The 72,089-nt window shown below is 43.7% G+C and overlaps 1 protein-coding gene across 1 annotated transcript; it reads right to left on the reverse strand.

The window, feature by feature from the left end:
- Window positions 1-4,215: 4,215 nt before the first annotated feature.
- LOC130132085 (chemokine-like protein TAFA-2) lies at window positions 4,216-57,677 on the reverse strand. The gene is made up of 4 exons (XM_056301737.1): window positions 57,578-57,677; window positions 14,274-14,423; window positions 4,838-4,962; window positions 4,216-4,227 (listed from the first exon to the last, which is right to left on the reverse strand). Exons 1-4 carry the CDS (start codon window positions 57,675-57,677, stop codon window positions 4,216-4,218), a joined length of 387 nt encoding a protein of 128 aa, XP_056157712.1.
- Between the last annotated feature and the right edge of the window lie 14,412 nt (window positions 57,678-72,089).

Genomic DNA, 72,089 nt, shown 5'->3' on the forward strand with positions numbered 1-72,089 from the left:
GGTGAAGAAGAGAGTGCAGGCAGGGTGGAGTGGGTGGAGAAGAGTGTCAGGAGTGATTTGCGACAGAAGGGTACCAGCAAGAGTTAAAGGGAAGGTTTACAAGATGGTTGTGAGACCAGCTATGTTATATGCTTTGGAGACAGTGGCAGTGACGAAAAGACAGGAGGTGGAGCTGGAGGTGGCAGAGCTGAAGATGCTAAGCTTTTCACTGGGGGTAACGAAGAAGGACAGGATTAGGAATGATTATATTAGAGGGACAGCTCAGGTTGGACAGTTTGGAGAAAAAGCAAGAGAGGCAAGATTGAGATGGCTTGGACATGTGTGGAGGAGAGATGCTGGGTATATTGGGAGAAGGATGCTGAATATGGAGCTGCCAGGGAAGAGGAAAAGAGGAGGCCAAAGAGGAGGTTTATGGATGTGGTGAGAGAGGACATGCAGGTGGCTGGTGTGACAGAGGAAGATGCAGCGGACAGGGTGAAATGGAAACAGATGATCTGCTGTGGCGACCCCTAATGGGAGCAGCCGAAAATAGTTGTAGTAGCAGATCTTCCTTCCTTTACTGTTGCTGTATGTTAGGAAAATATAGGTGGTAAACAGATTATAGTCAGATTTCTTAGACCATGATTTAGTGTTAGCATTGTCTGCACTGTCTCTACCAGGGGAGACAATGCTGGCTTAATGCCATGTAAATTTCCCTCCTGGTACACCGGAGAAGGCTGTGGCGTTTACAGTGTGCCACATCCAATGATTGCTGATGCCAGCTAGCTATACAGGTACTGACACATGATGCACACAGGCACAGCCTATACCACAATTTGTGGTCAAATGAGTGCACGCATACGTTTGAGTGTGTGTGTGTGTGTGTGTGTGTGTTTGTCTTTGGACACGTACTCACTCGTGAGTTTGGCATTCTCTGATGGCTCTGTGGCTTGGCAGTGTGACTGCTTCTGCCTGCTCATCCATATGATATTATTTGGCATTGATCTAGCTGTCCTCTACCCCCTCCACTTGCCCACCCTCTTTCCTCCACCTCTGCCTCTAGGAGAGAGACGGATGGAAGGATGGAATGGGCCAACCCCACTTTTGTTTTTCCTGCCTTTTATGCATGTTCAAGCACATGCATTAGTTTGCTGACCATCATTCCAGCATACATGCTTTCTCTTCAACCTATTATCTTTTGCTGACCTCTGCCTTCAGCTTGTCTTCTACTTTCCTCTTTTTGCATCTGTTATTTTTTCCTTGCTCTTCTTCATCCATCTCCCCTTCCATTCTCTTCCTCATAGCTGCTTTCCATCTCTCTCTCTCTCTCCCTCCTGCCCTGTTTCTCTCCCACTCTATCGTCAATTTCAATTTACGAGCAGACCTTAATGGGACTATAAGAGAGCGCTCGATGCTATTGATCTGGACGCCTGTGCATCTTGACCTCAACGTACGACACCAGTGGGAAAAAAAGCACACTTTTCATTATCAGACAAACACAACATTGGGTGACACACTCATGCAGAGTTCACACGCACATAGCCAAACGTGCACAGATAAAACACACAGATCATCTCTCAAAGACCTGGATATGAGAGACAGCAAATATTTGTGCACTCTCAAAGCTCGACCGAATCAATGATAAAACAATGTCTGGCTCAAACCGGTTCCCTTTCATCTTCTAGAGGGAATTACGAGCGTGCAAGTCGGATTGATAAAACCAAATGCATGAGATGAGCGGTACAAAGGCAACTTCAGAATGCTGCTCGCAAATTCAGAAATTACATAATCTTCATATCTGATTGTATGTGATTTGCCTGGCTCTTCAATTATGCCTCTTATGAGGAAGAGCAATTTATCTTCCACACACTCGTCCCTCTCTCCGTAGCACTCACGTGGGTGGTTAGCAGAGAAAGTTCCTTTGCATTCTCAAGAAGCCTGACTCAACTTTAATTGGACTTGGGCCAGCGTTTTATAAGGAGGTGGGGGTGGGAGGTGTTGTGGCAGAGGTGGGGGGGGGTTGAAGTGGAAAGAAAGAAAGAGTGTGATGTGAGAGGGCGAGTTGCACTTTGCCAGGTGAGAGGTGAGCAGCAGAAGGTGCAGGAAAAGAATGCCTAATCAGCTCAGCGTACGTGAGACCGTACCAGAGTGTTTTTTAGAGCGAGCGCCAAACAGAGGAGACAGTGTGTGTCTAAGAGAGAGCTTTTCTCGTCCATCTGAGTAGCTGTTCTCTCACTTTTCTGACCATGCCTGCAATCAATTATTTAGGCAGAAAACAAAGGTCCGCACCCAGCCATGAATAATGGAAGGTGAAAAGGGAGACTGAAGGATGGGGTTGGAGACAGAGACATGATAAATCTTCAACTCATTTTGTTCTGTGACAGACAGCTCAGAGCCTGCTCAGGTCAAGTTGGTGTGTGTACAGGGGCCAACAAGGGTTAAATAGAAAGCTAGTTCATCTAACACACACACGCACACAAAAACCCAGTCATCTCTTAGGTGAAGCCGGGCATAAAAAATCATGCTAGTACAATTAACGCTCCAGTGTGTCCAGTGTGGCAAGTTGTTTTTGCCATGAGTCAGACAACATGGCGGTCTGATGCAGGCAAGAAGAGCAAGTGGGAGTGAAGGGAACTGTTGTGTTCTGTGTGTGAATTTGTTTGCGATTGTGTGTGCGCGCTTGTGTGTTAATGTGCGCATGTGCATATCGGAGTTATTTGCTGTGTTTCTGTCAGCCTTGTTTCCTTCTGTTTCCACAGAAAACGTTTGATGTTAGATCCAGGATGGGTGGCAGGAGAGGAGGAGGGAGAGAGAGAGAGCGAGAGAGAGAGAGAGAGAGACAAACAGGAACTGGGAGAGAGCGAGAAGGAGGGAAGATCAGTGTGAGAAAGATGTGGGTGAGAGAGGAGTGAAAAAGAGGAGAAAATATAGATATAAAACTATGTTAGGGAACTGGGTCACACAACACTGGATCTGAAGTGCATCAGAAGAAGAACGTGCATAAGCACGGGCTATGATGAGAGCAGTGGCGTCATTAGGCCCGGGTGTCCGAGGCTATGGCCCCAAATGTTTGACGAATAACCCCGGATCTCAAAAAAAAAAAAACTAGCCCCAGATCCATTCATCTGTCATTCCGACCATGCGTTGAAGCCCTCAAAAATAATATATCGTTTATCCAAAACCCAAGTACGTTTTGGGTCCTGTGTGTGTCATTAAAGCGGCATATCTACTTCACACTACTTGGCACATGCACATTTTGTGGGAGCGCGTGCGCGAGAGAGACACAGCGAGCACACCGGTTACAGGGCTTGTCATTTGTTGGCATCTGGTGCTAGTAGCTAGCTAGCTAATTCACTAAGGTAAGACTTGAAGGCTATGGATATAAGAAGCTTTCTCAGACAGAAGAAGGATGAAGGCAAGGAGGCGCAGGCGAGGCTAGAGGAGGTGGAGGAAGGAGTTATCTCCTGTTGCTGTAGCAGCAGATGAGTCAGGACGCAAGTGCCACAATGTTAATGGCTACAATATGGGAGAGAGAGAGAACTTGAAAGAGCAACAAGAGCACAACAGAGGAAGGGATGAGCGTGTGAAGATGTGATCAGATGGAGAGAGCACCACTGTTTACACCTAGTAAGTGATATATAGTAGCAATAGAATGCTGATTGATGTCCATCTGTTGCTGCATTGAATATTGGCCTGTAGCTGGCATCCAATAGTGTTGTGTGACTGTCAACCCACATGGAATAATGAGCACTGATGACTGTTTAGCCCCTATGGGCTGGAGTAGTGCATTTATGGTTTGCTTTTGTATAATCTGATATTGGTTGGTTCAAATATTTGGTTAAGTCCAGGTAAAAAATGAATTGATAAACAACGTGTTTATAATGTAATAACCACATCAAAAAAATTAGAGATTTGGTTAGACTTTGGTTAGCATTTGCTTATTGCATCCTTTTTATGACCAAGACACTGAGAGGAGAAGTGAAGAGGAGATGAGGAGTGCGACAGACAGATGAGATGTCAAAGGTAGAGTATCAGACAGATAAGACACAGCGTTAACACAGTTTGTTACAGTTCAAATTTGTCACAGTTCAAAACGAGTCCTTGTCACACAACAGAAGCAGAAGCTAAGCGACCACCAGGGTTGGTCAATTTTCAAAACTGAACAAAGCATTGGCAACATACAATCTAGTATAAGGCTGCTTCATCAATGTCAAGGCTCTTATTTTTCTTAGGGTTTTACTTCTGCAGCTAAAATAAAAATAATAACAAAGTTGAATGAGAACTCAGACTGCACTCAATTTGTTTATTTTGATTTAATGTTGTGAAAGCTAGCTTACACAACTGACTGGAACCTTTTTGGTAGAACACAGCGTCTCACATCTTCCATCCATCCATCCATTAGCCAAGCCACTTATCCCAATCGGGGTCACGGGATGCTGGAGCCTACCTCAGCAGTCATTGGGCGGCAGGCGGGGAGACACCATGGACAGGCTGCCAGTCCATCACAGGACCAACACATTCACACCTAGGGACAATTTAGTATGGCCGATTCACCTGACCTTCATGTATTTGGACTGTGGGAGGAAACCGGAGCACCCGGAGGAAACCCACACATACACGGGGAGAACATACAAACTCCACACAGAAGACGACCTGTGATGACTCCCAAGGTTGGACAACCCCGGGGTTCGATATTGTGCAATTATCAGGTGACTATCTAAAGATTTCTGGGCTGGGCTAAGCCCCCAGTGTTTCAAGAACCCAACAATGCCTCTGGTGGAGGGGCAGAGAAAAGCAAGGAAGAGAGAGTGATGGCATGAAAGCAAGAATGAGTGATGAAAAGACAGTGTATAGCAACCTTGGTGGTCTTGACTTTGTTGCCTGTGGAGCAGCTCCATCCTGTGAAATCTGGCAACACCTTACACTCCTCTCCTTCCATACATGGCTGCATTTGACACCACCACTTCTGGGCGACTATGAAGGCTGGAGAGAGATACGGAGACAAGGTCATAGACAGTATCAGAAAGATAGGGAAAGGGGAATAAGTTAGTTTATCTAAGACTTGTATGCGTGCACATTATGATTGTGTGTGCACAAAGAAAGCGTGCTGGATGATGTTAATACCCTTGACAGTGTACTCAAAGGCTCTAAAATTGACAATATCTAGAGCTAAAATAGCCCTCTAACAAAATAGCTCTGTCACAATGTATACTGTTCAAATCTCACATATCCCGGCTTCAGAAATAAATGAAGTATAGGGTAGGAAAAGTGTTGTTACCTTCTCTCGGCATTTAGGTAAAATATGGTAACATTTACAAATTGCTGCTATTTTAGTTAAGGCTGCCTGCCATGCTTTTTTGTGAAGTCATGCAATGATTTTTGCATTATTTTCAAAAGTATTCAAGCCATGAATTGAATCATTACACAAGGAATCATCTCTTCTAAAAAATAAAAAAAAAAACCCAAAAACAAACAAAAAGAACGAAAATGATGTTAGGTTTCCATGACAGCATGAATAGTCGATTTTGATGATCTCGTTAGTATTTTGTCTTAACTTATTCACATCGCATTAAACCGAATGTTTGTGTAAACTGTTTTTAAGCAGCATCACAAAAAAAAAAAAAACTGCAAACAACAGAGAAACCAAAAGTTGCAAGATCATTAACCATCATCAGGAAAAAAAAAGGAAACGAAAACACGATCAGAAAGCTCACCAGAAGTCACTAACATCTGATGTCCACGTAAGATTTAGACACGTGTTGTAAATGTGTGCATGAGTTTGATTCACTTGAGGCTAATGACAAAACTAATGGGGTCAACAAGCTTTATAAGGGTTTAGAAGAAGCTAAGATTTAAGTCTGTTATGTCCAGTGTCTATAGCTGTGTGGACATGCAAGGAGGATGAGGAACGTTTTGTGGACTGGACACGGTGACAGTAGCCAGGGGGATTTTATGGGGATATGGACACATTTACTGGTTCTGGAAGTGTCAGCACTACTGTGGAACAAAGCTCGTTTTTGTGTAAAAAGCTTCAACAAACTTCGATTCTTCAAAATCAGCCTTTCATTCATTGTCTGGATTCCAAACACTGATATGAGAATAATATGTAAAATATGTGTTTGGTTTCAGTATTTTTGATATTCTGCCTGTTTTTTTTTTTCATACTTGAAAACGAAACAAAAAGAAACAAGCATAAAAAGGTCTGGATTGCACCGTCTCCACGAAGTCCACACATTTCTGTGAACGATTAGATTAGAGAAAGAACTCGGACTACTTCGATGGATAGCCTTCGATGGACAGACATTTTACTCCAGGCACTCTTGACCAGAGGTTCAGACAATGGACTCCAACTGGTGTGACAGCATTATGTATAGTAATAAAAGATCAGAATGTTATGAGTTTCTAGGAGCTGAATCAAAACTATACATTAAACAATCAAGACTTCTTCAGATATTTACAATTAAGGGACTCTTATGACAGAGAAATAAAGCACAATGTAAATTTAGATAAAAATGGAATAATGAGAACAATAATTAGTGTTTACAATTTACATTATATCAGCACCTAATGGAGAGAAGAGGAAACACAACATTATATGTAAAGCTGAAATGGGAAAAAAAACTAGATGTGAATATCAGAGAAGATGAGTGGTTACATATTTGGGGAACACAACAGTCTACAACATCTTCTCATACCTGGAGAGAACATTGTTGGAAGAATGTTATTAGATTCTTTATTATACCTAAAATTAAGAGTAAATACTTGTCTATAGCACAGCTATGTTGGAGACTATGTGGGGCAATAAATGCAGACCATTTTCCTGTATTTTGGCTTTGTCCTGAAATTGTACAGTTCAGGGAAAATGTTCATATGGGTATTAATGAAATCCTGGGCTATGATATACCTATGTCATGTATGGTACTGTACTTTGGTAATATGACAGGAGGTATTATGTTAAGAGAAGACAGATATTTGTTGAAACTCTTGTTGGCAGCTTGAAAAAAGGCCATTACGAAAAGATGGTACAAGGCAGAGCCACAAGCACAGGATGAATGGCTGAAAATAGTGAAAGCAATATAGGATATGGAACTGTTAACTCACAGGATAAGAACTCAAGAACAACAATGATGGGAGAAATGGACGATGTTTATATGTCAACAACTGTTTTTTTTTTCAAGTCTTCATGTTATATGAAAATTTCCTTTTTTTAGTGGTTTCACCTTTAGGTTGTTTATATGTGGAGTGTAGTTTATTGGAGCCCTTTCTCATCTCATGGCATCATATATTGATGCTGTCAAGAAAGCATCAATATATGACGCAGAAGCCCTTCGGTGTCTACATGAGATGTGACGGTTTAACCACTTAACTAACCTTTAACCCTTTTAGGCTCAAAGGTATCACACCTTAAAGTTCAATAGCTCTTTGCATTGCAACCTGTAAAGAGTGGACATCATAAATCTGTCCCACACTGTCTTGGAAAATCTTGCTGTTTTTCGTTTTTCCTATGGGGGGGGGGGTTCCCCATTTTTCTCCCCAATTGGACTTGGACAATTACCCCACTCCTCTGAGCTGGCCTGATCTCTGCTCCACCTCCTCTGCCGACTACCACATGCCTCCTCCGATACATGTGGCGTTGCCAGCTGCTTCTTTTCACCTGACAGTGAGGAGTTTCACCAGGGGGATGTAGCACGTGGGAAGATCACGCTATTCCCCCCCAGTTCCCCCTCCCCCCTGAACAGGTGCCCCGACCGACCAGAGGAGGCGCTAGTGCGGTGACCAGGACACATACCCACATCTGCCTTCCCACCCGCTGACACGGCCAATTGTGTCTCTAGGGACGCCCCACCAAGCCGGAGGTTAACGCAAGGATTCGAACTGGCGATCCCCGTGTTGGTAGACAATGGAATAGACCACCACGCCACCCAGATGCAAAATTTTGAGGTTTGTTCTGTATTTGGAGGGTTTGCATCTGGTCACCCTAGTTAAAAAAATGAGCCGAGGGCAAACGTCCATGAGGGACAAAGTGCAACTCTGTCCATATAAAAATAGATGTTATTGTACTTATCCAAGCATTTAGACCTTCGCTAGACATTAAATCACAACGAACAGACATTGAAAACAAGAGGGAAAACCCAGACAGATGATGAGGTGAAATGCCTCATTTTCGGAACATTCTGCTATTCATTTTTCACAATTTCCTGAGTTTGGTGCTGCGTTCACACCACAAATGAACCGCACGTCAGTTCACCTGAAGTGGATTGAGATCTACCCTTTCACATGGTCTTAATGCAGTTGTTTTGTCTGCACCAGAGTTCAAGTGACGTTGTTCATACCTGACAAATGAAATGGACTAAATGGGTAAATGCACCAGAGTTCGTTTGATCCACGCCAAACATGTTAGTTGTGAGCCTACTACTACTACTTTCGGCTGCTCCCGTTAGGGGTCGCCACAGCGGATCATCCGTTTCCATTTCTTCCTGTCTTCTGCGTCTTCCTCTGTCACACCAGCCACCTGCATGTCTTCCCTCACCACATCCATAAACCTCCTCTTTGGCCTTCCTCTTCTCCTCTTCCCTGGCAGCTCCATATTCAGCATCCTTCTCCCAATATACTCAGCATCTCTCCTCCACACATGTCCAAGCCATCTCAATCTTGCCTCTCTTGCTTTGTCCCCAAACTGTCCAACCTGAGCGGTCCCTCTAATATAATCGTTCCTAATCCTGTCCTTCTTCGTTACTCCCAGTGAAAATCTTAGCATCTTCAACTCTGCCACCTCCAGCTCCGCCTCCTGTTTTTTCGTCAGTGCCACTGTCTCCAAACCATATAACAAAGTTGGTCTCACAACCATCTTGTAAACTTTCCCTTTAACTCTTGCTGATACCCTTCTGTCGCAAATCACTCCTGACACACTTCTCCACCCACTCCAACCTGCCTGCACTCTCTTTTTCACCTCTCTACTGCACTCCCCGTTACTTTGGACAGTTGACCCCAAGTATTTAAACTCAAATGCCTTTGTCACCTCCACTCCTTGCATCCTGACCATTCCACTGTCCTCTCTCTCATTCACGCATAAGTATTCCGTCTTGCTCCTACTGACTTTCATTCCTCTTCTCTCCAGTGCATACCTCCACCTCTCCAGGCTCTCCTCAACCTGCACCCTACTCTCGCTACAGATCACAATGTCATCCGCGAACATCATCGTCCATGGAGACTCCTGCCTGATCTTGTCCGTCAACCTGTCCATCACCATTGCAAACAAGAAAGGAATCAGAGCCGATCCTTGATGTAATCCCACCTCCACCTTGAACCCATCTGTCATTCCAACCGCACACCTCACCATTGTCACACTTCCCTCATACGTATCCTGCACCACTCCTACATACTTCTCTGCAACTCCTGACTTCCTCATACAATACCACACCTCCTCTCTCGGCACTCTGTCATAAGCTTTCTCTAAATCTACAAAGACACAATGTAACTCATTCTGGCCTTCTCTATACTTCTCAATCAACATTCTCAAAGCAAACATCGCATCTGTGGTGCTCTTTCGTGGCATGAAACCATACTGCTGCTCGCTGATCGTCACCTCTCCTCTTAACCTAGCTTCTATTACTCTTTCCCAAATCTTCATGCTGTGGCTGATCAACTTTATACCTCTGTAGTTGTTACAGTTCTGCACATCGCCCTTGTTCTTGAAAATCGGTACCAGTATGCTTCTTCTCCACTCCTCAGGCATCCTCTCACTTTCCAGGATTGTGTTAAACAATCTAGTTAAAAACTCCACTGCCATCTCTCCTAAACATCTCCATGCCTCCACAGGTATGTCATCAGGACCAACTGCCTTTCCATTCTTCATCCTCTTCATAGCTGCCCTCACTTCCTCCTTGCTAATCCGCTGAACTTCCTGATTCACTATCCCTACATCATCCAACCTTCTCTCTCTCTCATTTTCTTCATTCATCAGCCCCTCAAAGTATTCCTTCCACCTTCTTAGCACACTCTCCTCGCTTGTCAGCACATTTCCATCTCTATCCTTGATCGCCCTAACTTGCTGCACATCCTTTGCAGCTTGGTCCCTCTGTCTAGCCAATCGGTACAAGTCCTTTTCTCCTTCCTTAGTGTCTAATCTGTCATACAACTCACCATACGCCTTTTCCTTTGCCTTTGCCACCTCTCTCTTTGCTTTACGCTGCATCTCCTTGTACTCCTGTCTACTTTCTTCATCTCTCTTACTATCCCACTTCTTCTTTGCCAACCTTTTCCTCTGTATAATTTGCTGTACTTCCTCATTCCACCACCAAGTCTCCTTGTCTTCCTTCCTCTGTCCTGATGACACACCAAGTACCTTCCTAGCTGTCTCCCTCACTATTTCTGCAGTGGTTGTCCAGCCATCTGGCAACTCTTCACTACCACCCAGTGCCTGTCTTAACTCCTGCCTGAACTCCACACAACAGTCTTCCTTCTTCAACTTCCACCATTTGATCTTCGGCTGTGTCTTCACTCGCTTCCTCTTCTTGGTCTCCAAAGTCATCCTACAGACCACCATCCGATGCTGCCTAGCTAAATTCTCCCCTGTCACCACCTTGCAGTCTCCAATCCCTTTTAGATGGCGCCTTCTACATAAGATATAGTCCACCTGTGTGCACCTTCCTCCACTCTTGTACGTCACCCTGTGTTCCTCCCTCTTCTTGAAATATGTATTCACCACAGCCATTTCCATCCTTCTCGCATAATCGACCACCATCTGTCCTTCCACATTTCTCTTCTTGACTCCATACCTTCCCATCACCTCCTCATCACCTCTGTTCCCTTCACCAACATGTCCATTGAAGTCGGCTCCAATCACCAATCTCTCCTCCTTGGGTACCCTCTCCACCATGTCGTCCAACTCACTCCAGAATTCTTCTTTTTCATCCATCTCACACCCAACTTGCGGGGCATATGCGCTGATAACATTCAGCAATAAACCTTCAATTTCCAGCTTCATACTCATCACTCTGTCTGACACTCTCTTCACCTCCAGCACGCTCTTGACATACTCTTCCTTCAGAATTACCCCTACCCCATTACTCCTCCCATTCACACCATGGTAGAAGAGTTTGAACCCACCTCCGATACTCCTGGCCTTACTCCCCTTCCACCTGGTCTCTTGCACACACAGTATGCCTACCTTTCTTCTTTCCATCATGTCAGCCAGCTCTCTCCCTTTACCAGTCATAGTGCCAACATTCAAAGTTCCAACTCTCACCTCCACATGCCTACCCTTCCTCCTCTCTAGCTGCCTCTGGACATGCTTTCTTTCCCCCTCTCCTTCTCCTTCGCCCAGCAGTAGCATAGTTTCCACCGACACCCTGCTGGTTAACAGTACCGGTGGCGGTCATTGGTAACCCGGGCCTCGACCGATCCGGTATGTACACTACCGTTCAAAAGTTTGGGGTCACATTGAAATGTCCATATTTTTGAAGGAAAAGCACTGTACTTTTCAATGAAGATAACTTTAAACTAGTCTTAACTTTAAAGAAATACACTCTATACATTGCTAATGTGGTAAATGACTATTCTAGCTGCAAATGTCTGGTTTTTGGTGCAATATCTACATAGGTGTATAGAGGCCCATTTCAAGCAACTATCACTCCAGTGTTCTAATGGTACAATGTGTTTGCTCATTGGCTCAGAAGGCTAATTGATGATTAGAAAACCCTTGTGCAATCATGTTCACACATCTGAAAACAGTTTAGCTCGTTACAGAAGCTACAAAACTGACCTTCCTTTGAGCAGATTGAGTTTCTGGAGCATCACATTTGTGGGGTCAATTAAACGCTCAAAATGGCCAGAAAAAGAGAACTTTCATCTGAAACTCGACAGTCTATTCTTGTTCTTAGAAATGAAGGCTATTCCATGCGAGAAATTGCTAAGAAATTGAAGATTTCCTACACCGGTGTGTACTACTCCCTTCAGAGGACAGCACAAACAGGCTCTAACCAGAGTAGAAAAAGAAGTGGGAGGCCGCGTTGCACAACTGAGCAAGAAGATAAGTACATTAGAGTCTCTAGTTTGAGAAACAGACGCCTCACAGGTCCCCAACTGGCATCTTCATTAAATAGTAACCGCAAAACACCAGTGTCAACATCTACAGTGAAGAGGCGGCTGCGGGATTCTGGGCTTCAGGGCAGAGTGGCAAAGAAAAAGCCATATCTGAGACTGACCAATAAAAGAAAAAGATTAAGATGGGCAAAAGAACACAGACATTGGACAGAGGAAGACTGGAAAAAGTGTTGTGGACGGATGAATCCAAGTTTGAGGTGTTTGGATCACAAAGAAGAACGTTTGTGAGACGCAGAACAAATGAAAAGATGCTGGAAGAATGCCTGACGCCATCTGTTAAGCATGGTGGAGGTAATGTGATGGTCTGGGGTTGCTTTGGTGCTGGTAAGGTGGGAGATTTGTACAGGGTAAAAGGGATTCTGAATAAGGAAGGCTATCACTCCATTTTGCAATGCCATGCCATACCCAGTGGACAGCGCTTGATTGGAGCCAATTTCATCCTACAACAGGACAATGACCCTAAACACACCTCCAAATTGTGCAAGAACTATTTAGAGCAGAAGCAGGCAGCTGGTATTCTATCGGTAATGGAGTGGCCAGCGCAGTCACCAGATCTGAACCCCATTGAGCTGTTGTGGGAGCAGCTTGACCGTATGGTACGCAAGAAGTGCCCATCCAACCAATCCAACTTGTGGGAGCTGCTTCTGGAAGCGTGGGGTGCAATTTCTCCAGATTACCTCAACAAATTAACAGCTAGAATGCCAAAGGTCTGCAATGCTGTAATTGCTGCAAATGGAGGATTCTTTGACGAAAGCAAAGTTTGATGTAAAAAAAATCTTATTTCAAATACAAATCATTATTTCTAACCTTGTCAATGTCTTGACTCTATTTTCTATTCATTTCACAACATATGGTGGTGAATAAGTGTGACTTTTCATGGAAAACAAAAAATTGTTTGGGTGACCGCAAACTTTTGAACGGTAGTGTAAGTCTTATTTATGATCCGCATATTTGATTTGGCAAAGATTTTACGCCGGATGCCCTTCCTGACGCAACCCTCCCCATTTGTCCGGGCTTGGGACCGGCACTAAGGATGCACTGGCTTGTGCATCCTCAGTTTCACACTGGATGCAATGGAACAGTCGCCGTGTCTTGTACAAATGCCAGTGTACCTTGTGCACTATATATCGACACTGTGTCAATAGTGTCAATGTATGATGTCATGCAATAAGCATACATTTGTTGCAATTTTAATTTTCAGGTAGACAGAACTGCCATACAAACGACCATAGCAGGTCAGAACGAGGACATTCTGCGCCGTCTACTTCTATTCTGTGGCTAAACTGAAGTTTTCTGCCAGTATAACAATATATTGCCAACAGTATATTGTCACGGCATCCGGATGGCGTGGCGGTCTATTCCGTTGCTTACCAACACAGGGATCGCCGGCTCAAATCCCTGTGTTACCTCCACCTTGGTCGGGCATCCCTACAGACACAAGGTCAGGTATCCCTACAGACACAATTGGCTGTGTCTGCAGGGGGGAAGCTGCATGTGGGTATGTGTCCAGGTCGCTGCACCTGTTCAGGGGGAAGCGGGAACTGGGGGGAATGGCGTGATCCTCCCACAAACTATGTCTCCCTGGTGAAACTTCTCACTATCAGGTGAAAAGAAGCGGCTGACGACTCGGTAGCACGTGGTAGTCTGCAGCCCTCCCCGGATCAGCAGAGGGGGTGGAGCAGCGACCGGGACGGCTCAGAAGAGTGGGGTAATTGACCAAGTACAATTGGGAGAAAAGGGGGGGAAAAAATCAAGAGTATATTGTCACATGTGACTCTGCTTTCAAAGCTTCTCCTGTTTTCTTTGTGATCCTAATTTGCCTCTCTAATTGGAATAGATGGATGTGGGAGAAAATATAGCAGTTTATTTGTCATCCAGGTCAAATAATGCCCAAGAGTTTTTTTTTTATATCCGTGCAAAACCAAATTAAAACATCAGAGAAGTTTTATTAGTGCTAGTCAGTCACACATCGAAACATTGAAATCCTTTCTTTGAACGATCAAAGCTTTTTTGGCTTTGGTGTTCTATGCATACAGCCTTCATATCGGGAGCCCAAATACTGTAAAACAAACCATGAAAAGCATCTGTAAACACCAACTATCCAAGGCAGGTGTGGCTCAGACACAAATTAGCAAAACTGGAAATATGGAGGTATGCATTAACACATGTACACACATAGCAGGACTTACCATCAACACAGGAGGGCATGGCCCTGGTGGTGCCAGCAACCTGTCCGGGGAAGCAGGAGCATTTGACAGTCTGAGATCTCTCCTCGATCTTGTTCTTGTTGCAGCAGCGATGAGCAGCAATCACCTCACATGTCCCTGCTTTAACATGTACTGTAAAAAAAGAGACACGTCTTATTGTGGTGCACATGTATAATAACAAAGGCTCACACACATATGCACACAAAAACCTGCATTTGCACAGGCAAGATGACGCACATACAAATGTGGCTACTGTTAAGCTTTTCTTCCTATATTTTTACTGCATTTTTGCTTAAGTCCTGCTGTTCCTTGGTGCCGTCCACCACCTCAACAACAACATTGGGAGTGCTCTTTTCTCTGTTAAATATCGAGATAATTGTCTGCAGTATCGGTAAGGGGTAGATGGTGGAGAAATGCATGAAGGGGGGCTTCTTCGGCTTCCTGCAATACTAGACCAATATACGCACACACACACACACACACACACACACACTGTAGACACTTCAGACAGCCGGTCCCATAGTTAATTAAGACCAACCCTGAAAGAAGTCCCTTGAGTTGGCTAACAGAGCGAACAAAGAACAGGCTCTACACATTTGAAGATGTGTGATGTCAACACATGGCCCTTTTATACCAGCCTTTCATCACCAACATGGAAATGTCAAGGGCACGACAAAAAGCTTCGTCAGGAGCAATGCGTGATGGTGTGCTCATGTCTATTGCACATACATTACACATATGTGTAAGTATGTGCATGTATGCTCCACAAGGTGCAGCTACATTTATCCCTGACAATGGATGTGTGTGCGTGGGGTTGTGTGTGTGCACTTGGTAGTAGTACCCTGACTACGAAAGTCAAAGCTTGATGTGTGTGTGTGTTTTTTTAGACAGTTGTTGGAAGCCACTGCTATTTCCATCACAAAAGAGTCCTCCCACAATGCAACAAAGGGCACACACTGTATGGTGGTGCAAACTTAAACAGCAAACAATGACTCTGCTGTCTAAAGAGTATTTAAAAGTGAGGCAAGCTGAACTAAAAGGCACAGTATGAATATGTTAAACAGAATCGAAAAGTTCTTAATTTGTTCCGTTAATGAGAAAAAGACAAAGCGACAATCCAGCAAAGCCCAGTCCAATTAATATCTCATTGAAAGGCACATCCCAAATTGTCACCCACTGTGTTCCTCTCTCTTCCTCCATCTCATTTTTCTTCTTTAACTACCTTGTACCTCCTTTTCTCTCTCCCCTCCCCTGCCTTGCTTTTTTAGCCTCATTCTCCCCACCTCTCTTTCCTCACCCTTTCCCCCCTGCAACACCTCCCATACTAATTGACTCTGCATTTTTTCCTAATAAGCTTGACAGCACTGCTGGCAGATATACAGCTCAGGAAAACCAACACACTGAGTAAACACCTTACCCCCCCCCCCCACACACACACACAGGCCCATTTTGAGGCTCAGAACCTGCAGTAGTAATTGACTCAGCATTAGTGAGAGCAGCGGTGCACTGAGCTGAGCCTGGAGGGTGTAAGAGGGGGGGGTAGAATTACACTTTACTGGAGAAATATAAATGCTCAATGAGGACTGATTCCATACATTAATGTTAATAGATGACAGAAATGAGCTTTGGTAAGGGCCACACTGACCACACTGTAAAGTATTGTTGATTGGGACTCCACAATGGGGAATGGCTGGGTGTTTTTTTTAGTCAGGCTGCACTTGAAGGAGGTACATGATTGTTTCTGGGTATGCATGCGTTCTTTCTGCTGGGCTGATGTGCTTTCATGGGTAACTCTATGCATATTGTTGTAAGGGTTGGACTGAAAACGTGAACACATGAATTATCAGCTACTTACTTTAAGTTGTCTACAAAGCAATAGCACAAACATGGCACATCCAAATCCTGAACACTAAAATATTTATGAGTGTGAGAAATTATTTGCCATTTTCCTAACGATTATGTACAGTTACTTTCTGATTCCTGTTGTCTGTGAGCTATTATAAGGATGACTAACACTGATGTAATCCTTGTTTTACATTTAATTATTGATGTTTGATAACCCCAAAAGTGCAAGTTGATAAAACGTGTTTTGAAGGGAGTTTTTTAGGGCTGTCGATCGATTAAAAAAAACAAGCGGTCTATTCCGTTGCCTACCATCACGGACGGGGATCGGCGGTTCGAATCCCTGTGTTACCGGTTTGGTCGGGCATCCCTACAGACACAATTGGCCGTGTCTGCGGGTGGGAAGCCGGATGTGGGTATGTGTCCTGGTCGCTGTACTAGTGCTTCCTCTGGTTGGTTGGGGCACCTGTTTGGGGGGGGAGGGGGAATAGTGTCATCCTCCCACGTGCTGCGTCCCCCTGGCAAAACTCTTCACTGACAGGTGAAAAGAAGCGGCCTGCAACTCCACATGTATAGGAAGAAGCAAGTGGTAGTCTGCAGCCCTCCCTGGATTGGCAGAGGGGGGTGGAGCAGTGACCGGGACGACTCAGAAGAGTGGGGTAATTGGCCGCATACAATTGGGGAGAAAATGGGGGGGGGGGGGTTGTCAAAAAGTGCAATTGTTTGCCTGTACATCTTGATGAATGTGGCTGTTTCACATATTTTTCACTTCTCAGCAAACAAGTCCTCCTGGTGGCTCGTCCAGTTAGAACACATACACAAGTAGTCTCATATCGAACCCCTCTGAAATAAACTGAATACGGTGTAATAGCCTGTGATATGTAAGCTCCCTGCACTGTACCTTATCTTTCCTATCACTATATGTTCTCATATCCACAAAACAGAAGAAAAAAGAAATTTCTCAACAACTATTACAACAGTGTATGAATTGAGTACATTGAACAGTTGTTTTAGTAGGTACTGTGAGTATTTTTTGTAGCTAAATATCTCCTGGGTACAAGGAAGACTCCCGAAAGAGATTACTGCAAATAAACTAGCTGCTCTGAGAAATACAACTGAACAAGGAGCACATGTTTTGAATTCTATCTACTCTTTTACCATTTACATGATAAATTAAATTCATAACTGGCTTCAAAAATTATCGTGCCTCTAGAAAAAAAAAGTATTATTGGGTAAAAAGCTTTTGTGGCTACTTGAATATTAATGTACATCCATTGTATTGTGTAGATGTTTGCTTTGAGAATGTTTGCGATGTTTGCTTTGAGAATGTTGATTGAGAAGTATAGAGAAGGCCAGAAAGAGTTGCATTGATTCTTTGTAGATTTAGAGAAAGCATACAACAGGGTGCTGAGAGAGGAGGTGTGGTATTGTATGAGGAAGTCGGGAGTTGCAGAGAAGTATGTAGGAGTGGTGCAGTATATGTATGAGGGAAGTGTGACAAAGGTGAGGTGTGTGGTTGGAATGACAGAAGGGTTCAAGGTGGAGGTGGGATTACATCAAGGATTGGATCTGATCCCTTTCTTGATTGTAATGGTGATGGACAGGTTGATGGACAAGATCAGGCAGGAGTCTCCATGGACGATGATGTTCGCGGATGACATTGTGATCTGTAGCAAGAGTAGGGTGCAGGTTGAGGAGAGCCTGGAGAGGTGGAGGTATGCACTGGAGAGAAGAGGAATGAAAGTCAGTAGGAGATAGAGAGAATACCAATGCGTGAATGAGAGGGAGGACAGTGGAATGGTGAGGATGCAAGGAGTGGAGGTGACGAAAGCATATGAGTTTAAATACTTGGGGTCAACTGTCCAAAGTAATGGGGAGTGCAGAAGAGAGGTGAAGAAGAGAGTGCAGGCAGGGTGGAGTGGGTGGAGAAGTGTGTCAGGAGTGATTTGCGACAGAAGGGTACCAGCAAGAGTTAAAGGGAAGGTTTACAAGATGGTTGTGAGACCAGCTATGTTATATGCTTTGGAGACAGTGGCAGTGACGAAAAGACAGGAGGTGGAGCTGGAGGTGGCAGAGCTGAAGATGCTAAGCTTTTCACTGGGGGTAACGAAGAAGGACAGGATTAGGAACGATTATATTAGAGGGACAGCTCAGGTTGGACAGTTTGGAGACAAAGCAAGAGAGGCAAGATTGAGATGGCTTGGACATGTGTGGAAGAGAGATGCTGGGTATATTGGGAGAAGGATGCTGAATATGGAGCTGCCAGGGAAGAGGAAAAGAGGAAGGCCAAAGAGGAGGTTTATGGATGTGGTGAGGGAAGATATGCAGGTGGCTGGTGTGACAGAGGAAGACGCAGAAGACAGGAAGAAATGGAAATGGATGAGCCGCTGTGGAGACCCCTAACGGGAGCAGCCAAAAGTAGTAGTAGTAGTAGTATTGTATTATGTGTAGAGTATTTTGTACATGCCTACATCGTCTGTGTTCTTTCTAACTCTGTCTAATGCCAGTGAAGGCGTTGACTGTATGAGGCTGCTCTGTGTTGAGATGTTGATAATTAAGAGTGACTCTGACTAAGGGGAGATCCAATCAACTCTAAGGGGGATCCAATAAATGCTTAGCTAAATTAGGCCTCACACACAGCAAGACACACACAGACACACACAGACACACACACACACACACACACACACACACACACACACACACACACACACACACACACACACACACAGACACAAACAGTCATTAGTAATATACTCCAACTACACTAAAACATCCCAGACTCAAGAAAATGTTCAGGAGCTTGTGTGTGTCTGTGCGCATGCAAGTGTGTGATTGTGAAGAATAATGGTGCTGAGCCACTCTAAAAAAGCTCTCCATTTCCTCCCACTGTGTGAACAGGCCTCCTCACTTGACAGCTAACTTATAAATGACAATACTTCCCCCCTCTTTTCAATCCTCCCCTCTTTGCAGCACTCTCCCTTCATCCGCACCCCTCCTGCTATTTCATAAAAGGCCCCCACCTTCATCTTAATCTCTCTCACACTTCAATTATCCATTACTTCCCTCGTCCCATCCTCCTCCACTCGGTCTGGTTTAGTACAGCTATTTCATAAATGACACCTCCTTTGCTCGATTTCTCTTCGCCAACTCAGCTCCCTGTTTTTTCTTGCCTGGTAACTTTTAGCACAGTAAGCTTAGCAGGGTTACAAGTCATTATCCTCCATACTACGCCCCGAATCAGCAATTTCAACACTCCCATCTCTCTCCCTCTCTTGCTCTCTCTCTCAACTTCCAAACAATCCAGTATCCACCACCATCTCATTCTCTGTGATGTGAGGACTTCTTATCTATGCCACTCTTGGCACGATAGGAGCTGTTAACCCCACTTATGGAGGATGACATGCAACAAGCAGACAGACAAACCAGACTTGTGTCTTGTGTTTGTGTGTATGAGCTTAATAACATGGATGAACCAGATAAGGGGGTCTCTCTTGGTCCCAAAATGGAATTTCTTTTATGTGTCATTGCTACAAATAGGGCCCACACACACGCAAATCATCATCAGCGGTAACTCGGGGTCGAGTCGGACTGTCGTCCTTCTAGGTCCTTGTGGGTATCCTTGTGGGAGGATGCCTTTGCGTGACAGCTTTTTTTTTCTTTTTTTTTTTTACCATCTTTTTCTATCCAACTGTATCCGGCCAATTACCCCACTCTTCCCAGCCTTCGCGGTTGCTGCTCCACCCCTTCTGTTGAGCCGGGGAGGCTGCAGACTACCACATGCCTCCTCCGATACATGTGGAGTCGCCAGCCGCTTCTTTTCACCTGACAGTGAGGAGTTTTGCCAGGGGCACATAGCACGTGGAAGGATCACGGTATTCCCCCCAGTTCCCCCTCCCCCCCGAACAGGTGCCCTGAATGACCAGAGGAGGTGCTAGTACAGCAACCAGGCCACATCCGGATTCCCACCCTCAGACACAGCTAATCGTGTCGGTGGGGACGCCCAACCAAGTCGGACGCAACACGGGGCTTTGAACTGGGATTTCTGTTTTGGTAGGCAACAGAATAGACTGCCACACCACCCAGATGCCCACATGATAGCTTTTTATGTGGAGAGGCTGATACGCCTGCAGCCACCACACAGTTTTGGCAGGGGGTGGTGAGAGTCCAATGGCATGGAGAACCAAGACAACTGGGGACCACCCTCTGTTGCAGCCTGCATCCGCCTTCACTGGCACTGTCTTCCGCCAGTTCCGCCATTGAGGTCTTTGTTTGTTGTTGCGCACACACACACACACACACACACACACACACACACACACACACACACACACACACACACACACACACACACACACACACACACACACAAGAATGAACACAGAAAATGGACCCCAATAAAGTTCAAATGGCAAATTCAGACATAGATGCTAGCTCCCTATTTTCCATACTATCTATAGGAGCCAGCTGACAGAGGAAATCATAATCAGTACAGAGAAGACTCAAGTTTAAATAAAGCATTCATCCTGACCTATAGTATTGTATGATGTAAATTGTATATTCAGTGGGTTTAATTATTTAGATATTTCCTTCAGGCACGCTGTCTTCTATTTAGAAAGAGCACCTTTTGACATGCATAATGAGTTGAGAATAATAGCCAAAGTTAATTAGATTACAATTCATGTTTCTTTGTGTTTGAGTAACAGTGTGTGTGTGTGTGCGTGTGTGTTTGTGGTACATGCATGTGCATAGTACTCCATTTAGGTATGTGTGTGTGTGCATGGGCGTGTGCGTGTTAATAATTAGATTACATTGGCCTCTGAGATGGTGCTGTTCGTTATGAATTGTAAACACAGAGCGAATTAAAATTCAATTTAAGAGCTTGCCAGGAAAATTTGCATAGAGAGAAAGGGAAGCATGCATGCTTCCCTTGCCCTGCTCCTTCATCACTTCTGCCTTTTTCCCCCCTTCCCTGTTATTCATTCCTGTCCATGTCTCCATCTCTCTCGCATTTCCACAACTCTATACATGCTCTCACCTCATCTGTTGTCACGCACCGTTCTTCTTCCCTTTGTTCACAAATTTTCGCTCACAAATTGGACAGTTAAAAGAAAAAGGACAGCGGTAAGGAATGCTTACAAATAGTAGGTTTTCCATGAGAGCAAGTGGAAGAGTTAAAGGAAGAAAGAAAGGAAAGAGGGATTTTTTTTAATTTCCTCATCTGCGCTTCCCCTTCCGGATTGAGCTAGTCACCCTGCACCTGAACATTACGGAGCAGATGGAATAGTGACTCTGCTGTGTGTGTCTGTCGGTGTGTGTGTGTCTGTGCATACGTGTCTCTGTCGGTGCACGTGTGTGTGTGTGTGTGTGAGTCTGCATGCGTGCAGGCTGAATCAAGATGGCCCCCTTTCAAACAGTAATGTCCCTTTCTGTTGTTACAGTCCGTGGAGACGACTGAGGGAGATGAAGAGGAGGAGGAATCAATGTAAAAGAGAAGCGAAGCGAAGGGAAGAGAGGGAGAATGAGAGAGAGAGAGAGAGAGAAACACTGTGAGCTGGCACAATGAAACAGGAATGAAAACAAAGAAAAAGAAGGCTGTGGGCATACACAGAGGAGATCAGCTCTATCAGAGAATAGGCCTTTCCAAAAAAAATCATCAAACCTATTCAGATGTACCCAGCCAGCGTAGAGACATGCACCAACCTCGATGTTGTCAACTACTCTTAATTCTCTCTCCCTCTCTCAGTGCAAATATCTCTAACAAGCCAATAACAAGCCACTTCCCCATTTGTGTCATGGAACTGGCTGATGTTCGCAGGGAGCAATGTGATGAGCCAGTCATTAAGGATGGGACGAGCCTCCAGCTGAGCAAGTCCATCTGTCTCACCATCCCACTTCACCAGCCCCCAGTGTACTCGTCCTTACTGATATGAGACCAGCCACAGCCAGACTACACCCCAGTCGCCGCGCCTTGCCATTGGATCTGCATCACCATCATTCGCGTCTCCATCTACCCCCCGAGACCCCCATCTCCATTCCAAAACTAGACAGGATATTAGCTCACATGACAGGACAGGCCTGGTGACACATGGTGTGTCCTGACTCATCGGCCTCCCCGCCACCACCATCTCCACCACCCTGCTGCAGACAATTTGTACTAATTTGCGCTGCAGGCAGGATATTAGGGCAGTGAATTGGGTATAAATTGTTAATATGCTCAGATGTATTAACATAGCATTACCACTCAGCCATTAACCTGTGGCAAAGTGTGTGTGTGTGTGTGTGTGCATATGTGTGTGTGTGTGTGTGAGGAGAGAGAGAGAGAGAGAGAGAGAGAGAGAGAGAGAGAGAGAGAGAGAGAGAGAGAGAGAGAGAGAGAGAGAGAGAGAGAGAGAGAGCGGCTCTCATGTTTTAAACCCTGTGTTAATCGGTGATTGCTGACTGGAGGTGACTTTTTATTGGCCCTCTGAGAATGTCCAGGTCCCCTTACTCATCAATATTTCTGTCTTCCCCCCTTATCCTCATTCATTTCCTCCTCCCGCTCTTTTCTCTCTCTGTTTTATGCTTGAGACTTAGCCAGCATAGACAAGTATCTGCATTTTTTCCTCCTCCTTCCAGGGGTCTCTAATCTGCATTGTTATGGGGGAGCTGAGAGACATGCCAGCCTCTTTTCAGTTGGCATGTCTCTGTCTGTCTCTGTCACTTCTCTCCATGTCCCCCTAGATCTGTTATTGCATGTAAGCAGAGAAGAGATGGAAGTACAATGATTAAGTTCATTCTAAATACATTGTTGCTCAGTCGTCTTGTCTGTCACTCTGTGGGCAGAGAGGAGAGGAGAGGAGGAGGAGCGGAGGAGGAGAGGAGAGATCTACAGCTTAGCAGCCATGTTGATGAGGACTTCATTCGGTCTCAATTCTATCCTTGTCAAAAGAATGAGGACAGATACTTGTAAATGTCCACCCCTTTGTATTTCACTTTAACAGGTTGTCGTGTGTGGTTGCACGTGTGTGTGTGTGTGTGTGTGTGTGTGTGTGTGTGTGTGTGTGTTTGTGCATGTGTGTGTGTGTGAGAGTTATGGCTGTTGTTAATGTCACTCTGTTGTAGAGGTGTCGTTTCACAGATCTAGATAGATGGCCTGCTATCGCCCAGTTTACTCTGTGAAAGACTGGACAGTGGTACATGTTACACAACACAGCCACACAGCTAAATGCACACAATGCCACTGCCACTTAAAAGACAGATGACACTAACTTTAATGGTTTACATGTTCTGACATGATTTGAATGTTTAGTCCTTTATTGGCACAGTTAATAAGCTCACAGTCTACAAAAACAATTCAAATCCCAGTGTTTTGTCTTCGAAAGTTGATTTCTTTACTTGTCTTTATGCATGCTCAATAATCTAGGTAAAAAAATCAAAGAAAGTTGAATCAGTTCATCTGGACACCATGTTTATAAACAGATACTTTTCATCACTCATCTAAGTGACCTCTTCAGTCTAAACTGACTGCAGGTATCCCCACCCTTATAAACAATACAGTGGCATAACGGCCAAAACCAATGATCAGTTTCATATGCAAATATGGGCATGACCATTAAATAGAGTTACAATGACCATGTGTACTATTCGCAGATGATTTGGGAATGTTTGCAAGCACAGCATTGTAAGATGGTGACAGATGTACTCTGTGAAACTGCAATTGGTGTTGGGGGACATTTTATTGTTGGTGTTTACCGTAAACGTGTCTGTGAATGTTCTCATTCATCCAGGTCATGGTTATCCAAAGGATTTGAATCAAGTGCAACTGGACTCGGTATATATCCGTGAAGACGTTTCGCCTCTAATCCAAGAGGATTCCTCAGTTCGTGCCTTTCTGACTTGACCAAGCTAGTCAGAAAAGCATTGGTCTAGTCAGAAAGGCACGAACTGAGGAAGCCTCTTGGATGAGAAGCGAAACGTCTTCACAGATATATACCAAGTCCAGTTGCACTTGATTCAACTCCTTTGGTTTACCGTAAACCAACACATACTGATCAGTACTTAAGGTTTGATTCTCATCATCATCCACTGGAGCACAAACTAGGAGTCATCAGGATGCTGTACCACCGAGCTGACACCGTCCCCACCGACACAGCGGCTAGGGAAGGGGAGTGTGGTTATCCTAACTGGGCGTTTGTCAAAACTAGGAAGACACAAAAATAGTGCGCCAGCCAATCGAAGAGAGAAGGAAAACAGCTGCCTAACTGTAAACCAGTGGTGATGCCTTATGAGGCAGGAGTGTTGGAACAGTTGAGACGTGTATTTTCTGAACACTGCGTCTCAGTTGCTTTCAAACCCTAAAACACGCTGCGCCAGAAGTTGGTCCACCCCAGGGATCAGGTCCCCCGGCACAAACAGAGTAATATAGTGTGCGCGGTCAAGTGCCGGGAGGATTGCCATGACTTGTACACTGGGGAAACCAAACAGACGCTGGCCAAGATAATGGCACAACACAGGGGAGCTAATGTGTCAGGCCAGAACTGTGCAGTCTACACCCATCTACAGGCTAGTGGCTCTTTCAAGGATGAGGATGTGCATATCCTTGATAGGGAGGAACGCTGGTTTGAACGGGGAGTCAAAGAGGCCATCGATGTGAATAGGGAACGACCATCCCTGAACCGAGGGTTGGACCCAAGAGTAGATCTGTCTCCATCTTACAATGCTGTGATCGCAAACATTCCCAACTCCTCTGTAAATAGTACGCTAGTAAATAGTACACTAGTTAATGGTCATGGCAATATGCATATGAAACCGGTCATTGGTTTTGGTTGTTATGTTACTGTATTGTTTATAAGGGTGCGGATACTGCAGTCAATTTAGACTGAAGAGTCATTGGCCAGTGAGCCTGGATGAGTGATCTGACAGACTTTGTGATTGGTGCATTTAACCTGGCTCTCCTTAGAGCCTTTCCCCTGTAGCTCCATCAGCACGATGGCAGCCTGTTCAATCTCTAGTGCTTGAAGTCTAAGAACAAGACATCCACCAACATCATCATCAAGCTTCAATATGCCGATGATAATGCTGCTCCTGCTTGACTCCAGAAGCTATTCAGTCGATTCAATCCTTTCAGTACCTTGGAAGTATCCTCAAAGAAACGTGCAGTCTAGAACTGGATATCACCAACAGACTCAAAGCTGCCCACACTGCCTTTGGCTGACTTTCTCACCGTGTTTTCTACGATTGTGATCTCAAGACATCAACCAAAATCATGGTTTACCATGCAGTGGTTCTTTCAACCTCCTGTATGGCTGTGAAGCCTGCATCCTCTACAAGTACCAAATCCGTAAACTAGATCGCTTCCACCAGCAAAAACTGAGAAGTATTCTGGGAATTTCCTGGCAAGAACGGGTCACCAACAATCAGGTTCTCGAAAGAGCAGACAATTGAACAAGACGACAATTGAACATCACTAGCTGCGGTGGCTTGGCCACATCCAGAGGATGCCAAACGACAGACTTCCAAAACAAATCCTATACTCCAAACTGACTGAAGGTCAAAGAAAAAGAGGAGCTCCCAAAAAACGCTACAAGTACTGTATCAAGGCAATGCTGATCACCTTCAACATTGACCGTAAGAACTGGGAAGAAGTAGCGGAAAATTGAAAATACTGGTGAGCTGCCTGGCTGTTTCCATCAAGGCCGAAACTGACAAACGAACGCATGTGGACGAAAAGCGCTGTTGCTGAAAAATCCGCAAGAACAGAAAGCCGCAGGAACAGGTCCACCCCCTACTATCCCCTGTCCACGCTGTTCCCCTCTCTTCTATTCTCAGCTTGGACTGTCAAGCCATCTTCATTTCAAGCACACACCTTAATCTCTTGGAATGGATCCTCGGAACACGAGAGATGCCAACAATGACCTGCAGTCAATTTAGACGGAAGAGGTCTTTTAGATGAGTGATGAAATGTATCTGTCAATAAACGTTGTATCAAGATGAACCGATTCAACTTTCTTTGATTTCTTTATTGTAATTTATCAAAAGTCGATAAATTAAAGACAGTATGATTTCATTTAAAAACAGACCCTAAATGATGAGCTTAAATAATAACAATGGTTAACATTGTTTTCTTCAATTAGTTTTGGCAAAAATTTTATCCTCCAAACTCTGTCATTAGCCAGTGAGCCTGGATGAGTGATTTGACAGACTTTGTGATTGGTGCATTAAACCTGGCTCTCCTTAGAGCCTTTCCCCTGTAGCTCCGTCAGCACTTTCCCTCTAACTGCATTCATCAGGACAGATCATTACATCCATGCACTCCTCCTCTCTCTCGCCTCTCTCTGTCTCTCATCCCATCCCTCACTTCCAAATGAAAGGGAAACCCTGGTGTGTCTGAGGCTTGCTGGCGGCAGAGCCAGAGGTGGAAAGATGAGAAGAGAGAAGGAGATGAAGGCAAGGAGACGAGATGAGAAGGGGGTGCAGCCTGCTCTGACTATAAATGGTGTTAGAGGATAGGAGGGTCTGTGTTGAGGCAATGATTAGTCTCTGTTAGGACTCAGCGGGAAAGCAGCTGAGGAGCTCCTGTAGCTTGGCTATTAGTACACAGAAGGAAAAAACTGACAATCGAGCAGCCAGCCTACTGCAACTATTCAAAACCACACTTTATCAAAACAAATACCCATGTATAGTGCCATGTTGTGAGGTCAAGGCTTGTTGTCACATACATGCACTTGTCCACATGCATGCATCTTGTGTCTACAGAAGGTCAGTTTTTCAAGTTTCGATGAAAAAATGCTTCTGGGTACATTGTTAACGATGAGCTATGGTCAAAGAATTGAAGCTTTTAAAAGGACCATTTTTTCCCCCTATCCATTTTCCCTCAGTTTTGATACTGCTTAGTGTGTTGATTTTGTCCAACAGTGGCACGTCCTTGTAGCAGCGCTCCTTTGTTAACTGTGGAGCACTTTTTCTTTGTGTCTATCTGAAAAGAGCTGGAAAGTGATTGCCTCAAGACATGCACTGTGGCATGGCCCTTACATCTTATAGCCCCATGTCTGAGAACTCTTTTGTTCTTTGCAGAGGGAAGTCACACCAAAGTTGGTGCAGCAGAGCAAATATATTCTGTATTTGCTCCAGGCAACTTGTATACTTCACTTCAGACTTACCAGGGGAGAAGAGAGGGTTTCAATAACTCCCTACAGCGGAAGAAATTCAGTTTGGAAAAAGTGCTTAGCATTTCATGCACCTTTTATTTCGTTTTTTTCTTCTTAACAATTATATCCATATCAAGGGAACTTAAAGGCAATTGGTTGCAAACCAAATTCAAATTCTCGAATTTATTCATCATTGCTTCCGTGTTTCAGTGGCTCCAAAGAGAACGATGAGCTACAGTGTATTTATGTTATTGTTAATGGTTTTGCTCATGATCGTATGTTTTCTCCTCTCTCCTCTCTTCTTGTTCCTCCTTTGGACACATTTCATTTACAGTTAAAAATGTTTACTCGGGAAACGGGCCCCAGGTTTTATTTAATTCCAAGCAAAAGTTAAAAGGAGAGATGGGTAGACCTGAAAAAAAAAAGGAAAACGTCAGATTTTTAACTAATTGGAGAGGCATTTGTAATTCATATTCCTAAAGAGTCATTTGTTAATTATCATATGGGAGAGGCAACTGTTTAATTATAGAGGAGGCATTTGTTGGCTAATTAGGCTACCTTGCACTTCACATGTCCTTGTAATTACATTTCTGTAAATGGTTGGCTCATAACCAAACTGGAGCCAAATTTTGCTGATCCTAAGGAAACAAAGTTTTTGCTTTATTTTTGATTTGTAGGGAGTTTTTTTTTTTTTTAGTACAAAGCACTGGGGGCATTTCTCTGCTCATGCATTTCAGTTGTTGTCTATATGGCACAGCATGATGACGACTAAAAGGAAAAGAAAGTACAGTAAGAGATGCCATATTCTAGCATGCCCAAAAGCAATAGGAACGATGTGTCACTATGACCCACAAACACACAGTAATGCTTACACAAATGCACAAACATTCACACACACACTGACTGTACACGAAAGCCATACACAAAATTTGTTGAGTCCGAGCGGAAACCTGGTTATTTCCGGCCCGTCTCTGTCCTGGATGAAAAAAAGAGGGAATTTCTATTAATCTGGACTAAAATAAGCATAAAAACACTCAGCGAAGGATTGAGTGATTTGTTCTGTTATGCAGCCCACGGAGTATTTACAGTGGTGTTCTGCTAGGATTAGTTGTTTGAGAGGATTAGCGCAGCTGCATTACTGCTGTTTTACTTAACTCACAACAGCAAAAAACTAAAAATAAAAGCCTCTTAACCATATTTAGCTGACACGAGCAGCCAGAATGTGTAGCGAACAAACACACTAGTTTGTATCCACTTTTTAAAGATGTGCTAGAAATACGAACACGAACACACACACACACACACACACACACACACACACACACACACACACACACACACACACACACACACACACACACACACAGAAACTGACTTTCAACATTCTCTATTTAATCTGTAATCTAGTAGTCTGCTGAAAATTGCCCCTGCGTAGCATATGATGTGCATGGTAACACTATCGTATTTGTTAAGGCGATGATGATGACAGTAAGAGTGCAGCATATGCAGATACCGTCTGGATCAACAGAGTGGGAAACTCACCAAGAAAGGAAAGGATTAAGAGACTAATAGGAGTAATAGGAGGGAGAGGGAGAGAGCGAGAGAGAGCATTGCAGCATGTTACACCCCCCCCCCATGTGTCCTAACTCCCCTCCTGCTTTCTTTCCTCCCATCAGCATTGATCACAGCACATCAGTAAAGTAAAGAGCAGCACATCCATCAGTGCATGGCTGTGGAGCTGCTATCAGGAATACTAAAGCTGCTCTCCACAGTAGTATACACACACGTGCACGCACGCGTGCACACATGTACATATGCTCACACCAGCACAACACAAACACAGTTTAGTACAGCACCATTTACTTACAGGGCTCAACAGACTGCGCAAGCGCCACTTTTAATCCAGTAAAATTCTGTCAAGATTTGAGAATGCCTATTGACATTGGTTACCACCAAATGCCGCTAAACAAAGAAATGTCTTAGAAAATCTTATCTCTAGAATTATAAGAAGCCACATAACTGGGTGTAACTTTGTTTCTGACACTGCATCCATCTATCTCCCTTTTAGCCCACCATGCAGTTTCACTGTGAATAGCAGTGCAGGAACCTGGTCTTAATTTGGAATTTACGCCTGATAAAAAGCATTAGCCTTTAGGTGTACCTGTGTATCTTTTAGGTAAGATATCCTGCTGAACTGCTACCTTTTTTTTCTATCTCTGATCTTCTATATTTTTTTCTGGGGCTGTACATTTTCCAGCAGTGGTGGCCAAATACCACTGTATGAACAAAGGAAACATTACTGAAACATTACTCTCCAACTGATTATTTTTGAAAATGAAAGCCTGAGTTTTTTGTGTATGGTCACATGGACATTGCTCATGCATGTGAAACTGAATATAGGCTAGGGATGGTCCATTCATTATTCACACAGCTGAATGTCTGAATGCGTGTTGGCCATAATGGCACTCGGTGGACGGAGGATGTCTTGTTTTGGATCAGCCTCACAGAAGACAGCAGCCAACACACTGGAACACACAGTTATGACTGGCAGGGCTACAGGTTGGAAACAATAAGTTCTGGTGTATACAAAAGCTTCTATTAGTCTAGACTGTCATTTAGTAACAATATACATGTGGCTTGGAAAGACAAGCATTGGTTCGAGCCTTCAGATTACCTGCCTCAAAAATGACTGTAATGGTATGATCAAATGAGGCTTGTCATCCCGTGCAAATGACCATAAAGTACGGAACGATCTTTGAAGTCCCTGAAAATGACTCAAAAGAGCATTTTTACTCTTGACTGCCCCTAGCTGTCAAAGAAGGAAGTGCTCACTGTTCCAGAAACGTGTCAGAAACGACGTGATTAGGTGAAGTTAGGCAATCGATTTCGTTCTTAAAACTTGATGAGTTCGCTCAGTAACCACTAGCTAACCTTAACCCTAAACTTTACCACTACCTTAGCCTAACCCTTAATGAAGCCACCATCAAACCTTAAGCCTAAACTTAACTACAACTAAAACTTAACCACTAGCAAACCTTGAGCCTAAACCTAATCACTACCTCCATTTTACCACTGTGCCATTGCTGCTAGTCTAAACCCACCATGACAGCTTCCAAGGGGAAAATACCTCTCCTCAAGGCATATCCAATGAGCTCTGTTGGTGGTTTTCTGCAGAAATAATAATCGGTCATGGTCATTGTCGGATGTAATAATATTTGACTGTCCCAAACAGTCTATTTTACTGTTTTTGAAGTTGATTAGGTAACATCAAACCCTTACCATTCTTTTCCAAACATCTGGTTTGCAGAAACAAGAGTTCATGGGACCATGGAAGAGGAGGTATATAGGGACAAAATAGACTCCAGCAAAAAGACAGGGGAGTGGTGAGGAGTGGACAACTTCAGTATAGGTTGTAATATCTCAGTGCTGAAGTGGAATGAAAGTGATGGCAGCCTGAGGGGGGCCACTGAAACCACGTGTACCACAGTAAGCACCCTGGACCATCCATGACTGGAATAAACTGAAATAGTACTGTATTGGTTACACATATTTCAGATGTCTCTTAATCTTTCCTCTTGACAAGAGACCCACTTGAAAGGGGGATCTGCATCCCAATGTGACTTTCATGTTAAATAAAGCCAGCAGAATTGCAGACAAAAAATTGGAAATTCAAATGGACGTATTTGAAAGACTTGCGGCCTTATGAATACCAAAGGCTGATACTGTACAAACACGAGAACAAAACTGCACTACCACCCACCAGGCAAATACCTTCTGGAGGACGAATTCCACTGGTTGAAATTGAATCATAAACTATAAAAAGCCAAGGCTTTCAGCTTTGGAAGAAAAGAGACAGGGATAAAGGTGAAGAGGAGAAAAGAAAGAATCGCTGCATTAAATGAAAGTTCACTCTTTCTCCTCTACCCCTGCAGAAATCCATGCTGTGCTACCTGATTGAAATTTCCTGGTTTAATAGCTGTGAAATAAAGTAAAAGTTGGAAAAAGGGAGGGAGAAATATTAGAAGGCAAAAGTGAGAGAGGGAGACTAACAGAAACACAAGAGGGGGAGAGAGACTCAGAACCTAGAGAGACTCAGAACCTCAGAAAACTCAAGGGGAACAGACAGCCAGGCTTGATAAAGGTAGACCAATGACATACGCTTTTATAAGTCACTAAAAGCACCTCATTATATAGTATCAAACATTTAAATCCACACTATAATTGTTTCTTCCCAAAACCAAGTTACTGGACTAGTAAAAAGCACCCATACAAGAAGGGATTTAATTTTGCTTTATGGGTTATAGACTTGCACATGCGTAGGTCTCAGCGAGGTTTCCTAGCAAGCTAACGACTAATTCTGAATTAAGTGAGAGAACATGGATGGGGTCATCTCCTGGCACAGCCGGAAAAAAGCTCCATTTGTACCAAATAGCACACACACATAAACAGAGGGGAAGTACAGCATTTAGACACATACGATAAGCAGTAATTATAAACTTGTTTAACAACCCCAAATTAGCGCAGAGATTGGATACCTTCTGGCAATGTAGGACAAAACATTAGGCTTTGCATTTGGAGAGCTCTATTTCAAAACAAAATGTTTCATGTATAAATAAATTAATAAATCAAATTAAGTAGCAGTAATTAGTAGTGAGTAGGTAGGTAAACAGAAACAAATTAGCAAAAAGTTAATATCTGAAGGTTATCAAGTGAAATTTGTCAACCAATGATTTAAGTTTCTACCACTCTTACAGAATTGCATCTTTTTTTTTTAATTTATAACATATTTATTTATACCATATTTTGTAATTTATGCTAAGATTTTCACTGGGAGTGACAAAGAAGGACAGGATTACGAACGATTATATTAGAGGGACCGCTCAAGTTGGATGGTTTGGAGACAAAGCAAGAGAGGCAAGATTGAGATGGCTTGGACATGTGTGGAGGAGAGATGCTGGGTATATTAGGAGAAGGATGCTGAATATGGAGCTGCCAGGGGAGAGGAAAAGAGGAAGGCCAAAGAGGAGGTTTATGGATGTGGTGAGAGAGGACATGCAGGTGGCTGGTGTGACAGAGGAAGATGCAGAAGACAGCGAGAAAGGAAAACGGATGATCCGCTGTAGCGACCCCTAATGGGAGCAGCCGAAAGTAGTAGTAGTAACTATATTTTGTAATTTGCTGTATCATTCACTTTGTAAGGCTATGTATTGTGTCATTTTTTTTCCAAATTAATTTCCTATTTTAATATTTCACCTGATAAATTACTGGAGATAGTCTAAGGAAGAAAATATTTGCTAACTCAAAGCATCAAGCAAGATTTTTAAATAAACACACTTCCTATAGCTGTTTTCCAACAGATTTTAAAAATTAAAGAAAAAAAAACAAAACATCTACACACCCCTTAAATACCTGCAGCAATTACATCTGAACAGGAATCAACACAGCATTATCCTTGAGGATGACTTCAGAAGGCCAGCAGCCTGTTGTCAAACCTCAGTAAGAGCAAACACATGATGGGTAAAATACACCATTAAAACTGGCTTTGACACGTGCATTTCCAAGGACGGGCTGATTGGCGAAGGTGAGTGTATGCAAATAGCTTGCATCGAGTTTGTCAACAACACCTAGTCAGGCAGGGTGGGGGAGAAAGTGAGGGAAAAGAGAGAGGGAGAGAAGCTACAGACTAGGCATAATGGACAAATGGACAGATTAGATTACTAGTAGCAAGCATCTTTAGTCGCAGTGTAAAGGAAGAGGGGTCATGAATTCTTCAAGAGAAGTTGAAGGAAAATTTGCAATTCTATAGTTCCTTAAGCAATAATGTTGTCATTTTTAAACATGATGTGGCATATAATGCATAAAGAGGAATTTAAACCACTCTCTCTCACTCCCTCAATCACCAAGTCCTTCTCTTTATTATCTTTCTCTCTTTTTTCTCCTCATTATATCACTTTCTACTTCACAATATATGCGATGTATTTGTCTCTCCGTCCTTTTCTTTTGCCTCTTTTAATCACTTACTATTTTTTTCAATTGTGCATAAATGCTCCTTTTTTCTCTCCTTTTTGACAACATGCATCTGATGACACAGCTATAGAAACAGATGCTGAGAATGTGTCGACAAAACATAATTGAATCGATCTTTTCCATATCAATTTAGGACAACAGTTACAGCAACAAAGGAAAGACGTGAAAAAAACAAAGAGGGAGAAAGGACTAAGAAGAAGGAAGTAATCCAGAGTGTCTCAGAGAGTGTGTGAGACAGATAGTATAATAAGTGTGTATGTGCATGTGACATGTCCACCTGTGAATGTATTGGATTAATCCCAATCAATTCTGGTGTCCGACATCCATGACTTATCGTAGTGCCGCCGAGCAGCAGACAAGGTTCTGCAACCACCCAGGGGCCCCACAGTCGTGCAGACATCCCATGACCAAGAGAACAGCTGGACCCAAAGTACCGCGACCCCAGAGGAACAGCGAGCACAGAGGGGTGCCAGGAGCCTGCAGAGAAACACTCACACCCACCCCCGAGGAGCACAAACCCCTCCTGCCCCGCCAGCCTTGACCCAGTAGTGGGTGTTGTTTGGAGTATGGTTTGGTTGGATGAATATGTGTACTAAGCTAGTGTGATTGGAATTAAAATTTCAGGACATTGTCGAGGTGCAAGCAGGGGCAGGAGCGTTTGCAGGAGAGATCTCAGCCGCCCACCACACTTCCACCCAAATGGCTCACACCTCACCTGTCCCAAAAACCCTAGGCCTAGACCTATCATTTGGAGTGTGTGCTGTGTATGTGTTCCAGAATTGGGAGAGGGGCGAGCCACATCAAGACCAATGGAGAAGTGCAGCCGGCCGGAGCCGGCCAAGCAGACAGGATTCCATTTTGAACATTTGGTGTTGGTTGATATGAGCTCTGTACTGGATAAGTTGCAGTTTTGAATTTCGGGTCATAGAAAACATGTTATTACAAATATACACTACCGTTCAAAAGTTTGGGATCACCCAAACAATTTCGTGTTTTCCATGAAAAGTCACACTTATTCACCACCATATGTTGTGAAATGAATAGAAAATAGAGTCAAGACATTGACAAGGTTAGAAATAATGATTTGTATTTGAAATAAGATTTTTTTTACATCAAACTTTGCTTTCGTCAAAGAATCCTCCATTTGCAGCAATTACAGCATTGCAGACCTTTGGCATTCTAGCTGTTAATTTGTTGAGGTAATCTGGAGAAATTGCACCCCACGCTTCCAGAAGCAGCTCCCACAAGTTGGATTGGTTGGATGGGCACTTCTTTGAGCAGATTGAGTTTCTGGAGCATCACATTTGTGGGGTCAATTAAACGCTCAAAATGGCCAGAAAAAGAGAACTTTCATCTGAAACTCGACAGTCTATTCTTGTTCTTAGAAATGAAGGCTATTCCATGCGAGAAATTGCTAAGAAATTGAAGATTTCCTACACCGGTGTGTACTACTCCCTTCAGAGGACAGCACAAACAGGCTCTAACAGGTACTATTTAATGAAGATGCCAGTTGGGGACCTGTGAGGCGTCTGTTTCTCAAACTAGAGACTCTAATGTACTTATCTTCTTGTTCAGTTGTGCAACGCGGCCTCCCACTTCTTTTTCTACTCTGGTTAGAGCCTGTTTGTGCTGTCCTCTGAAGGGAGTAGTACACACCGGTGTAGGAAATCTTCAATTTCTTAGCAATTTCTCGCATGGAATAGCCTTCATTTCTAAGAACAAGAATAGACTGTCGAGTTTCAGATGAAAGTTCTCTTTTTCTGGCCATTTTGAGCGTTTAATTGACCCCACAAATGTGATGCTCCAGAAACTCAATCTGCTCAAAGAAGTGCCCATCCAACCAATCCAACTTGTGGGAGCTGCTTCTGGAAGCGTGGGGTGCAATTTCTCCAGATTACCTCAACAAATTAACAGCTAGAATGCCAAAGGTCTGCAATGCTGTAATTGCTGCAAATGGAGGATTATTTGACGAAAGCAAAGTTTGATGTAAAAAAAATCTTATTTCAAATACAAATCATTATTTCTAACCTTGTCAATGTCTTGACTCTATTTTCTATTCATTTCACAACATATGGTGGTGAATAAGTGTGACTTTTCATGGAAAACACAAAATTGTTTGGGTGATCCCAAACTTTTGAACGGTAGTGTACTTCCAGCTAACTTCCCGAAGGCGATATCGGCAGGGCCAGCTAGGTCTCTTTCCCACTCTGGTTGGTAAAAACACGGTGTCATCTGTTTTTAATATGAGTTTGTATAGTCTAGAAAACTTTTAAGCTAGCAATATGGTTATGATCACCGGAGGTGGTTGAATGACACCATCACTGGCCAGAGGATCAGCAGCCAACAGGTGACATTTCCCTATCGGCCTGCAATCAGCCAGTATGACTGGCACCTGCGTACTAGTTGGCCTGTGATTAGGGGCACCTGTCATGGTCTGTGATCTGGGCTCTCCCATCTCCTGATTGGTGCTTTGGTTCACCTGCACCCAGTCTCCTTGATTGGCCTGTGATGTGCACCTGTGCTGGGGACTATGTGACTGGGTGTTTTGCAGACATTCCCGGTCGAGTCTTGGAAAGGCTTCACGTTTGTCTGCAGAAGCGCTTGGATCCCGAACCCTCACCTGCCTCATTTGTGTGAGAGAGTGTCTCATCCGCCTCCTCTGTGTGAGAGAGTGTCTCATCTGCCTCCTCTGTGTGAGAGAGTGTTTCATCTGCCTCCTGTGTGTGAGAGAGTGTTTTTGCGTAGTTTAGTATGTTTATTCTAGATTGCATTTTGCCTGCCCTGTGTGGCAGTAACCTTTTGTTGTGTGCTGTGCTGAAGGCCCGTAAAGCGGCTAGTACTTACCACCTGCCTCTGTCTCTCCTCTGCAATTGGGTCCAAATACACAGTGTTACAGCAAGACTTGCTCAGACACGGACCCAGCAGTTAGAGCAGTTGTGCACCGCCATTACTACTCAAGGTGCAGTTCTGGGCGAACAGAATACCAAGCTGCAGTTACTGGAGATGAGCGTCCGCTCCTTCTCCAGTTCGGTTGGAGAGATCAAACCCATGCTTCAGCAGCTGACAGGGGATTGCTCCCAGCTGCAGCAGGTCCAGGCTCAACAGCAGCAGATGATGGTTGCCATCACCAGCCTCACCATCGCTCTCAAGAAGCTACAGCCTGTCTCCCGGTCTGCGGGCACTGAACCTGCTATCCGCTAGACTGCCTCCCGCCAGTAAACCACCAATCGAGAGGTGGTGCCGAGCCAGCTCCAGCCCTGGACCCACTCAGGGGAACCCACCTGGCCCGGGGAGGTCCCTGAAGTCTCTGCCAGTTCCATGTTCCTCGACGGCTTGCCGACGTCCTGTCCGACTACTAGCCACCGGCCACACCTGCTGACTCCTTCTACAGGCTGCCTGTCTCCCGGTCTGTGGGCACTGAACCCGCTAGCCACCATCCTGCTTACTGCCCAGTAAACCGCCGATCGAGGGGTGGTGCTGAGCCGGCTCCGGCCCATGACCCATTCTGGGGAACCCACCTGGCCAGGGGAGGTCCCCGGAGTCTCTGCCAGTCCCATGTTCCTTGGCAACCGGCCGATGTCCTGTCCGACTACCAGTCGCAGGCCACACCGGCCAACTCCTTCTACAGGTTGCTGTTCGGCCGGCCACTTCCGCCGACCAGTTGGGCTTGGCAGCCCAGTGTCCCCGAGCCTCAGCTGCCAAGCATCCCCGGGGCGCCTCCAAGACCTGCTCCACGAGCGGCTACCGGGGCGCCTCCAAGACCTGCTCCACGAGCGACTGCCGGGGCGCCTCAGAGACTTGCTCCACGAGCGGCTGCCCCGCCGCCTCCGAGGTCTGGTCGCCCAGCAGCTGTCCCGCCACCTCCAAAGTTTAGTCGCCCAGTGGCCCTCCAGCCACAGCGGTACCACCGGCGTCCTACATCTGCCTGTCCGCCGGAGATGCTTTGCCTCCTGCATCCTGGTTGCCCTCCCGATCGGTCCCAGTCCTCGGGCCACCCGCCTGAGATCTCTGGGCCCTTCGTCCTCCCCCTGGGCACTTCTGTCCATCCTGCTGGGTCCTTTGGTTTTGGGACGCCGGGAAACTGTCCCTGGGAGGGGGCTACTGACACGGTCTCTGGCCAGAGGATCAGCAGCCAACAGGTGACATTTCCCTATCGGCCTGCAATCAGCCAGTATGAGTGGCACCTGCGTACTGGCTGGCCTGTGATTAGGGGCACCTGTCATGATCTGTGATCTGGGCTCTCCCATCTCGATTGGTGCTTTGGTTCACCTGTGCCCAGTCTCCTTAACTGGCCTGTGATGTTGTGCACCTGTGCTGGTGACTATTTGACTGGGTGTCTTGCAGACATTCCCGGTCGAGTCTTGGGAGAAGCTTCACATTTGTCTGCGGAAGTGCTTTGATCCCGCACCCTCATCTGCATCCTCTGTGTGAGAGAATGTTTCATCTGCCTCCTCCGTGTAAGAGTGTTTTTGCGTAGTTTAGTATGTTTATTCTAGTTTGCATTTTTGCCTGCCCTGTGTGGCAGTAGCCTTTTGTTGTGTGCTGTGCTGAAGGCCAGTAAAGCGAATAGTACTTACCAACTGGCTCTGCCTCTTCTCTGCAATTGGGTCCAAATACACAGCGTTACAGTTGAAAGGTGTTATTTGATTTTTACTTTTAGAGACTGCTGCAGTTGTACAAACCCCAGTTCCAATGAAATTGGGACATTATGTAAAACGTGAATAAAAACAGAATACAATGATTTGCAAATCCTTTTCAACCTATATTCAATTGAGTACACTACAAAGACAAGATATTTCATGTTCAAACTGATAAACTTTATTGTTTTTTGCAAATATTCACTCATTTTGAATTTGATGCCTGCAACACATTCCAAAGAAGCTGGGACAGGGGCAACAAAAGACTGGGAAAGTTGAGGAATGCTCAAAAAACACCTGTTTGGAACATTCCACAGGTGAACAGGTTAATTGGAAACAGGTGAGTGTCATGATTGGGTATAAAAAGAGCATCCCCGAAAGGCTCAGCCGTTCATAAGCAAGGATGGGGCGAGGTTCACCACTTTGTGAACAACTGCATGAACAAATAGTCCAACAGTTTAAGAACAACGTTTCTCAATGTACAATTGCAAGGAATTTAGGGATTTCATCATCTGCAGTTCATATCATAAAAAGATTCAGAGAATCCGCAGAAATCACTGCACGTAAGCCAACATTGAATGCCCGTGACCTTCGATCCCTCAGACGGCACTGCATTAAAAACCGACATCATTCTGTAAAGGATATTACCACGTGAGCTCAGGAACACTTCGGAAAACCATTGTCAGTTAACACAGTTCGTCGCTACATCTACAAGTGCAGTTAAAACTAACATGCAAAGCGAAAGCCATATGTCAACAACACCCAGAAACGCCGCCGGCTTCTCTGGGCCCGAGCTCGTCTGAGATGGACTGACGCAAAGTGGAAAAGTGTGCTGTGGTCTGACGAGTCCACATTTCAAATTGTTTTTGGAAATCATGGACATTGTGTCCTCCGGGCTAAAGAGGAAAAGGACCGTCCAGATTGTTATCAGTGCAAAGTTCAAAAGCCAGCATCTGTGATGGTATGGGGGTGTGTCAGTGCCCATGGCATGGGTAACTTGCACATCTGTGAAGGCACTATTAATGCTGAAAGGTACATACAGGTTTTGAAGCAACATATGCTGCCATCCAAGCGACGTCTTTTTCAGGGACGTCCCTGCTTATTTCAGCAAGACAATGCCAAGCCACATTTTGCACATGTTACAACAGCATGGCTTCATAGTAAAAGAGTGCGGGTACTAGACTGGCCTGCCTGCAGTCCAGACCTGTCTCCCATTGAAAATGTGTGGCGCATTATGAAGCGCAAAATATGACAACAGAGACCCCGGAGTGTTGAGCAACTGAAGTCGTACATCAAGCAAGAATGGGAAAGAATTCCACCTACAAAGCTTCAACAATTAGTGTCCTCAGTTCCCAAACGCTTATTGAGTGTTGTTAAAAGGAAAGGTGACGTAACACAGTGGTAAACATGCCCCTGTCCCAGCTTTTTTGAAACATGTTGCAGGCATCAAATTCAAAATGAGTGAATACTTGCAAGAAAACAATAAAATTTATCAGTTTGAACATGAAATATCTTGTCTTTGTAGTGTATTCAATTGAATTTCGGTAGAAAAGGATTTGTGAATCATTGTATTCTGTTTTTATTTACGTTTTACACAACGTCCCAACTTCATTGGAATTGGGGTTTGTAGATATTGCACAAAACTGTAACAATGGATGTTATACCCCTGGGTTAATGCTGGGAATGATAAAAATGAATAGTTTCCAAAAATGTGTTCAAATGAGTGATTCCTTGCTGCTTCCAAGACTTGAAGACTAATTGGTTTGTTTAACCTGAAAATCTGGATTATGCCAAATTAGAGTGAGTTTATTTGGGGATAGAGTATATAACCTGACAAGTTGATGAATTTCCACTAGGCTCTGAGTCACTGCGATAAATTGATTTTTAAAGCAATTATGTTTCTTTGTTAATTTGGAGAGAATTGGGAGATCAGATATGATAATTCCTGACATCCAGTTTATTCTGTTTCCAGCCAGGTATGATTTTTTTTTACAGTTTTGACAGCATGTATCGCTATTTTCCAAATAATCCAATTTCAGCTCCTCAAACTAAATAATAGTGCAAATCTCTCCTACACACCACTTTCTCATGTCAAACACACACATGAAATGTGCACAAGTCCATATCATCACCAACTTAAACGACTAGAGTGCAAATAAAGCTTGCCTTTCAGAAGTGTACACGGCTGGCATATTTTTTTTTTCTCGAAGACAATCAAAATTGGTGTCAGTAGGCCACGCTACCATTGGCTGGTAAGAGCTGGGGGCGAGAGGGGAGGGAGGCAGCTGCAGGTGCAGGGTGATCGATACATTCCTCAGCTGCTTACAAAATGCATAGCCTAGCAAGCCTGCAGTTACTGCTATTGGTTACTCTGTAATTTTGTTGATGAATAGTTGGCTAACATTTCGCCGCCCTTGCCAATTGCCTAGTTGACCTATATGGATGGCACGTGCCGACAGTGGTTATGAAACCAATCCCGCAATTGTCACCATTCTGAATTTTTTTTTGTATGGGCAACCCATGCCGCGCCTGGCAAGATGCCTCCATGGGCGGCTGCCCATGTCACCCATTCCTACATTCACTACTGGGTATGAGTCTTGAAAGTAAATGAGAAGTCGATCGTATTTCGCAAGTTAGCAAATCATTCACTACTTATAGCACAGGAGAACTGGAGGAACACTGAATGAACCAAAAATAATCACCTCTGTCTTTATTTTCATAATATAATCTACTACTACTTTTGGCTGCTCCCGTTAGGGGTCGCCACAGCGGATCATCCGTTTCCATTTCTTCCTGTCTTCTGCATCTTCCTCTGTCACACCAGCCACCTGCATGTCTTCCCTCACCACATCCATAAACCTCCTCTTTGGCCTTCCTCTTCTCCTCTTCCCTGGCAGCTCCATATTCAGCATCCTTCTCCCAATATACTCAGCATCTCTCCTCCACACATGTCCAAGCCATCTCAATCTTGCCTCTCTTGCTTTGTCTCCAAACCGTCCAACCTGAGCGGTCCCTCTAATATAATCGTTCCTAATCCTGTCCTTCTTCGTTACTCCCAGTGAAAATTTAGCAATTTTCATAATATAATAAAACCGAGTAAATCATTTACGCTCGCGCATGCACGACTCACATTTACAGTTGATTCAGGTCGGGCAACAACATGGATCAAAAATTATTAAAAGAATTTTCATTTCATTTCATTCAAAAGAATTTTCAGAGCATCAACCAGATGGATGCTCCATCCAAGTTTTTCTTTGGATTGGAGGAGAATGGGAAGAGTAGGTACATCCAACACCTTAAGGTCAGCTGATTGAAAAGAACTCACAGAACCTCACGGTATCTGAAGACGGGCAGTGCAGTTCTACTCTGAGCTGTACAGAGTACATGGCGAATAAATGGCTGTTTTGAGTTTTTCTGTGAGGGTTTGCCCACAGTCTCCACAGATGACCATCCTGAGCTGGAGGAGCCACTGGTTTTAGAGAGGTTGAATGCAGCCCTGCATAGAATGGACAGAGGAAAAGCCTCAGGCATTGATGGTATTCCTATGTTGTTTTATAAGACCTTCTGGGATTAATTTGGTCAAGACCTTATGGAGGTTTTCAATGAAAGTTTTGAAAATCTGACTCTGCCTCTAAGCTGCAGGAAAGAAGTCTTTACTCTGCTGCTAGAGAAAGGAGACCTTCAGGATATTAAAAACTGGCGGCCAGTCTCCCTTCTCTGTTCAGATTATAAAATCTTGTCCAAGGCTCTGGCTAACCAATTGAAACAGGGGATGGATGAAGTAATTCCCCTTGACTTACTGTGTACCTGGTAGGTCCATCATAGACAATGTGTCTTTAATCGGAGATGTTTTGAATTTCCCTAGTAGGGCTGCACAATATTAGGAAAACATGCGACAACGTTGTTGAATATTGCAATGATGATATGACTCGCGATAAATAAACAAATATTGAAGTATACAGTTCTAATGTCTTTCTGCTTTAGGTCTGCTGCTAACATAGACCCCAGACAATGAAAAGTCTATACACACTGAATAAAAAAAATGAAATGCATTATTTCCATTCCAGCAACATGGGTTTATTGAAAAAAAAATGCACCTGGCTACAGCCACTATATTGACAATGAACAAATACCACCAACTTCGTTGCATGGCAATACAGTTTCTTCATCACTTTAACAGAATATCTAGAGGCCTATTTAAAGCAGCTACTAGGAGGTTATAAATTATTATGTAACAGTCTCAATTTAAAACTGGTGTCTCACCAGTTTTGCAGAGTGAGTAACTAATGTTAGAATTTTATTTTTTACATTATATTTTATTGTTACTGAGGCAGAATCAGCCAAGGAACATTACCGCCTTTTTTCCAGAAGGGGGTACCAAAGTCAACACAAAATGCATATACTGCATATACAGTCTTTTGCGATACCTATATCGCGCATGTTGATATCGCGATGAAGGTAAATTTTCGATAAATTGTGCAGCCCTAATCCCTAGTTCTTTGGGCACAGACTTTGGTCTTATCTCATTAGACCAAGAAAAAGTATTTGACAGGGTTGAGCACCTTTACCTCTGGAAGGTTTTGCAGTAGTTTGGTCTCAGCCCACGTCTCATTGCTATGATCAAGGTTTTGTACCAAGCCATTCAGAGTGTATTGAAGATAAATGGGAGGCTGAGTGTGCCCTTCACAATACACAGAGGTGTCAGATAGGGATGCGCTCTATGTATTATCTATTGAACCCTTGTTACACAAAATCAGGTCCTGTACTGATGGTTTGGTTTTACTAGGTTTTAATACTGCTCATGTTTTATCTACTTATACTAATGATGTCGTGGTCCTGATTAGAAACCAGTTTAAAAATAAAATTGCTGACAAAATTGTGTTTGACTTTGGTCTTATTTATGCTGTAATGGTAAACTGGAGAAAAAAAGTGAAGCACTGGCAGTTGGAAACTGGTTTGATTGTCTTCAAGTTTTACTGAGGGGGGGGGTTGGGATGGAAATAAATTGATATCAGATATCTGGGTGTTTATCTTGGTCATGAGGAGATGGTTATGAGAAACTGGGAGGGCAAGTTAGAGAAGATGAAGCGAAGGTTAAACAAGTGGAAATGGCTGCTCTCTCAGATGTCTTTTAGAGGAGGAACTCTAGTCATCAATAATAATGTAGCATCAGTACTATGGCATCATTATTATATGGAGCCAACTACTGGTTTACTCCCAAAATTACAAGCAGTTTTTTTTTTTTGGGATAAGATGCATTGGGTACGTCAAAGTGTGCTTTACTTGAAAAAGGAAGCGGGGGGGTGGAAGGCCTGGTGCACCTAGCAAGTAGAGCGGCAACTTTTTGTTTGCAATTTGCACAAAAATATCTGACTGGGTTTAAATACCCAGGGTGGAAGGAGTTTGCAAACAGCATTTTGAGAAGAACAGATAAGTTAGGACTCGACACTGCTTTGTTTTTAATGGATTCTAGGTTTTTCAATTTGTCCTTTTTTGCCTGATTTTATAAGGGAGTTTTTAAGACTTGGCGCCTTTTTAAAGAGATGTTTGGAGCCATCTGTATCCCTGTTCTGGTTACTGGAGGATCCTCTTATTGATGGATCCAGAATGGACATACAGGACAGTAGAACCCCAGGCCTCCATCACACTCTCTGCTCTGCTGGTGCTACAACTCTCAGACGGATAGTAGATATAGCTGGACCTGGATTTATGAATACTGAAGCTGTGGCTACACTAATTGGATTGAAATCTGTTCACCATGTGAGGACCATTTTAAATAACTGGACTGCAAAATTAACAAAAGCAGATAATGAACTGTTGAAAATGCTTTGGGGAGGTGGGACGTCCGGGTAGTGTAGTGGTCTATTTCATTACCTACCAACACGGGGATTGGCAGTTCAAGTCCCTGTGTTTCCTCAGGCTTGGTCGGGCGTCCCTGCAGACACAATCTGACAATTGGTCGTGTCTGTGGGTGGGAAGCTGGATGTAGGTATGTGTCCTGGTTGTTGCAGTAGCACCTCCTCTGGTTGGTCGGGGCGCCTATTTGGGGGACAGAGGGAACTGAGGGGAGTAGCATGATCCCCCCATGTGCTACGTCCCCTCCTGGCGAAACTCAGGTGAAAAGAAGCGGCTGGTGACTCCACATGTATCAGAGGAGATATGCGGTAGTCTGCAGCCCTCCCCAGATTGGCAGAGGGGGTGGAGCAGCGACTGGTACGGCTCGGAAGAGTGGGGTAACTGGCCAGACACACAAAAAAAAGAAAATGCTTTGGGGAGGTGAGGAGTTTCCAGATAAAGAGGACCTTTTTCCAGATTATTGGGACTATTACCAAATTTAGACTGGTGTTCTGGTTTATTGATGGATTTCAAACAGAGAAAAGACTTAGATCTGCATACTGTGAATGGAAAAGCAATCTACCGATGTTGCGTAAAAGTTTTAAATAAAAATAAGTTGAATGGCAAAATGGATGCAGCTTCGAGGGAAAAACTTGGCATCAGCAGCACCATGAAGCCAGTTCGGAGAGTCCTCTATAAACTACCTTTAAACAAGTGCACAGGTGACTTACAGTGGAGAATATTAAATGGAGCTGTTGTGAATTCTTTTATCTCTGTGATTATCGCACTGTTTCTAATGAATGTCCTTTCTGTGGGTTGGTAGAAACTGTTTTTCATTGTTTTTTTCATAAATTAATGAATAGCATGGTTGTGTTTGTACATCAGTGGTGTTGACATCATTTGTTCAGTGACGGACGGTGAATTAATGTTTAGTAATGTTTTTAGGTAATGTTATTTCTGTCTTGTAAAAAGTCTGTTTTTCTGATTCTTTGTTCAAACGCTGCTGTGATTCTGACATTTAATTAAAGTTGCTTTTAAAAGTCAGTCTCTCTCGCTCTCTGCCTTTTTTCTTTCTATGCCTCTCAATCACTGAAGGAAAAGTGCTGGGCTAGAATGTTGGTCAGAATTAAAAACTTCACATATGTAATTTTCAGCTTTTCAAATGCCATGTGTGTGAACCAAGTGTACAGTAGAGTGCAGTTTTACTGTACAGCATCCTCTAAGGGTGTAGACAGCCTGTCTGTGCACATCACATTAGAGGCTCTTTACTTGTGTGTTTTATGTGTCTAAGTGTGTATGTGTGAGTGTGTGTGTTTGTACACATGTGTCTGTCAATGTGTATCTAAATGACTGCATGTCTCTATCCCTCTGAACTCAAGTGTGAGAGTGGTCTATAACAGTAGTGTCTACACATATCATCCGTCTTGCTTGGGCATCTCCATTTCGCTTTGCTTAGCAGACAGAGGGCCCTGCAAAGTAAGTTAAGTTCTTAGTGACCTCTAATCAGTGGCGATGTATGGGGATCACAGCCCACAGACTTAGGATCAATGAGTCCGCTGTGTGTGGTGAAGTGATCAGCCTCATCTCCACTCTAGCCCAGCAAAGCTGTTTTCTAAGACTATTGGCAAAACCACTGAGACGTTTAACTATTAGAATTAAGGATCTCTTCGTTGCAGGCGATCTGCAATCCACTAACAGTGTTTGACCTCCGTGTCCTGGCAAAAAGCCCAAACTTCCACACAATTCTATTGTGATGTTTCTTAGAAAATAAAGTACAGTAATTGAGATGGCCTTAAAAGACGAGTTATATTTTATCCGGTGGAGCTGGCAATTTATTCTTGGGAATGGAGAGGCCTGTTTTTTTTTTTTTTCATTCTGGCCCTTCACCTCTTTGAAAGATATGAATGATAGGTGAAAAAAACCAAGGTATTGTATTGTGTGTACCCCCTCCCACCATCACCACCACACACACACACACACACTCCCCAATACTACACTAGGCTATATACTAGATAAGTGTCAAAAATTGACACACTCACTTACACACACTTCTAAAGAAGTGGAGATGAGAGGAGTTGAGCAGAGAGAACATTATTGCTCAAATCATCCAGCACTGTAGGACCACTTTAATGGAAACAGTGAATATAATAACTACCTTATGTAACCTCAATAAACATACTGAAATGTTGCTACATGCAAAGTGTACATGTGTCTCTGTTTGTGTATATGAAGGATGACTTTGTGTATGTATGTGTGCCTTTGTGTGTCTATCTGTCATGATGTACCTGTGTTTTGTGGTGTGTGTGTGTGTGTGTGTGTGTGTGTGTGTGTGTGTGTGTGTGTGTGTGTGTGTGTGCGTGCACGCATGGGACTGTACATGTTTATGTGTGCGTACGCATGTCAACCTTGGGGTGACCTTAGGGATTGTGTTCAGTAATTATCTGATTACGCGTCTGTCTCTCCATACTCAGACGACCTGCAATTGGATAACACCGTAACTCCCTGATTACAACTCACACCACCATCAATCATGCCTTAACAGCAGCACAAACACTCACACTCACACTCATATACAGACACCCCCCCCCACACACACACATAAATTCACAGAAACCTGTACGCAGGCAAACCCAAATCCAGACACACATACATATATTCACACCTATTCAAGCACTTACATATAACAAATAATTTCACACACATTTCTGTTAAATTAGTAAACTGACTACCATTACCAACTGTGAACAAATGTTTTGTGTGTGACACAAAAAACACAAATGGTAAACTTTATTCTGTCTAACTTCGGTATTTGTCTCTGACTTGGGAGTTTTCAGTATTTTTACAAAAATTTTGCAGACTTCAGCACTTAAGCTTTGACATCATTTATGGACTACAGTGTGAGAACAACCCCCCCCAGTATGTCAAGCGTGTGTTGGAGGTGAAGAGTGTGTGGGACAGAGAGATGAGTATGAAGCTGGAAATCAAAGGTGTGATGATGATGTTATCAGCGCATATGCCCTGCAAGTTGGGCATGAGATGGAAGAGAAAGAAGAATTCTGGAGTGAATTGGATGACGTGGTGGAGAGCGTACCCAAGGATGAGAGTGGTGACTGGAGCGGACTTCAATGGGCATGTTGGTGAAGGAAACAGAGGTGATGAGGAGGTGATGGGCAAGTATGGTGTCAAGGAGAGAAATGTGGAAGGACAGATGGTGGTGGATTTTGCGAAAAGGATGGAAATGTCTGTGGTGAATACATATTTCAAGAAGAGGGAGGAACACAGGGTGACGTACAAGAGTGGATGAAAGTGCACACAGGTGGACTATATCTTATGTAGAAGGCGCGATCTGAAAGGGATTGGAGACTGCAATGTGGTGACAGGGGAGAATGTAGCTAGGCAACATCTGATGGTGGTCTGTAGGAGGACTCTGGAAACCAAGAAGAGGTAGAGAGTGAAGGCAGAGCCAACGATCAAATGATGGAAGTTGAAGAAGGAAGACTGTTGTGTGGAGTTCAGGGAGGAGTTAAGACAGGCACTGTGTGGTAGTGAAGAGTTGCCGGATGGCTGGGCAACCACTGCAGAAATAGTAAGGGAGACAGCTAGGAAGGTACTTGGTGTGTCATCTGAACAGAGGAAGGAAGACGAGGAGACTTGGTGGTGGAATGAGGAAGTACAGCAAAGTATACAGAGGAAGAGGGTGGCATAGAACAAGTGGGATAGTCAGAGAGATGAAGAAAGAAGACAGAAGTACAAGGAGATGTGGCATAAAGCGAAGAGAGAGGTGGCAAAGGCAAAGGAAAAGGCATATGATGAGTTGTTTGAGAGGTTGGACACTAAGGAAGGAGAAAAGGACTTGTACCGATTGGCTAGACAGAGGGACCGAGCTGGGAAGGATGTGCATCAGGTAAGGGCAATCAAGGATAGCGACGGAAATGTGCTGATGACAAGCGCGGAGAGTGTTGAGAAGGTGGATGGAGTACTTTGAGACGCTGATGAATGAAGAAAATGAGAGAGAGACAGTTGGATGATGTGAGGATAGTGAATCAGGACGTGTGGTGGATTAGCAAGGAGGAAATGAGGGTAGCTATGAAGAGTGGAAAGATGGTTGATCCAGATGACATACCTGTGGAGGCATGGAGGTGTTTAGGAGAGATGGCAGTGGAGTTTTTAACTAGATTTTTTAACACAATCTTGGAAAGTGAGAGGATGCCTGAGGAGTGGAGAAGCATACTGGTACCGATTTTCAAGAATAAGGGTGATGTGCAGAACTGTAGAAACTACAGAGGTATAAAGTTGATCAGCCACAGCATAAAGATATGGGAAAGAGTAATAGAAGCTAGGTTAAGAGACGAGGTGATGTAATCATCACCTCTTCTCTTAACCTAGCTTCCACTACTCTTTAACCTAAACTTTACTGCTGCTCGCAGTAAAGTTTCATGCCAAGAAAGAGCACTACAGATGTGATGTTTGCTTTGAGAATGTTGATGGAAAAGTATAGAGAAAGTCAGAAGGAGTTATGTTGTGTCTTTGTGGATTTAGAGAAAGCATATGACAGGGTGCGGAGAGAGGAGGTGTGGTATAGTATGAGGAAGTTGGGAGTGGCAGAGAAGTATTCAAGAATGGTGCAGGATATGTATGAGGGCAGTGTGACAGTGGTGAGGTGTGTGGTAGGAATGACAGATGGGTTCAAGGCGGAGGTGGGATTAAATCAAAGATTGGCTCTGAGCCCTTTCTTGTTTGCAATGGTGATGGACAGGTTGATGGACTAGATCAGGCAAGAGTGTCTGTGGGCTATGACGTTTGCGGATGACATTGTGATCTGTAGTGAGAGTATGGAGCAGGTTGAGGAGAGCCTGGAGAGGTGGAGGTATGCACTGAAGAGAAGAGGAATGAAAGTCAGTAGGAGCAAGACGGAATACCTATGCGTGAACAAGAGGGAGGACAGCGGAATGGTGAGGATGGAAGGAGTGGAGGTGACGAAGGTGGATGAGTTTAAATATTTGGGGTCAACGGTTCAAAGTAACAGGGAGTGCGGAAGTGAGGTGACCAAGAGAGTGCAGGCAGGGTGGATTGGCTAGAGAAGTGTCAGGAATGATTTGCAACACAAGGGTACCAGCAAGAGTTAAAGGGAAGGTTTACAAGATGGTTGCGAGACCAGCTATGTTATATCATTTGGAGACGGTGTCACTGACGAAAAGACAGGAGACGGAGCTGGAGGTGGCAGAGTTGAAGATGCTAAGATTTTCATTGGGAGTGATGAAGAAAGACACGATTAGGAACAAGTATATTAGAGGGACAGCTCAGGTTGAATGCTTTGGAGACAAAGCAAGAGAGCCAAGATTGAGATGACTTGGACATGTGTGGAGGAGCGATGCTGGGTATACTGAGAAAAGGATACTGAATATGGAGCTGCCAGGCAAGAGGAAAAGAGGAAGGCCAAAAAGGAGGTTTATGGATGTGGTGAGGGGGGACATGCAGGTGGCTGGCGTGACAGAGGGAGATGCAGAGAACAGGAAGAGATGACAACAGATGATCCGCTGTGGCGACCCCTGACGGGAGCAGCTGAAAGTAGTAGTAGCAGTAGTAGTAGAGTGTGAGAATGACCCCTCTCAATCTCTTTTCAACAGCTGTCCATTTATGAAAATGTTTTCCCCTGCCTTGCCGAAGCTCTGAGAAGAGGAGAGAATACCTGCCAGCAAGAGAGCAGCTAAGTCAAAGTTACCTGCATTCACACACACACACACACACACACACACACACACACACACACACACACACACACACACACACACACACAAAAGGACCTTGAAGTTCTTTAACATTATGATGGCTTTTCATTTTCTTCTCAGAAGGTTAGAGGACTAAGGTTGTGATGCGAACAAGACCCAGACTCATTGATCATCTCTCATTTTCATATGATGTGAATGGAGGAGCCTTGCTAATAATATATTATTTCATACACTGAGTTACCCTACACACATGGACCCTCATGCATGCACGAGAGACCCACAGGAATACTTTTGATAATTAGTATGAATATAAACACTAGAAAACACGCACACACACACACACACACACACACACACACACACACACACACACACACACACACACACACACACACACACACACACACACACACACACACATACACACATCAAGCTCCTGCTTCGTCGCGTATAGTACACTAGTACTACACCAATAATTTCCCACTATAGAAAGAAAAGATTCTCAATAACTGGATAGGTTTCATCCATCGTATAGTACACATATTGCTTGATGATTCTTCATTTGGAAGGCATGCGTTTTAATGCTCAACTGGCTGTGGCAGCCCCTCTGGTCACGACAGGAAAGCCACCAGCAGGTGAGCGCCTTCAACACCCTTAAAGGCTTCGGATCACAAAGCATACATCACCCGTGAAGTTCTTACTGCCAGCTTCTTACAATAGCAGACACCTAGGGTTTGCAGTACAAGCTAAGACCATTTCACGGCACGGGTTGATATCAGTGGCAGGCACAGCACGGTAAGCGCGTTTTTTTTGGAGGCGGGTACAGTAGCAGCTCATCTGACCAACGTCAAATGACCACATACACACACAGACACAGACACACACATACACACACACATATCTGTAAATAAGCGCTGTCAAAATTAACGTGGTAATTTTTGTGATTAATTTGAAATATTTAATGTATTAAAAAAATTAAGGTAATTAACGCAGCTGCGTTTTGTTTACTAGGAAGTGGCGGCTGTGCAAGGCTGTTTCATGGGCATATCGGGGGACTGGGTTGTGCGCTCTCCCTCCTGCTTGTCGGTGCATGGAGAACTGTGTTTTCCCTACTCTACTCCTCACTGGACTGTTAACGGTGCGTAACCTTCGTCTCCACTTTGTCACAGCAGTAAGCTTTATTTGTCCCCAGCCCTCCTTCCCTCATGGAGAATAACAGATATTCTGCTATGCTGTGCCATTGGTACGCATATGGGATTCTGTGATGCGCCATTAGAAACACATAATGAAAATTGTGAATTGATGACACTTTAAATTCAACTGGCACTTGAACATGGAACACATTTTTTGTTGTGAATTATCATTTATATTGGTACATACAAGAAATTATTGCCTTCTAAGCTGATGTCTAATTTTAACGGCCTTGATGGTTTTGAAATTCAAATGGCACTTCAACATATAGGCCTGGGTTGTGTTGTTATTTAAGTTACGTGCATGTAAGAAACATGCCTTTCAAGCTGACAGTCAGTTTTGATGGCCTTGATGGTTTTGTTGGAAATCTGTAGTTCACAGGAGAATCAGTGTTCAAAGTTAAAAAGACGCTATTAAACAATAGTATTTGAATTTAAATATACTTCCTTTGTGTTGATTCTATATTAATTCAGTGATTTTGCATTTAAATATCCATTATTACAAGCTTCAGCCTTAAGAAATTAATCAAACCAAATTGTATGATTAATTAGGTATTTTTTTAATCGATCGACAGCCCTAATACACATACTATATATGTATATTTGATAGTAAATAGATAGTTCTCCAAAAGTAAAATGTTTATACATCTAGCAGAGTCCTTGCACCATATGACTTGCTTGTGCTTGATAAATGCACATGAAGTATGGTGACTTTTTAGATACTGTTTTACATGTGCTTTCAGATTGGTTCTCTTTCATATAAGCAAGGGAGTCACTGTTCGTACCCACCCTCCCCTTCTTCTTCTCTCTCTCTCTCTCTCTCTCTCGATGAGGCTGTTTACACCTGGCATTAAGGCCTTGTTGAAATTGCAGGCAAGTCAGATTTGTTTCTCAAATCAAATCTTTAAGACACACTGTCTGCGCTGTTATTTGCAAGTGATCAGATAGGATTTGTGTGCAGACATCACCAACCTATATGCATCGGTTGCTGTGCTAATGGTGCAGAAGAGAGTAAATATGTACACTGGTGACGCAGTTTACCAACGCGGAAGCATGAGAAATGGAGATCCATCATCTCACCCTCCAAACAATCGCGCTGTCAAGTCACGATGCAGAACTCCTCCATCACACCAGACAAACTCAGCGATGGGGGAGGCTCATGTACATTGTGATGTTCCGTGCTGTAGTCATGGCGGGCTTCACTGGATTTGACATCATCATTCTGTGTCAGGTTGCAAGTGATGCAAAAGACAGTTTGAAATCCGATTTGGGCAGCCAGAGCATCCAGACTGAGACGCATCTGTAGAAATTTGATTGGAATCGCATTTCAAACCTCCTCCAAATGTGGTTCAGATCCGATTTGAAAAAAACACATTTCATGTAGTTTTTTTTTTTTGCTGTCCAAACTTTATAAAATCAATCTGGTTAACATGGCAAAAAAAAAAAAAGCAACAACAACAAAAAAACGGATTTAGGTTGGCAGTCTGAACAAGGCCTAACATGCGTCTTGGGTGATCTGATCACCAGTGGACAGCTCTAAGTACAGTTGTGAATGCACCCAATGCATGTTGGGAGCCGATCGCTCAGCCCACATTCGAAGGTGGCCTGGGATGCATCTGACTACGGTGGAGTTGAAGTGTAAATGCACGTGTCCCAGGCCGCATTGAAGGACCGCCTTGTCTTGGTGGTCACCAAAGCCTCCTCTGGGTTTAGTTTTGGGTTTTCTTTGTTTTGTTTTTTTCCTCGTCTGTAATTTCTGACACACATCAGACACAACTGTGGAAGAGCCTCCGCCCGCTTGCAAATTCAAGTTCAGCTTCGGGTTTGAAGTTCATTTATCCACCACAGTGCAGAGCCCGACCCTCTCAAACCCGCTGGAATAATTAAATAATCTGAGCCTGAACCGAGAATTGAGAATTAAGAACTCTAGCGTTCAGACATTTGTATTTTCCCACAAAACGAGTTTGAAGAATGAGTTTCAACATTTGCTGTTTATTTTGAGCACAAGATGAAAGACGGCAAACAGTCGGAGCCTGACACTCCTAATTCACTCAGTTAATTTTCCTCATCAGATTATTTGTCTCTATCTGGCACGACATGCATTTGCTGCATCCATCCCATTGTAATAATGTGAAACAATTTACCCACAACAGATTTCTCACATGCAATATATCAGGTCAGGGGTCTGAAGGCTTTCAAATAAGAACTACATCATCATCATAATAACGTTTATTTACACAGCACTTTTTAAAAGCCTGTTGTGCGTCACAACAAAGTGGAAGGGAAATAAATGAAAAGAAGTGCAGTTATAAGAATTTATTGTATTTCTTTAAGAGTACTTCAAATTTTGAATAGCAACATTATTTGGTAGAATAACTGACTAATAACTTACAGATTTGAAACATGCCATGCAAATTGACAGCGTATTAAAACGAGGCGTGAGTGTGCAAGGATGTCTCATTTTGTTAAATGCCTGTTGCTTTGACTCCTCTCTCCTCATATTTCTGAACATGTTTATGCGTTTATTTGTGTGATTGTGACCACGCGAAGGGTTCGAGATGAAGGCGGACACGGTGTTATGTGATTAAAACCAGCTTTATTAAATAATGTCTTTCATTCGTTCACTCGCATGGGCCAACATGGGGATTGCCATTTCGAATCCCCGTGTTACCTCCAGCTTAGTCGGGCATCCCTACAGACACAATTGGTCGTCTGTGGGTGGGAAGCCAGATGTGGGTATGTGTCCTGGTCGCTGCACTAGCGCCTCCTCTGGTCGGTCGGGGCGCCTGTACAAGGGGAAGGGGGAACTGGGGGGAATAGCATGGTCCTCTCATGTGCTAGTCCCCCTGGTGAAACTTCTCACTGTCGGGTGAAAAGAAGCGGCTGGTGACTCCACATGTATCAGAGGAGGCATGTGATAGCCCTCCCCGGATCGGCAGAGGTGGTGGAACAGCGACCGGGATAGCTCAGAAAATAGGGTAATTGGCCAAGTACAATTGGGGAGAAAAAGGTGGAGAAATAAAACAAAACAAAACAAAAAACATTAAAAAAAAGGGAAAAAAGTCTTTGAAAAACGTTTGTTCTCGCTGCTCACTCTGTCTATTCATTCTAGGTCGCTCGACCAACGCTGCTCTCTGTCGCTGCCTGCGACTCACATCGACGGTTGACTAAGATCGGGCAGTGACATGATCAAAAGTTATTAAAAGAATTTTGATAATCCAAAAAATGCGAAAGTTATAACGGAACAACTTCCTCTAGGTTGCAGTCAAAACACTGCCCGATCTGTGTCAACTGTAGAGTGTGTGAGTCATGTATGTTTGGCCATGAACGTTTTACCCAGGGTTAGACCAAGACTGTTGCATAGCAAACCTTTTCTGAGCCTGTCAGCCTAATAGTTTGTGTGCACAGTCATGACTGTATGATCATGGACCTCTCGTGGTTGCAGTGATTCAAAACCTTTGAAAAACCAGTTTTGTACTGTAATTGAGTGCCAACTCCTCAGGTGGTTTTTCGCGCAAGTCGGAGCACCGGAGAAGGGGAGATACGCCTGGTGGAGATCTGCACTCTACCGAGTGTCTATTCTAGATTAAACTTGTTGTTTTTGTTTTGTTTTTTTTGTCTGGTGGTTCTGTTTTCGTGGCTTTGTTTGTTAGTGTAGTTTATCCACGTTTTGGTAGCTTAGGGAGAAGTAAATAGTGAATCTACTAATCCATTATTTATACGGTCCTGCACCTTAAAATTCTTAGACATTGTGTATTTAAAAACATTGGAAATACTTTTTAGAGCTAGAAGTAAAAGCCTTCCTGTTTGTATCCAACAATTTTTTATGTAACCCCTTTTTACCTGGTGTTATAATGCACACAGGAGTCACACTCATATTAAACAAAACAGGATCCTAGGTTCCCAGCGGTCGATGGTGAGATGGCTGAAATTCCTGTCTACCCCTAAATGTCACTAGGCTAGTGTTATTATCAGAATCGGTAACTATTACATGTGATGGAAAAGTATAACAAGAAAACTTGAATGGAAATGTAACATTAATAATACTACACCCACAGTTAAGCTAATATATTATGCATTTACCCTGAATTTAAGTTAGAAATATTCTAACACCGGTAATCGATACCTATTACCTTATAGGTGTGTGCGCAATTGCTGATCAAGCCTCTGATGCCTCTAATAAAAAGTGTAATGCACCAGTGGTGTTCTATATTATTACAGTTCCCTTATTGTACTTGACTTCAGTCGTCCCCCAAAAACTAAATCTTAACCCTTATCTGGCTGCAGCCTACAACCATTAACCAGTGTGATTAAACAAATAAAATGTATAATATCGTAAAAAATATTAATCAAGATTGATTTACAGTGTATATAAACAGTTGCAACAATCACGCCAGCAAAACCACAAAGTACTGTAATTAATATAAACCAAGCGCTTGCCATTGGGGGCCGCCGGTGCACTGGGGCAAGTTCAACCGCTCGCTCCTCGGACGGATGTCAGCTCCTTGAGCCGAGCACACGCAGCAACCGCCACAATGTGCGTCCACTTCAATCGCTGCAGCTCAGGGCGCAAACCGTGTGTGCATCTGTCAGTGCAAGTGTAGGCTACTCACAAGCGCTTCCACTCAGTCCATGAGCCTGGGAACCGTTAACATTCAGCTGCCTCCCGGCTAGCAGCTGAAGCAAGTCCAGTGAAGCACTGCCACTAAGGAGGCGATCAAGCCCATCACAGTCCGCTCCTCCTCATGAAATTAGAAGATCCCTCTGAAGGGAAGCAGAGCTAGCTCACAGCGGCTAGCAATCTTGTCTGAGTCCAGCAGTTGCTAACTTGTAGCATAAGCTAGCCAGTCAGCTAACACCAGTAGCTAGCTAACTAACGTTACTCAAATAAACAAAGCTAAACTTAACATCACGAAACCAGAAAACGCACGAGGAGTAAGGATGATCCGAATGACCAACGCTGTTTTACACTTGTGGGCCCATGTACACAAATATACTTTACACTTGGTCTCCACAAAACCAGCGGTGACACAGAGCAGCACAAGACATAACCTCTCTCCTCAGAGTGCAGACTAGGACTCACTAAATTTCACTGCGATTTCATGGCTACAGTGGATTAACGAATTATGATTGGCTCCATCCATCCATCCATTTTCTGAACTGCTTATCCTGCTCTCAGGGTCGCGGGGATGCTGGAGCTTATCCCAGCAGTCATTGGACGGCAGGCAGTCAAGACACCCTGGACAGGCCGCCAGACAAAAATTCCACCTCAACAGTGGGATTCTTTACACTACAAAGCATCCTGGTAAATGTAGTAACAGCAGAAACAAGATACAGGATATACAGTAGAAAAAATAAAAAAGTAGTGTGCATTAACCATACTTTACAGGTCCTTACATTTAAATTAAGAGATGGAAACTATAATTTAAGAGGGTTGTGTATTTTTTAAATGTAAAGTGAGAACCAATGTAAAATACAGATGTGTCTTAATGATGAGTGGAAATTGTGTAGCTTGCTGTTGAGTTTAAGAAAATCTTTAAAATGTAAAATAACTAAGGATTACAACTTAGCCTAAATTCTTCTTTTTTTCTTCTTTTTGTAATTCTGATATTCTAGGTTAACTTAAGGACTGTAGAGGATAGGCAACAATAAGCCTTGGGTTTCAGCCTATTCCTTTTTCATCATTGAGTTTTGTTGTGAAATGGACTGATGTAAATATGTATGATGATGTCCGACCGAAATCATTCATCCATTCACTCATTCATTCATTCAAGTTCTGAGTCCAACAGCTCAATGCATGGTTGGCCAAGGCTTCTCCTTTCTTTTGTTCTGTTTGGCCAGACCTCCTGACTCCCATAGTTTTTTTTTAAAATGGTAGCTTATGTTAAAAAAAATAAATACATTTTTCTTTGATTCAACCTGGTTTTGGTTGCTGGCTGCAAGATAAGAGCTTAGTCTCAGCACATACACAGTATCATTGGCAGATGGACCTCAGCTTTCTTTAATCAAACTATCTGATTCCGACAGCCTAGGCAGCATAACCAGCAAGCCTTTTTGGAATTCTTCTTCCTATGAGTGCATATATATTTGTATCAAAGACTTTGGCTAATATCTTTCCAACTCCATGCTAAAGTGTACATGTGCAGTGTAAATGAGACAAACGAGCAAACCTGACCCTCACATTTTGAGACTTGGCATGAGGTAAAAGGCATTTGGAATCAACCATACCAGCCCAGCCCCTGGCATGCAGGGAAATGTAATGCCCACTGAGAACCTTATAATGCACAAGGCTCAAGGCTTACCACCTCTGCTGCAACTCACTTGTGAGTTGTGGAGCCACCCCACACCAATGAGACTGCAAAGACTCGAGACCCCTCTGAACTGAGACAACCTTCTTCTGGATCGCTCCTATTTCCCTTTCAACTCAGTAGACTTACTAGAGAGCTGTTGTATGTTCTTCCAGGCAACCCATCTCTCTGGTATTTCATTTCATTGCCAATCTGGCCTCTGCATTTCCTAGAGTATCAAAGGGGCCTCTTCACTTCTACTTTACAACATTAAAAAAAAGAATAGGCTGGCTGCTGCAGGGCAAATGCAGGAAAGACACACAGAGTTACATGTTCGCGCGCGCGCGCACACACACACACACACACACACACACACACACACACACACACACACACACACATACACACACACACACACACACACACACACACACACACACACACACACACACAGAGACAGACAGACAGACAGACAGACAGACAGACAGACAGACAGACACACAAACACACACACACACACACACACACACACACACACACACACACACACACACACACACACACACACACACACACACACACACACACACACACACACTCATCTACCTACCGGTGTGGCTCCTGTGTGCATGTGTGAGGGAGGCTAGACAGAGGGACAGCAGTAGACTCCATAGACCTACTCTGCAAACACAAGGGCCCCTTTCCCGCATTCTGTGAGGTAAAAACAAACACAAACAGGCATCATTAGAAGGCACACACATGCATAGAAACAGGGTTTGGAACATTCGATGATTCATTCTGCTGACCTCTTGGAGTGAAACACTGATATTTAGCCACAATTCTCCCTGCTTTGTATCAAAGCGTGGAAAACCCTTCCCAAGCACTGTGGCAAAGCATTCTGAGCTTACCATGAAACACAAGGCACACACAAGGCAAGTGTAAAAAGACCCAGGCTGACTGCAAAGAGAGTACTTCACTGCAAGAGGGGAGATATTTACACAGGGAAAATTACTGCTTACTGCAAATACACAAAGAAGAGGAACATGAGAGACAGAGAAGAAGAGAGGGAAAGAAGGATGAGAAGAGGGAGGAGGTATGGAGATGCAATGGACTCCCTCTACTCTTTGTTGCCTTGCAGAATTTGAAGCTCATTATTTGGAGTAAACAAGTCATCTTACAATATGACAGATAAGCAAGTAGATAACAACAAAAACAACTCTGAGCCAAGCTCTACTAGTTAACAGTTATTTACGCGTCCTCACTATCCTAAAAATGAAGACTTTGTGTGTGCGTGTTGTTTTTGTTTTTTTTGATGGTTGTAAACGATGATGACTGGTTAATGAAAAGCATTATAATCCTAACCAAAGCAGCCCACATCTATTACAGCCATCTAAGGTATAGCTAGTTTTGTAAAACACACATGCACACGCACACGCACACGCACGCACACACACACACACACACACACACACACACACACACACACACACACACACACCACACAAACAAAAGACAACACAGCTTACATCACAAAGCAAGACCCATGTTTTTTTTGGGGGGGGGGGGGTTGTTTGTTTTTTTTGGTATATAGTTAATACTAAGCCTTTCAATAATGGATATATTTGCCTTATTATACTGTACCTTGCTACTGGGATAGAAGCAGACACAGGTGAAAAAAGTGAAATTTTTATAAACTCTTTATCCTTTCTCTCTTCCTCCCTTCTTCTCTCTCTCTGTCTCTCTCCTACCGTGCTGACAGGTGGAGGTGGTAGACCGAGATGCATTCAGTATGTTTGTTGCACTTTAAATTCTGACCAATGGGTCAGACAGAAATGTTCAAAACATGAACTTCTATGAGGGACTCAAGGCTTTGTGCGTGAGTTTTCACACCCCTTTGTGTAAGGAATGCTTTAATAAACGCTCAACGTCCACAAACACAAAAGCTTGAAATTCTGAAGACTGAGAACCTGAATGAATAACTTTAGTCCAGGGTGATGTTCTCCTATCAAACCAGTGAGCGGAACCATGATGAAATGCAAAACACATGCACAAAAATACAAAAGTGAACGTTTAACTCAATAGTTTTGAGTAAAAGTAGCATTGCGACATGAGTCAAAAAGGGGAAGTCAAAAAAAGGAAAGGAAGTCAAAAATATTAAATGCTAACAAGGGAAACCAAGCTTTACGGTGTGGTCTGAGAGTCTGGACAGATTAGTTTAGCAGCTACCACTCTGCTCTTACCCAGAAAATAAGATTATACACACACCTGGATGACTCTGAGTCTGTGCTAGCATGTGTATTTGTGTGTCCCTTTTTTGATTTTTTTTCTGTTTGTGTGTGTGTGTGTGTGCTCGTGTGCATTCTTTTGCAAATGTAGTATGTGTGTGTGCGCATGCATGTGCGCATTTTTGCATGCACGTGTGTGCGTTAAGCTCTGGCCTCGGCTCAGAGCTGGGTGTTTGAGTCATCGGGCTAGGCAGCCAGGCGTTTTTTACAGCTAGGGGAAGCTGCAAACTCAGACAGGCTGAGCCAAGTCTTTCTATGGTTAGAGGGCATCACAAACACACAAACATACACGTACACACATACCGACACGCACACCAACAATCTTCCCCACAAATACGCTCGTCTTCTCTAGTCGCTCTTCCCATTCGTCCATTCGTTTTTTTTTCCTCCCCAACCCACATTTTTCTCCTCCTCCTCTTCATTTACAACTTCCTCTACTACGAGTAAATAATTAGGAGACAAAACACAGATATTGCCTGTTTCTTCTCCAGCTCACACAGCAGTGTTTGTGATGATGCAGTGCCACTTCATTATCGCTGGTTGTTTGGTCTGTGGTGTTTGGGTGGGTGTGCAATAGAGAAAATGGATTCGGAATGAGAGAAAAAGAGAGAGAACAGAGAGATATAGAAAGGGAGAGGAAAAATAAGTTCCCACCGTGAGTGTGTGTGTTTGTATGTGTGTACGACCGTGTGTTTGAGTGTTAAGGAACACAGGGTTCTGATCAATGGCAGCAAAACAGCTTGACTCTCCATCAGCGTCAAACCCAGCCATGGGGACTCAATTGCACATGTGCACGAACACGCACACACACACACACACACCCTAGCAATAGCATGGCGTGGGTTTAAACTTCACTAGCTTGTGTGTGATATTTTTGTCCGTGTGTATGCATGCATTCATGTCTTTGATCTTATCTTTGTGCGTGAAAACGCATGCATGTCTGTGCATGTGTGTGTGGGATGAGATGGGATAATGATTTGAGCAGTCCATTCTGATAGCAGAGCTAACCCTCTGTGAACATGTTCCCCAACACAAATATCAATGTAGTACCACTGTGCACTGGAAAAGACAGCACTCAATGGTGTAGTTTTCATTTACAGAGAGTAGAGTGCGGGGGAGAGAGGAATCGGGGTTGATGAAAGAGAGGTAGTCTCCAAAGAGTTCTACATTCTGTTCCATCCCTTTAATTAGTCCCATTGGAATCCCCTCCCTTTCTCCACACGGCTGATCACCCTGCCCCTATATCTGTGTGCATGCTTGTGTGTGTGTGTGTGTGTGTGTAAGGTATGTTTGTGTTTTGTGTGTTGTATGTGTGTGAGAGAGCGAAAGAAAGCGCGCGCGCAGAGAGAGAGAGAGAGAGAGAGAGAGAGAGAGAGAGAGAGAGAGAGAGAGAGAGAGAGACCGACCGACCGACCGACCGACCGACCGACTTTGAATGCATTTTAGCTTAAGCCTGGACAGACATCTCACAGGCATATGAGCTCTGGTTGAGCTCCCAATAGTCAAGAGAAAAATTTAGTGGAAATACATTAATATTCAAGGAGTTTCTATTCCTTGAGACATCTACCTTTGGAAAAATGAGATTTCGGCACACTTACATCAATCATTTCTGGTAAAAATTAAACCAATGCAGCTAGACCTTTGCTTACCCCCTCCCAAAAAAATCAGTTTTAAACATACAATGGTTTTGTTCTGATACTAGAGGTGCTTTTGTAGTAAAGTGAGATTTGTTTGATTTTTTTTTTTTTTTTTGGCGGCATCAAGTCTCACACCAAAGCTCTTTTAGCTGTTTTCATGGTTACATTGTGCTATATCTCAGTTCATGTAAATTCAGTCAGATAAATGGAACGATTTTACCACCTAGAACCCACAATTAGCAACAAATTACATCATTTCTGCATCCTATTAAAGCTATTGAAGTACTGCACATGCATGTTTGTTTGTGTGCCTATCTGTGTATCAGCGAATCTGTATAAACGTCTATGTGTGAGCCTCTGTGTGTGCTTCTATGTGTCTGTATGTGTGTTTGTGCATATTTAGTGTGTCACCTCACTTTTGAAGTGCCAAATACAATACCTGGCAGTCCTTTGCTGTTTTACCAGATATGGATCTCATTAATCCACAGCATTCATCAGGGAGACGGCTATCTCAGTACGCTGTGGAGGGCTGCATATGACTGAGGTCATCGGAAGACTCGGCTAGCGGTGATATTCAAAGTCATGCAATCAAAGGCAAACGGAAGCCATCTAGATAATGTCTGATGTGCTGCGTAATGCAGGGCAGGAGAAAGAGGAGAGGTAAAGGACTGACATGGAGACAATAGAAAGGAAGGAAAAAGGAGGGAGGATGAAAGGCAAGGAGACAAGTGGATACATAAAGAAGTTGGGCCATATGAAATCTCCTTAATTTCCCCCCCAAATTCCATTTTATTTTTTCCCCATTTTTGGTTCTCATTTTACTTTTTGCTATTCAGATTGTTGTCTTTTCACCCATTCTTACTGTAAGAACATTTATGTAATCAACTATAATAATAAAAACAAAAGCAAAATGGCAATTTGAATTAATTTTGATCAAAGTGTTTGCATAAGAGATTTCAGTAACACTTTCTATGAAGCTTGCATCTATAACACCCTATAAGCATCTATAACGCCCTGTAAGTGTAGCTATAAGTCATTGTAAGATTCATTATAACCATGTACACGCCCTCACAACCACCTTTATGATACATTATGTCAATTTAAAACGGATTTATGCATTATAAATATGTCATCATTAGCCTGGTTATCTGTCAAATGTCATAATGCAGCATAGCCAGCTTGTTTTGCTGAAGTTTTGTAGAGATGCATAATGACACTTCAGTGCTATTTCACAGTCTTCAGCCATAGCCGTTAGACATTGTAATACACATTATAGGAAAGTATGGGTGTTATAGTATATTCAATAGATGCTTATAGGGTGTTATAGATGCTTATAGGGTGTTATAGATGCACCTTGCAAGCTTCATAGATAGTGTTACCGAGATTTCCATTGCAAATAAAAGGGCATGAATTAAAGTGTCTGTGTGTCCGGTAAGTGTGTTGGCAAATTTTGCAAAACAGCTGCTGTCCCAGTTCATAAAATTCATTTGGATAATGTTCTGCCATGAGTTTGGCCATTAAAGCCTTGTTTTTTAGGTTTATTTAACATTATTGTCTTCTTTAAGGCTGGTCTTTGACATTTTTTCCTCGATTGCATTTTTTCTCTATCCCATCAACGAACCCATGTTTGTGTACTGACGTGTGCACACCATGATAAGCACTCACTTGCACAAAGACACAAGTGAGACAGGGTTTCTTCTAGGGAGAGCAACGGATGGTCTCCCCAGTTGCATTTGGCCAATTACCCCACTCTTCCGAGCTGTCCCGGTCGCTGCTCCACCCCCTCTGCCGAGCCGGGGAGGGCTGCAGACTACCGCATGCCTCCTCTGATACATGTGGAGTTGCCAGCCACTTCTTTTCACCTGACAGTAAAGAGTTTCACCAGGGGGACGTAGCACGTGGGAGGATCACGCTATTGCCCCCAGTCCCCCCCCCCCCCCGAACAGGCGACCTGATCGACCAGAGGAGGCGCCAGTGCAGCGACCAGGACACATACCCACATCCAGCTTCCCACCCGCAGAGACGGCCAATTGTGTCTGTAGGGACGCCCGACCAAGCCGGTGGTAACATGGGGATTCGAACCAGCGACCCCCTTGTTGGTAGGCAACAGAATAGACCACCATACCACCCAGATGCCTTTAATGACAATTTTAAACCCTAATATCTTTACAAATTTTGTAATAATCGCCCTCAAATCTCCAAATTCTGCACATTTCTGTTTTCATGACACCATTCCATGATTCCATCCGTGTTTCCACATTACAGATTCCATCCGTGTTTTCCACATCGCAGATTCCATCCATGTTTTCCACATTGCGGTAACGTAGAAGAAAGAGGTTAGACAATGTTCGAAGTAAGGAAGCTTAGCAACACTGAGGGCATGACGAAAAGGAATGAAGCAAGGAAAGATTGGACACTGTTGGGGATGGTGGTGACTGAGACTCAGCTGTTCAGAGGACATGTGCCATATACTGGAATGATTTGGCATGGCAGGATGACACAGCTTCATTTGCACTGGTCTTGCGGGTGTTTTCCAGAAATATCTTAGTATTAACATAATTTCTGTTTCAATTTGAGGCAGAGGACAGAAATTTTATTGGAGTATAGATGCAATGGGGTAACCAAGCCGGATCTGATATTATCTGTTCCCATCCGGTTGGATTTGGAAATGGGGAATCAGGAAATGAAATAGATTTGCAGTCTCACTTGCTGTATTTCCTCTGGCCAGTATGTAATTGTTATGAAGCTATTTTCAGGGGGCAGGGTGAAAATAAAGAACATTATATATTGCTATCCCAACTTCAAATACAGGTCTTTGATGAAGACAGATACACTGCGATGCATAGTCTTGTGTGATAATGTGTCACAAAAACATCACCAGATTTAAAATGATAAGCGCCAACAAGAAGACTTCAGACTGCTTTTGCTCGGAAACATGAAATCTACAATGTGTAACATTTGAAACAAACATAACATATGTTAAGACAGTAAAATATATTAAGGTTAACTCCGGATATAATTTGTAATTGCATAAGCTATTTCAGCACCAGAGGGATAAATGGGACCATAATATTTGTTGGGTTTGAGTGTGTCTTTCACCTGTTTCTCTGCAACTGTAAAGCAAATTAGGAGGAGCTAAATTAGCATACAGAGATAATTAACATAGCAGGGATCACAGTGGTAAGACCAACCGTCAGAGACTAACTCTGTTATAGAGAGGAGTAAAACTGTGTGTGTGTGTGTGTGTGTGTGTGTGTGTGTGTGTGTGTGTGTGTGTGTGTGTGTGTGTGTGTGTGCGTGCTGAAGGGGTGGAAGGGTTGTTTTCTAGCCGGGACAAGGACTATGGCTCTCCAACCTAATTGAGACCCCGGGTGATTTAGGCTTGATTAGACATCCCTAAGCCTGCCAGGAGTGTGTGTGTGTGTGTGTTTGATTAATGAAATCCCCAATTTGGCCCCCGTGGATAGATTCACTCCATGTGACCCATGGAGAAAGCCAGCGGCTCCAAATTAAGCCCCAATTTTAACACTGCATGGAGGAAACTCAGCTGTGTGTGTGTGTGTGTGTGTGAGTGAGTGAGTGAGTGAGTGAGTGAGTGAGTGAGTGAGTGAGTGAGTGAGTGAGTGAGTGAGTGAGTGAGTGAGTGAGTGAGTGAGTGAGTGAGTGAGAGAGAGAGAGAGAGAGAGAGAGAGAGAGAGAGAGAGAGAGAGAGAGAGAGAGAGAGAGAGAGAGAGAGAGAGAGAGAGAGAGAGAGAGAGAGAGAGAGAGAGAGAGCGAGAGTGAGACAAACTAAGTGTAACCTGCACGACAGTGGAATGGGCCTATGCTTGCGCAGGGACAGTTTACAGTCTAATGTCTAAGTTCAGTGGAGATTGGTGTAGGTTTTTTTCTAGACCAGATTCTAGTACTCACCCCAAAGACAACACACACACTCGTGGGTATAGTTTACAATAAAAAAAACAATTTATTTCAACAGTTCAAAGTAAAGTTATTTCAATATCAATACTAAATTAGATGTGTTATATATATATATATATATATATATTTTACTCTATTATAATGTCCAGATCCTACCACAATCACAGGGGCAAGTTAATATAGAGGCGATGATGATGAATCCAAATCCAGGGCGATGATGGGGGCAATCCAAAGGGGGTATCCAAGGGTTCCAAACGGTGTAGCAAGGGGGGTTGTTCGGGGTACTAAAAAAACCAGTCTGCACAAAATTGTACAGATTCCTTATTAATTGCAATCTCTATCAAACAATTACAAACAAAATAAAAATACCCAAATCTAGAGTCAATTCTCAGAATTAAATCATTTCCTACATATAACTAATATGCGGCTGAATGACAACTGCCTATTGCTGTAAGAACAGTTAAAAACAATGTCATCGCAGCCAGGCTGTGGCACTATCAACGTGAATTCACGTCTAGCTGGCTGCTATGGGTTCCATGCATGCCATGTAGCCCGAGTTGGCTCGGTGGCTAGTGGCGACTGGAGCTTACAGTTTTTTTTAACAACAAGCATATTATTATATTAAAATGTCTAACATTCCTACATCAAATAAACCCTATGGACCGGGTGTCCTGACTGGTTTTAAAGCTCTGAATCATATGGGAACTGCTAAGGATCATAGATATACGTTTTAGCTGGGTTAGCTTAGCTTAGCAACCAATGGAAAATTGTCAGTCTTTAGATTTCAAGATTTTAAACTCTTATCTCACCAGGATTCCAGCAGCGTACAAAACACAAGAGAAAAGAGTCTTCCTTCTTCCTTCAACGGGAGATCATCTGTCTTTGGATAAAATCAAGATATCCTACGTAAATGGCTATGATTACATGGAACACAGAAAGCTGTTTACTTTTTAGCTTTGGCTAGCGGCTCACCAAGGAAGCTTCGTGGGAGGGATCTTTTTTGTCGTAGTTCAAATGTCCTGTAGCTCAAATATCCGTAGTTCAAATATCAATAATTCAGGTATCCATAGTCAAAGTTGTCCGTATTTCTAAATATCCGTATTTCTCTTCTCTATTGTCGACGGTTGTTTGCATGGTTTAAACTCTGTAGCTCGTGTGCCTCCTAGAGGCTACTCGTGGAACTTACATACGTCACAGGGTACATGTAATCATGTGGGTTACATTCTCCCCCTCTAAACCGCATCAGTCTCTGCATGCGTCTAAACACTGTATGGTCTTGCAGAGGGCACTCTAGAAGAATCAGGGACATTTCTGCCCAAACTTTCCAAAAATGAGGCCATGGCTAGGACTAAAGGTCTTCCTAGTTCACCATAACAGAGTCTCTCAGGGGGATGTCTTTCTCTGATAGATCTTCTGATCGGTTCGCTCTCAGACGGGTTTCCGTCAGACAGGTCAGCCTGGCCTGTCACACCAGTGGGCGGTGCACTCTCGGGTTCAAGTGGGTTGTTTTCAGGTGAACGTCCTTCAATAGGTCCAAATTGAGGTACAACAGTAGTGGATGATGCGGGGTCTCCCTCAGGTAAGTGTCTTCGAACAGGTTGAGAGAATTCATCTGTGACTACTTCTGTCTCACGCCCAATTGGTTTCTTTTCAAGTAACTGATTGTGAACAGACTCAGGGGTATGGGGTACTTCACTAAGGAGTGGACTATCAGATTGGGAGAACTCCGACGGACTTGGATTCAACCCGACTGGGTTCAACAGTTCCGTGGCACGTGCTAGAGGGGTGGCCTGTGTGGTTGTCCTAATGCTTTGGGGAAACCTTGTGGAGATCTGTGGATAGCAATCCTCATCCTCGTCACTGCTGGGCATATCTGGGTCAACAATATTGTCGTGCCTGGTCTGCTGCGAGACTGTTTCCCTGCGTCTCAGCCTCCTTGTTGGTAAGTTTGTGTCAGGTTCTGAGACTTTATCTGTAACAGGTAGAAAGCCGCAGGGCAGAAGAAGGTCTCTGTGAAGGGTACGGTGTGGACCTTCACCCTGTTCTTGCTTGACGACATACACTGGGCCATCTCCCATCCTCTTCACCACAGTATGGACTTCCTTTTCCCATCTGTCCGCAAGTTTATGTTTTCCTCTTAAATTGACATTCTTCACCAGGACTCTATCTCCGGTAACAAGTTCTGCGGCTCTGATCTTTTTATCAAACCTGGCTTTATTCTTCTCTCCCATCTTCTTAGAGCTTTCAGAAGCAAGTGCATAGCTGTCTTGGAGGCGCTGTCGAAGATGTTTAACATACTCTGAATGCGACTTGAATCCAATTTGGTCTGGTGTAAGGCCTAGAACCAGATCAATGGGTAGTCTTGGCTGTCTACCAAACAACAATTCATATGGAGAGTAGCCTGTGGTGTCATTTTTCGTGCAATTGTATGCATGGACTAGCGGTTTGACAAAGTCCCTCCAATGATATTTATCCTTGTCTTCTAGTGTCCCGAGCATGCTGAGAAGGGTCCTGTTAAATCTCTCGACAGGGTTTCCACGTGGATGGTATGGCGTGGTTCTGATCTTTTCGGTTCCAATCAGACAGCACAACTCCTTGATGGTGTGGGATTCAAAATCTCTCCCCTGGTCACTGAGAAGGCGACTTGGAAAACCATACTGTACAATGAAGTTTTCCCACAGTGTTTTGGCAACCGTATTCGCCTTTTGGTCTTTCGTGGGGATGGCAACGGCAAACTTGGTGAAGTGATCCGTGATGACGAGGATGTTTCTAGTGTCCTTACTATCAGGCTCAATACAGAGGTAATCCATACACACCAGTTCAAGGGGATAACTGGTCTGTATATTCTCCATATGAGCAGCATGCTGGGAATTCGCTTTCCGCCTCACGCATCTTTCACAAGTCCTACACTTCTGTTCAACAGACTGAAACATCTTTGGCCAGAAAAATCTGGAACAAACAAGATGAAGGACACGCTGAGCGCCAAGATGACCGACTTCATCATGAAGGCCTTGCAATGCTCTTTCTCTGTGGCTACTAGGCAGCACCAGCTGATAGATCTGATTCCCACGATCAAGACATTTCCTGAACAGTACTCCATCTATAAGCTCTAGTCTATTCCATTCTCTAAGGAGCAGCTTGACTTCTGACAGTTCAGAGGACATCTCTTGAAAAGTGGGTTTTCGGTTTCCTTGAATGAAACTGATCACACGTCTGATAGATGGATCCTGTCTTTGAGACTGATACCAGTCATTGTGAGTCATTCCAGGCAGGGTGCCTTGTCCAGAGAACACAAAGTCATCAGGGATGGCAGAAGCATCTAAAGCTAAGGATTCAGCAAGAATGGGGAGTTCTGGCTGCAAATAGTCAGCCAAAGTGGTCACAGAGTGGCGTTGACATAAAGCAGACAGCATGTCACCAGAAACAGTTTTGCTTTCTCCATCCAAAACCCTTTGCTTCAGCTCTTCTATCCTCGCTTTCTCCTGCTTGAACTCCTCATCTTCTTCTGACGGACTCTGGGGTCTTCTGGACAACCCATCGGCATCTTGATTGCTGATCCCAGCCCTATACTTTATGGTGAATCTGTAGGTTGACAGAGCGGCTAACCAGCGATGTCCTGCTGCATCAAGCTTTGCTGTGGTCAACACATAAGTTAGGGGGTTATTGTCTGTTAAAACCTGAAATTCTGTTCCATAGAGGTAATCATGGAATTTCTCACAGATGGCCCATTTCAAGGCGAGGTACTCTTGCTTGTGGGCAGGATAGTTTTGTTCACTTCTGGATAGTCCTCTGCTGGCATAAGCTACAACCCTCAGCTTCCCATCGTGTTCCTGATAGAGCGCAGCACCGAGACCATCGCGGCTGGCATCAGTATGCAGGACGTAAGGAAGATTGGGATTGGCGAAGGCAAGAACAGGGGCCGAAGTCAGTTTATCTATGAGAGTTCTAAAAGCAACGTCACACTCTTCAGTCCACTCATTTCCAAAAGGTAAGGTGGGATTGATGGAAGTCTTGACCCTGTCCTTCTTGTAAATCTTCCCTCTTTTCCTTGGAGCAACATAGCCAGCAGTTAGAGCATTCAATGGCTTTGCTATTTTAGAGTACCCTTCCACAAAACGTCGGTAATATCCAGCAAATCCTAGGAAGCATTTGAGCTCTTTTCTGTTGGTGGGTTGAGGCCATTCTCTCAAAGCAGAGACTTTGCTTGGATCTGTGTGGACTCCATTGGCATCTACAACATGGCCAAGGTATTTAACGGAAGTCTGGAAAAAATGGCATTTTTCAGGGGACAACTTTAGGCCATAGTCTTTGAGCCGGTTCAACACTTTCATCAATCTGGCCTCGTGCTCTTCTAGTGTGTCAGAGAAGACAATCAGGTCATCCAGAAATACTAGTACTTCATTGAGATGCAGGTCTCCAACACATTTCTCCATCAGTCTCTGAAAGGTGCTTGGTGCATTTGTCACACCTTGGGGCATACGATTAAACTCATAGAAGCCTAGAGGGCAGACAAAAGCGGTCTTGTGCTTATCTTCCTCTGCAACTTCTACTTGATAGTAGCCTGACTTCAGATCCATGACAGAAAACCATTTGGCTCCACTAAGAGCAGAGAAGGTGTCTTCGATGTTGGGGAGAGCATAGGCATCTTTGATCGTTCTCATGTTCAGCTTCCTGAAATCTATGCAGAGTCTTATTGCACCATTCTTCTTCTTGACAACTACAATGGGGGAAGCAAATGGAGACTCTGACTCGCGAATAATTCCAGCGTCTAGCAGCTCTCTTAGGTGTTGTTTGACAGCTTCTCTGTCAGAGGGATGAATGGGTCTGGGTCGCTCTCTAAAAGGGGCCTCATCCTGGAGTCGGATGCGATGTTTTACTGCAGTCGTATGACCATGAGACAAGTCATCAACAGCAAACACCTCTGGCATGCTGTTCAGCTGGTGTGTGATCCGTTTTTTCCACTCTTCTGGAATGGGGGAATCTTCCAAATCAAAGTTGGTGTTGTTACTCTGAGACTGAGGGATGTCAGGCACAGTCATATTTTGGGATTCAGACGGCATCACATACTGTGCTACCATCATTTCAGCTATCACCTGCCTTGGATGCAGTGTGACACTACGATCAGTCACATTTCTGAGAATGACAGGAATCTTGTTTAAAGATCGAAGTGGAGTTTCTATCAAGGAATTTTCAACGAACACTCCACCAGGTAAGGAAACGGTTTCAGGGGATTCGACCACGAAAAGGGAACGTGGGAAATGTTTCTTCACTCTGACATCTCCAAAGACAGACACTTTTCTTCCTGGTGGAATGGTGACAGGATGGCGTCCATGCAACTTAACATGATTGGCTGAAATCTCTTCCTGATGACTTAGGGCAACATGCTGGAACAGCAAGATACAGTCACTATTGATATTGGGCCTTTGTAAGAATTCTCTTCCATGCTTTTCTATGCCACCTTCATATAATCTGTCAAGGACATTGGTTCCAATCAATAGGGGAATCTGAGTGTTAAAATGGCAATTTGGCACAATGAGAACTAATGAAGAGACCTGTTCAGCTACGCCAGTGATGCTGCTGGGGAAGGAGATGAGGGCTTGGATATAACCCTGGTAAGGAACATGTTAGCCACCTGCACCTTCTATCTGGAAAAAAGTCTGAATAAATAATCAGATGGCTTCTCTCCAGAATTCTGGTTTGCACTCAAGAATGCAGCAAAAAGCTCTTCTCCATCTTCTACGACTCCAAAGGCTGATTCGATGTGGTTTACGTACGCAACAGGGTTTGCATTGACACCAAGCGGTTTCACCATGTCAGAAGCTGGACCAACCAAACTCTCTAGAACCTTTCTGATTTTTTGTGAATCGGTGACATAGGTGTCACTTAGAAGCAGCTCAACTTGAGTTCTCCAAGCTTCATAATCTACTTCCCCATTTGGCTTTGGAAGCCTACCTGAGAAGGTTCGAATTTTACTTGGGCTACTGTATGGTTGTGTTGACTCATTCTTAATAACATGTTCTACTACTACGTTCTGGATGCTCGGGGGATTAATGATGTCTTCTTCAAGGCTCATTGAATTACGCATGGATGAGTGTGTGGTTGGAGCACGGTGAATGTCAGATATAGATGGCCGTCTGTTACATTCTTGGGTCATGCTAGGCGTGTGCTCAACATCAATGCTAGGCTTAGTGTCTTGCATAGGGCTGTGTTCCGGTAAAGACGTGTTGTCAGTTTTCTGTGATGCTGTAGACCGAATGCGCCTCAGTTCATTTTTTAAGATGGAGGCATAGCCTGACATGGCACTACCACCAATAGCGCTGAGTTCTTCGAGATATTGCTGGGCTAAGTCTTTGCCTATTTCCTCTTGACATATTTGTCTAATTGTTCTGACATTCCATAGAGTAGTTGGATCAACAGGGCTAGGTATAAGGCCAAGGGTATCTGGGGTTATCCTGGTGATTGACTTTTCACACTCAAATTCTATTATTACCCTACCATTAGGTTGGTTGGGCTCATCCACAACTCTGATGCAGGATGAGATCTTCCCATGTTGTTCGAAGCAGCTTATTATCGTTTCGGCAGAGCTCATTTCATTGACACCTTCAACTAATAAGCAGTTTTGTCCATGGACTTTATACTGATTGCAAAGATCCATATTGACTGTGTTATTTTCAAAATAAAAATATATATAATCAAGTATTTTATAGAGAGGTGTGGTCAGTGGGGTAGTATATGGCCTGAAACGCTAATTAACCAATCTCCTGGCTGGCTCGCCAACTTTCTGTAACCTGCACGACAGGGGAATGGGCCTATGCTTGCGCAGGGACAGTTAACAGTCTAATGTCTAAGTTCAGTGGAGATTGGTGTAGGTTTTTTTCTAGACCAGATTCTAGTACTCACCCCAAAGACAACACACACACTCGTGGGTATTGTTTACAATAAAAAAAACAATTTATTTCAACAGTTCAAAGTAAAGTTATTTCAATATCAATACTAAATTAGATGTGTTATATATATATATTTTACTCTATTATACTTTTTAAAAGTTCTTCCTAATATTCTATTTATTGTCTATATCTATCTATATTCTATTTTATACCCTTCTAATATATTACTTATGCAGCCATATTCTACACTAACAAATTAAAGAAAATAATCCAAAATAAAGTATGAGTGCACTCAAAGAAAATAATAAAGAAAAGAAAAGGGGGAATGATTCAGTCTTCCAATCTGTGCAAGGTGCAATGTCCAGATCCTACCACAATCACAGGGGCAAGTTAAT

The sequence above is a fragment of the Lampris incognitus genome, unplaced genomic scaffold (assembly GCF_029633865.1).
Source record: "Lampris incognitus isolate fLamInc1 unplaced genomic scaffold, fLamInc1.hap2 scaffold_109, whole genome shotgun sequence".
In the NCBI taxonomy this organism is placed as follows: domain Eukaryota; kingdom Metazoa; phylum Chordata; class Actinopteri; order Lampriformes; family Lampridae; genus Lampris; species Lampris incognitus.

Excerpts from the sequence above, each read along its gene's own strand:
- LOC130132085 (XM_056301737.1), bottom strand. The coding sequence starts at position 57,677 with ATGCGGGAAAGGGGCCCTTGTGTTTGCAGAGTAGGTCTATGGAGTCTA. Across the intron at positions 14,424-57,577 it reads TGCACACAGGAGCCACACCG|TACATGTTAAAGCAGGGACA; the intron begins GTAGGTAGATGA and ends CTTTTTTTACAG. Across the intron at positions 4,963-14,273 it reads CATGCCCTCCTGTGTTGATG|CCTTCATAGTCGCCCAGAAG; the intron begins GTAAGTCCTGCT and ends ATCTCTCTCCAG.